General features: G+C 42.8%; 2 protein-coding genes and 1 pseudogene across 4 annotated transcripts; 2 read left to right on the top strand and 1 right to left on the bottom strand.

Annotated features, from left to right (window-relative positions):
* Positions 1-5,004: 5,004 nt before the first annotated feature.
* Positions 5,005-22,568, top strand: LOC311119262 (transmembrane protein 266-like; the record flags this gene model as incomplete). Its single annotated transcript, XM_084193983.1, has 8 exons — positions 5,005-5,159; positions 6,114-6,187; positions 7,045-7,101; positions 7,406-7,544; positions 11,980-12,095; positions 16,354-16,540; positions 21,613-21,678; positions 21,790-22,568. Coding segments are annotated over 8 exons (1,573 nt in total), but the record flags the coding sequence as incomplete, so codon positions are not given.
* Positions 22,569-24,906: 2,338 nt separating this feature from the next.
* LOC311119263 (electron transfer flavoprotein subunit alpha, mitochondrial-like) lies at positions 24,907-38,681 on the bottom strand (annotated as a pseudogene). The gene is made up of 12 exons (XR_014615748.1): positions 38,599-38,681; positions 37,822-37,971; positions 35,549-35,630; positions 35,274-35,357; positions 34,321-34,420; positions 33,265-33,375; positions 32,957-33,058; positions 32,772-32,840; positions 32,477-32,559; positions 28,909-28,974; positions 26,990-27,070; positions 24,907-25,132 (listed from the first exon to the last, which is right to left on the bottom strand). The product of XR_014615748.1 is annotated as an electron transfer flavoprotein subunit alpha, mitochondrial-like (transcript).
* A 1,151-nt stretch (positions 38,682-39,832) lies between these two features.
* LOC311119264 (insulin gene enhancer protein ISL-3) lies at positions 39,833-44,132 on the top strand (the record flags this gene model as incomplete). Of its 2 annotated transcripts, none has more annotated exons than XM_084193985.1 (6): positions 39,833-39,890; positions 40,373-40,562; positions 41,113-41,375; positions 42,556-42,836; positions 43,519-43,686; positions 44,016-44,132. In XM_084193985.1, the coding sequence occupies 6 exons, from the start codon at positions 39,833-39,835 to the stop codon at positions 44,130-44,132; spliced, it is 1,077 nt and encodes a 358-aa protein (XP_084050111.1). The 2 variants fall into 2 exon arrangements, with proteins under 2 accessions (XP_084050111.1, XP_084050110.1); XM_084193984.1 differs by having other exon boundaries at positions 42,553-42,836.
* Positions 44,133-57,529: the final 13,397 nt, after the last annotated feature.

Here is a 57,529-nt window from a genome sequence, read left to right as displayed (position 1 = left end):
GCCAGTGAGTAGGTCTATATTTCCTGCAATGATCTAAAAGGTCACGTCCTGATAATGTGTTTGAAGGGAAGGAAGAGAAGGAAGGGAGATGAAGGCAGCTCAATCCTCCTGTTCCCCCTGATTCTGCTGTGATGCTTGAGCAAATAGACTGTGTAATACAAATCATCTGTGATTGGCTAATAAATTCTAATCCGAGCCCTGATGAAGGCAAATAAGAGATCAGAGAGAGAGAGAGAGAGAGAGGTGGTGTATCATCTACTGCAGTCAGTCAGTGTGTGGAGGAGTTGGAGTCCTTGTCTTTATCATGGACCATCTGCACTCTGAGGGAGGGATGTTGGCTGATTGCTGTGTTTAGCCGCACACTCCTTGCTCGCGCCGCTCAGCTCGGTCATATTGATAGCATGATTTAATCTACCTCCTCTGTTTCCCTGTCCAGCCCGGTTCAATCTCCTCCGCACCAGGGCTCCACTGATGCCTTTATCAATCTATCCTACACGGACGTGTGAAGAGGGAGAGAGATGGAGAGAGTGATAGAGACAGAGAGAGACAGGAAGAGAGCATCATAGACAGGAAGAATTAGAGAGAGAGACACAAAAGAGAGAAGAGACAGACAGGAATAATGCATGAAAGAGAGAGGGTGAGAGAGTGTCAGAGTGTGTTCCTTTGGGACATCCATGTCCAGACATGAGTTAAGGATATAAGTGTGCTGTACATATTTAGGATGTCTGGTATGTCATTGTTTTGTTGACTCCTCAGAGTTTAGCCTATGTGATGTCATGTCCATGATGCACCCCTTTCTGCAGGCCCTTGTCTGTGACATAGTGTGGTGTTGTTCTTTCCTTGAGTGGATGAGACCAGAGGGCTCGATTCAATCCGTATCGCGGAAGTTCAGTGCTATAGTGCGATTGAAATTTAAAGGCATTCACAGTAAACGCTGCATAGTTCGGCTCAATCGGAAATTACCTTTAAAATTGAATCGGGCTATAGCGTTAAACTTCCTCTATACGGATTGAATCGAGCCCCTGATGTCTTGTCTTTTGGCCTACTGTTTGTGAAAACATGCAGGGTTGGTTTCCTAAAACATTAGCCTACTCCTGGACTGAAAAGCATGTTCAATGTAGAATCTTTATTCAGTGCTGTTTAGTCCAGTTCTTGGCCAGGAATTCAGCCCATATTGTCTTGTAAGGGATAGTAATTGTAATGTACAGGTAACTGCCAAAATAATGGAAACACTTGAGTAAATGAGGGATACAAAGTATATTGAAAGCAGGTGCTTCCACACAGGTGTGGTTCCTGAGTTAATTAAGCTATTAACATCCCATCATGCTCAGGGTCATGTATAAAAATGCTAGGCAGGCCATTGTTTACTGTATGGGAGATTCTGGAGCGGCGCCTGAGACAGCGTTTTCCACAACCATAAAAAAAAACACAAATTTATGGAATTTCTTGTGGAAGAATGGTGTCTCATCCTTCCAATAGTGTTCCAGTCACTTGTAGAATCTATGCCAAGGTGCATTGAAGCTGTTGTGGCTCATGATGGCCTAACACCCTATTAAGACACTTTATTTAGGCAGTTACATGTAGTTTATCTCATGCAGTTTTTGCAGTTTCACTCTTTTAAAGTACCATTTCTCCTTTAGTAATGAGGCCCTGAAGTGTTTTTCAGCACATTCAGCTTGTGAACAGAGTAATTTATCTTTAATACTTTGTTTTACTACTCCTACTCAAGGCTTTTTATTGTTCTGGAGAAATTATCATATTTTACCCTCTCTGCGGAGGGCAGTATAAATGAACTACGAAACGATGCGTTCCTGAGATGCATTTGAATGTAGAATATAACTGCAGAGAATTGCCCCAAAGCAAATCAAAGCAACTCCTTCAACTGTCAAGTAAGGTCACCACCAAATGTTAGAAAGTCAGGTGTTACACAATGATGTGTAGGTCTATATCCATGAACTACCCACAATACATCACTTTCACAGCTGTCATAGATAACCTTAACTGGAGCCTTTTTGATGGGAAAAATTATCTCCATTCCTTACTGTTCTTTTGTTCCCATATATTTCACTTAGATGATTAATAACATTGCCTTTATTTTATATACCTGTGACGGCTAGAACAGTAGAAAGGATGATAGGATCTACCTAATTAGATAAATTGCTCTGTCTCTTAAGGCAGGTTTGCTTGAAAAAAAAATGTCTGCTGTTGGGGGTACTCGAGGAGTTGGGAACCAATGTCTTAATGGCCATACAGGATTTACCCCATTATTTTACCCAAAAGGCTCAAACTTTTCTGTTTCCATCGACGCGGGTCGGCACCCGTGTCTTACTGGGCCATGGCTCCGGCGGACCTGCTATCACTTGGGGCCAAAGCCAGGCTAATGGTACATTTCAGCTGTCATTTACATAACAATGGCTCACTGTGAACTTTAACACCTTCTCACAAAGCAACTGTTATACTAGGGAAAACACAATTTCCCTAGTATACCATAAGGGTGTATACACTAGTGTAACACTGGTGTTACAGTCTAAAAGCAGCATAATGCTTAGGGTCTCATGGTTTTTGGCATGGCCATGTTTGGAGGGTAAAACAGGGATTTAGGCCTAGCAGCTTGAGTTTGTTCAATGACATCCCCTCTAGTATGGTAACATACTGTATGCTGTCAGGTGGGGTGGTTAGAGAGACCTGGAGGAAATAGTTGATTGGTTGAGATGTATCATTATGTATCACACGCAGTGTGAAGAGAACAGAATAATTAGTGTATACTTTATTCTTTAATTTCCAAAGTATTACCATTCTCCTAGCAGCTGATCTGCGGCAGGTAGCCTGTCGGTTAAGAGCGCTGGGCCAGTAACCGAAAGGTCGCTTGTTTGAATCCCCGAGCCATCTAGGTGAAAAATCTGTCTGTGCCCTTGAGCAAGGCACGTAACCCTAATTGCTCCTGTAAGTTGCTCTGGATAAGAGCGTCTGCCAAATGACAACAAAAATAAATGAAATACATGTAAAAATCTGAGCAGATCTGTCAAATCTATGGCACTTTTCTAACATGAGCTCTAGCATATGACTCCACCCTGCTGTCTGTCCCCTATATGTTGCAGAGATGAGATAAGGAAATAAGGGGACGTGGAGATGAGGTATCCAGGCCCAGGCTGGCATGGTGGTAACTGCATCCTGTGAGTCTGGCTGAGGCACCACGGCCACCGACGGTAGAGAGAGAGAGCAGAGTCAACACCATCTGGCCCACCATACACACTCCAGCCCCACCGAGCCTCACCGAGCGCCAGAAAGATGATTGCTAACAGCATGATTATGGCTCTATTAGATTAGCCTAGCATTGTTTACAGGCTTGTGGGTTTGCCTGTGCCAAGTGTACCTACCACTACCCTCAGAGAGAGAGAGAGACTGAGAGGAGAAGAAGGGGGTGAAGGGAACAGTTCAGCAGCTGCTATAAGAGTCCTTTGCTCATTGCCTCGTGTTAACCTACTCAGGATGAAGTCGGAATGAATAGAGGAGAATAATATTAATACTTCAGAGAGGATGCCTGTTTATCATTCACTGTGGTATAATTGGGCACATCCTGTAAGCACACACACACACCCAAATGGTGTATCGTTCTCGTTTGCATGAGTAAGTAAGACACAGTTCATGTAACAATTCCTACATAATATTATGAGGCTCATACATACAGTATCACTTGCATATTCATATCCACACGTCGCTTAACATTTACACTAAATGGCCCCATTTAAACATCTAAAGGCATTCCAGCCAAGCCTCATTCCCTACTAATAACTTAACAACAGCAGCAGTTGCCCTCAAATGAGGACGTGATACATAAACATCTCTACCCTGGGAATATATGCGTGTGTGAAGGGGAGTGCCCTGAGCACTGCTCTTCTCTGCTCTGCTCCCATGCCCCGTGCCTTGGTCCTATCAGTAATAGTCCAATGGCCAATCTACACAACTCCTACCTGACTGTATGAAAATCAGATTTGGGGTCAATTTCATGTCAATGAATTTCAGTAAATTCAGGAAGTAAAATGAATTAGAATTACAGTTTACATCCTGACTGGATTGAAATGGAATTGACCCTAACCCTGATAAAAATACAGCTTTATTCCATTCCACTGCCACTGATTCTGCCCACTGCCACTGATTGTTTTAGCTCTAATTAGCACCATGCTAGGGAATGAAGACATGATCACAGAAGTGGTGTGATTATGCCAGGCCCAGTACATGGGGAGCAGTGAAAGGAGTAGAAGAGGACTTGCCAAGTTTCCATTCTGGCTGGAGCTCTGGCATCGTTTCTCCTGTCTGTCTCCCACTGCTAATAGAGGGAGGGAACAGTGGGTCTGGGAAAGAGCTATGTATAACATTTTATCCATGTGTTTTCTTTCAATAACTTGAAATTCATTACTGTTATATGGAGTCTTCTAATCTACAGTCACCCCTTCATTGCCCTCTGAATATAGTTGCTTTACTAATCCTCTCACTGATATGCCTGAGAGACGAGTCACCAACTCAAAGAGCCTCAGTGTCTTTCTGTCTTAATGCAGCCTCTGTTCTGTTCACTCTCTTCCCCCTCCACTGCCCCGGCCCACCAAACCCAGGCTGGGTTTAGAAATTGGTTCACTACATTGCATTGATGCGGTTATGTGTTAAATAGCACCCCTTGCTGGCAATTAGAAGGAACATTACATTTACGTCATTTAGCAGACGCTCTTATCCAGAGCGACTTACAAATAGGTGCATTCACCTTATAGCCAGTGGGATAACCACTTTACAATGTTTTTTTTGTTTTTTGTTTTTGGAGTAGGATCGTTGAAGAAGCAAATGGTGAATACAAACCTGTGTCCATATACAAGTACTTGTATACAAGTACTCCATATACAAGTACTTTCTCCCTGTCTTTGGTGTACTAACACTGACTCTCTTGTCCCTCTCTCCTCCTCCTTTCTCCTCTCTCCCTATCTCCTCCTCTCCTCTTTCCCTCCCTCCCTCCAGGTCTAACTGGTTGAAGCCGTGCTGTGGTCGGAGGGTAGCCTTGTGGCAGGTGTGTCTGCTCAGTGCAGGCTTCAACTGTTTCCTGGTGGCACTGGTCATCCTGGTGGTGGTCTTCTTAACCGTGGAACTCCTCATAGACACCAAGCATCTACAATGTAACTATCCTTAGCATTGACAGTAAAGGAATATCCTTATACACTGTGTGCTAGTGACTCTAGAAAGTTAGGCTTGGGTAGTCCTGTGCTCCCTTGATCCTGTGACCCATGTTTTGGGAATACAGCTCATAGAGACAATTATCATGATACTGCATTAACATGCGTTCCAACCTTATATACAACTGTTTTATAAACATGATTACATTTCTTACCAAAGAGAGGAAAGTAAGGAGACTGAAAGGCCCATATTAGAGAGAAACAGCATTGCCAGCCGGGATAGTAAATGACTCTATGAACTAGTCTCTACTCAACAGCACTGACTGTCTGGGCAGGTGTCATCATTGATTACATTATGGGCTGTAAGCCAAGGTTGCGTCCCAAATGGTACCCTATCCCCTACATACTGCACTACTTTTGACCAGAGCCCTTTGGGCCCTGATAAAAAGTAGTGCACAATATAGGGAATAAGGTGCCATTTGAGACGCACCCCAAGAGACAGGTCAGTATTGATAGCTGATTCTCGCTCCACTCCACTCTGCTCTGCTCTGGGGACTACAGGACACCAGTCACTTCAGATGCATTACCACAGATTCTGACTGTCCTGGCTGTCCTGTTGCCAGCTCTGGAAAGACAAATGGAGGGAGTGGGAAGGAGGGAATTAGTGTTGGAGGAGATGGAGAGGTACAGGTTGGCACATGGATTAATGGAGGGAGATACAGAGAGGGATAAATGGGCTGATGGACCGATGGAGGGGGAAGGAGAAGAAGAGAGGGGGGAGGGAGCGTTTACAACACTGTTAGATGGAAATGAGGAATAGTGGTAAAAGGCATGATCATTTCATATCTATGCACCATTTATCTGCCAGATTTTGATCGATTCCATTAAGACCAAGCAGTAAAGGAGTCACCATCCTTTAAGATACACATTTTTCTCTTCTCTTGTTATTTATTCCAGTTGCCAATGCTGTTCAATTTGCCAGCATCATCCATTGGATCAGCCTTGCCATCCTTTCACTCTTCTTCATTGAGGTAAGAATGACACACACACACACACACACACACACACACACACACACACACGGTTAAATAATAATTAAAGAGGAGGTTAACAAGGTTTAGGGCTTGGGTTACAGTCATATGATCCACCCAACACCTTATAACACCTTTGCTCCCTGACACTATAGATGAAAGGTGTCAGATTGGAATGTTATTCAAGGTCTATATATTAAAAACTAAACTATAGTTACTGTAACTATAGGAACATTGACTCATTAAATGGTCACCATCTGCTTCCAATCCACCAATCAGAGAGCAGGACCCTAAAAAGGGAATGTCCCTCTCTGCTTCTCTCTGACAGTGGAGCCGTTGTTTTCATAATGTGCTACTGCATGATGAATGAGACAGGCCACTTTTCCATTGTCACCCTTTCAGCATGATTAGATTGTTACTCTATCATCCACCTTTTCCAAATAAAGGACCATCCCAACCCAACACTAGTGTGTGTTACTGTACATAATGGATCAGGTAAGATCAGACAACTAGGAGGGCCATTGTACAGTGTCCAGGATCAATATCCTTTTCCCACCCTCCCCTGACATTCTGATCGATCGAAAGACTTGTAAAAAGTATCCTTCAAAGATTTGATATGTTACTTTCTGTGACCATGTAGAAAAGGAAGGCTTGAGCTGAAGAAAGCCCACATTCACAGCAGCAGTATATAAATGGAGACTGTAACTTTTTTTGTCCATATCCAAATGACTCTTCAGAATGTGTTATAGATGTGTTGAAACCTGAGGAGAGTGACAATGTTTTGCATGTCATGGGAGAGGTTGTATTGAGCTTTTTTCCTCCCCTTCCATCCATTCTCTCTCTCCCTCTTTTCACAGACTGTCTTCAGGATTGTCGTCCTTGGGATTTGGGACTACATTGAGAACAAAGTAGAGGTAAGATTAATTTAGCAAGCTTCATAGCAAGTAATGAAAATATAGTAACTTTCCCTCGAGAAATCATGAGTTTTATCATTGAACAAAAAAACTATTTCCATAAATCAATTCACGACAGTTGTTAAATGTTAAATGCTGCCAAAAAGTCTGTGTGCATTGCAAATGTCCTCACATAATAAACCTCAGACAATGTAATCTCTTCTAATGACTGTGTAGAATGGACAAAGATGACTAGTCTGTGACAGTGTAGCATGTGATGTGTGTGTGTTTGTGTTTGTGTTTGTGTGTGTACTCATGCCTGCAGGTGTTTGATGGGGCGGTCATTGTGCTGTCCCTGGCCCCTATGGTAGCCTCCACGGTAGCCAACGGCCCCAGCAGCCCCTGGGACGCCATCAGCCTCATCATCACCCTGCGCATCTGGAGGGTCAAGAGAATCATCGACGGTGAGACCGAGGACGGAGCAGACCAGACGCTCCCTTGTGTCCCTGCCTCCCCTGTCTGTCTGTCTGTCTGTCTATCTGTCTGTCAAAGCCCTGCTGGAGGATGTCTTACTAGAGTATTCATGACCTAGGTGTAGTCATCGTCCTTCTCAGTCAACAGCTTTCCTTAGTGTTCTTGGTATTACTCTTAGATGGACGGTTAGTTAGTTAGGACTGGCTCTAGTGAGATATTATTGCAAAATGAAACAACCTTACGTTGTACCAATTGATGAGTTTGAACTTCAACTATCAGTCCTTAATTATTACACCTGACTGATCTTCTACAAGAGGGACTACGACTGTGATACTTGGTTGTCTCACCTAGCTATCTTAAGATGAATGCACTTTGTAAGTCGCTCTGGATCAGAGCGTCTGCTAAATGACAATAATGACAAAAATGTTTTTTATTTTAGCGCTAAATTCGAAAATATCATACTTCACCTAAGGATGATAAAGTCTATTGCTTATTCAATACACGATTGGTGAATCAATCCTGCAATGACAACACGACCCCATTCTCCCCATGATTATACACATTATTTACTATTCAGAACAATATAGTTATTGATCATCCCTCGGAGTAAATTGCCACCCATTCTCCTACTTAAACTGGTATTGATCCAAAGCCCTGTTTAAACAGATTCAGAGAAGCCATGATAATGACTATACCAGCTGTTCTACATTATGCTAATGTAACGCAGATCGATTTCTAACAGGAGGTCACCCTCAGTCTCAGTGAGAGCTGTGCATGTATGATCAACCTACAGACCTCAGTCTCTCTAGCTATAGACAGTATACTTACATGACCTCACCATCAGCTCTGCATGTATGATCGACCAATCTCCAGACCAGAAACAGTGTACATACAGTACATGACCTCTGTAGTCTACATGAGAGCTACATAGGCCTACATACCCTGAGTGTACAAAACATTAAGGACACCTACAATTTCCATGACATAAGATGGAACAGGTAAATCCAGGTGAAAGCTATGATCCCTTATTGGTGTCACTTGTTAAATCCACTTTAATCAGTGTAGATCAAGGGGAGGAGACAGGTTAAAGAAGGATTTTTAAGTCTTGAGACAATTGAGACATGGATTGTGTGTGTGCAATTCAGAGAGTGAATGGGCAAGACAAAATATTTAAGTGCCTTTGAATGAGGTATGGTAGTAGGTGCCAGGCGCACCGGGGCGGCAGGTAGCTTAGTGATAAGGAGCATTGTGCCAGTAACTGAAAGGTCGCTGGTACTAATCCCCGAGCTGACTAGGTGAAATATCTGTCGATGTGCCCTTGAGCAAGGCACTTAACCCTAATTGCTCATGTAAGTCGCTCTGGATAAGAGCATCTGCTAAATGACTAAAATGTCAATGTAAAATGTTTGCATCAAGAACTGCAATACTGCTGGGTTTTTCACGCTCAACAGTTTACCGTGTGTATCAAGAATGGTCCACCAGCCAACTTGACACAACTGTGGGAAACATTGGCGTCAACATGGGCCAGTATCCCTGTGGAACGCTTTCCACACCTTGTACAGTCCATGCCCCGATGAATTGATGCTATTTTGAAGGTGTCCTTAATGTTTTCGTACACTCAGTTTAAGAGCTACATAGAATCTGAAATACTGTACATATAGTTTGTACTAGTATTATTGCCAATCCAGGTGAAATTAACTAATTTATCAGCTCTGCTTTGATGCTAAATCCGATATTAGCATTTTGAGAAAGTAAGTTAAAATCCAACACTAGTCATATCAGAAAATGGGGCAGTAATCATAATGCGGTACATCTAAAGCATGTTAAGTCGTTTTTAGACGTCAACAGAAGAAACGCCCAACAGCATTGATTAATTCTGCAGCAATACAATCATCAACAAAACAATGCAATCACTTTAGAGAACAACTTAGTACTTCACATTCGTTCAGAGTATCTGTCTCCAGGGCATGAGCTCTTGATTTTCTTCAACCTGTTTGTTTAGATGTGTTTGAGTGATTGAGTTGGGTAGTTAGGCAGCCAGCCACGCTTAGCAAGAAAATCAAACTCGCACCAATACAGTAAGTGCTGGAGAGTCGAGAGCAACATCGATTACACACCAAGAAAAGTAATAAGATAGAATACATTCTTTCCTTTCGTCTCTCACTAAAAAAGTATCAGATAGATGGATGGAGAGAGAGAGAGCGAGAGAGAGAGAGAGAGAGAGAGAGAGAGAGAGAGAGAGAGAGAGAACACACGTTTCCCATGCCAATAAAGCCCTTAAATTGAATTGAAATTGAATTGAGAGAGAGAGAGAGAGAGAGAGAGAGAGAGAGAGAGAGAGAGAGAGAGAGAGTCAGAGAGAGAGACAGAAATAGAGGGAGGGGGAGAGAAAGAGATGGAGAGAGAGAGAGAGAGAGGTGTGGAGGCCAGGGGCTTTGCACTTGGCCTGAGCTGAGAGGAGAGGTGAGAGTGGAACAGGCTTTTGTGACGGAGGTGCTGTGGAATCAACCATGGTGCGAATTACACTGCTGCTCGGCATGTCCTGCCATGCCAGCAGCTGTCAGCAGTCACACACGCACACACACAGTACACCAGCCGTCTTTGACATGCTTATTATAGCCATGCACAAATTGGGCAGCTAATAATCCCCCACTTCAGCTTCCCCTTGGTGAATGTGAATTTGGCTGTGCCTGCCTGCCCCCTCTGCTCTGCTCCCCTTGTTGAGTATGAGTTCTGCTGTGCCTGTCTCCCCCCTCTGCTCTCCCCCTCCCTCCCCAGCCCTGAGTTCCGCTGTTTCTTCCTCCCCCCTCTGCTCTCCCTCCCCATGCGTTCTGCTGTGCTGTTCCGGCCTGCCCCCTCTGGTGTCTCCCTCCCTGTCCCTGCATGTTCACATCAACAGCTCTATTAATAGGCTATGGGAGAGCAGAGCAGAGCTGCTGGAGAGAGATGGCTGCAGGCACTGCCTGCTGTCAGTAGTTCACTAGTAGGTCTGTAGAGGGCTTGGTTATTCACTCTGCTGCTACACGAAAAAAGTCCCAGTCTGTATGGCCTAGTAATCTGGCCCTAAACAGGAAAATCAGCCGTAGCAGAAGAGGAGATGTGCACTAAGGTCACTGTGTAGAACAGAAGAGGGAATATGACTCAGCTGAAGTCAATACCAGAGCATGTGGACTTCTGTGTCTTGTGTGCGTATATATCATACGTATTGGAGGTCCTCAGAAATACGTATAGTATGTTTCGTATGGCTCTGAGGCCAGGCTGTGTGTGCATGTGTTTGGTTTTGAGTGAAGATATGGTCTAATCCCTTTCTCTCTCCCTCCCCTATCTCTTCTCTCTCTTTCTGTCTCTTCTCTCTCTCTATCTGTCTCTTCCCTCTCTCTATCTGTCTATTCTCTCTCTATCTGTCTCTTCTCTCTGTCTGTCTCTTCCCTCTCTCTATCTGTCTCTTCTCTCTATCTGTCTTTTCTCTCTCTATCTGTCTATTCTCTATCTGTCTCTTCTCTCTCTCTCTCTATGTCTCTTCTCTCTCTCTCTATCTGTCTCTTCTCTCTCTCTATCTGTCTCTTCTCTCTCTCTATCTGTCTCTATCTGTCTCTTCCCTCTCTCTATCTGTCTCTTCCCTCTCTCTATCTCTCTATCTGTCTCTATCTGTCTCCTCTCTCTCTATATGTCTCTTCTCTCTCTCTATCTCTCTTCCCTCTCTCTATCTGTCTCTTCTCTCTATCTGTCTCTTCTCTCTCTATCTGTATCTTCTCTCTATCTGTCTCCTCTCTCTATCTGTCTCTTCCCTCTCTCTCTATCTGTCTCTTCTCTCTCTTCCCTCTATCTGTCTCTTCTCTCTCTCTATTTATCTCTTCCCTCTCTCTATTTGTCTCTTCTCTCTCTATCTGTCTCTTCCCTCTCTCTATTTGTCTCTTCTCCCTCTATCTGTCTCTTCTCTCTCTGTCTCTTCCCTCTCTCTATCTGTCTTTTCTCTCTCTATCTGTCTTTTCTCTCTCTATCTGTCTCTTCCCTCTCTCTCTATCTGTCTCTTCCCTCTCTCTCTATCTGTCTCTTCCCTCTCTCTCTATCTGTCTCTTCTCTCTCTCTATCTGTCTCTTCCCTCTCTCTATCTGTCTCTTCCCTCTCTCTATCTGTCTCTTCCCTCTCTCTATCTGTCTCTTCCCTCTCTATCTGTCTTTTCTTTCTCTATCTGTCTCTTATCTCTCTATCTGTCTCTTCCCTCTCTCTCTATCTGTCTCTTCCCTCTCTCTCTATCTGTCTCTTCCCTCTCTCTCTATCTGTCTCTTCTCTCTCTCTATCTGTCTCTTCTCTCTCTCTATCTGTCTCTTCTCTCTCTCTATCTGTCTCTTCTCTCTCTCTATCTGTCTCTTCCCTCTCTCTATCTGTCTCTTCCCCTCTCTATCTGTATCCTCCCTCTCTCAGCCTATGTGTTACAGGTGAAGGTAGAGATGGAGCTGGAGATCCTGCAGTGTGAGAAGACCAAGGCTGTCAGGGAGGAGCAGCTGGAACGACTCACACAGATCTGCCAGGAACAGGCTGTAAGTCCCACCACCATCACCTCACAGATAGCGTTGAGGCTAGGGTTGAAGCTAGGGCTAGGGTTAAGGTTTTGGTTGAAGCTAGGTTGCGGTTGAGGCTAGGGCTAAGGTTGAACCAGGATTTGAACATTAAGGTAGGGTTAGGGTTAGGGCTGTGGTTAAGGATAGGGTTAGGGTTGAACCGGGATGTGGAAATGAAGGTAGGATTAGGGTTAGGGCTGTGGTTACGGCCAGGGTTAGGGTTGAACCGGGATGTGGACATTAAGGTAGGATTAGTGTTAGGGCTGTGGTGGAGCTTAGGGTTAGGGTTGAACCGGGATGTGGACATGAAGGTAGGATTAGGGTTTGGGCTGTGGTTACGGCTAGGGTTAGGGTTGAACCGGGATGTGGACATGAAGGTAGGATTAGGGTTTGGGCTGTGGTTACGGCTAGGGTTAGGGTTGTACCGGGATGTGGACATGAAGGTAGGATTAGGGTTAGGGTTGTGGTTGACCCTAGGGTTAGGGTTGAACTGGGATGTGGACATGAAGGTAGTATTAGCGTTAGGGTTGTGGTTGACCCTAGGGTTAGGGTTGAACCAGGATGTGGACATGATGCTAGGGTTAGGGTTGAGGGTTAAGGTTGAACCGGGAGGCAAACATGAAGCTAGGGTTAGGGTTGTGGTTGAGGGTTAGGTTTAAAGTTGAACCAGGATGTGGACCTGAAGCTAGGGTTAGGGTTAGGTATCCTGGATGGATATAGATCTCATTCCGTCAGTAGAGGATGCCTGGTTGTTCCTTAAAAGTAATTTCCTCTCAATCTTAAATAAACATGCCCCATTCAAAAAATACAGAACTAAGAACCGATATAGCCCCTGGTTCTCCTCAGACTTGACTGCCCTTGACCAGCACAAAAACATCCTGTGGCGTACTGCATTAGCATCAAATAGCCCCCGCGATATGCAACTTTTCAGGGAAGTTAGGAACCAATATACACAAGCAGTCAGGAAAGCAAAGGCTAACTTTTTCAAACAGAAATTTGCGTCCTGTAGCACTAACTCCAAAAAGTTTTGGGACACTGTAAAGTCCATGGAGAATAAGAGCACTTCCTCCCAGTTGCCCACTGCACTGAGGCTAGGAAACACTATCACCACCGATAAATCTACAATAATCGAGAATTTCAACAAGCATTTTGCTACAGCTGGCCATGCTTTCCATCTGGCTACCACTACCCCGGCCACCAACTCTGCACCCTCCGCTGCAACTTGCCCATGCCCCCCCCGCTTCTCCTTCACACAAATTCAGACAGCTGATGTTTTGAAAGCGCTGCAAAATCTGGACCCCTACAAATCAGCTGGGCTAGACAATCTGGACCCTTTCTTTCTAAAACTAGCCGCCGAAATTGTCGCAACCCCTATTACTAGTCTGTTCAACCTCTCTTTCATAACGTCTGAGATCCACAGAGATTGGAAATCTGCCGCGGTCATCCCCCTCTTCAAAGGGGGTGACACTCTAGATCCAAACTGCTACAGACCTATATCAATCCTGCCCTGCCTTTCGAAAGTATTTGAAAGCCAAGTTAACAAACAGATCACCGACCATTTCGAATACCACCGTACCTTCTCCGCTATGCAATCCGGTTTCCGAGCTGGTCATGGGTGCACTTCAGCCACGCTCAAGGTCCTAAACGATATTATAACCGCGATTGATAATAGACAGTACTGTGCAGCCGTCTTCATCGACCTGGCCAAGGCTTTCAACTCTGTCAACCACCGCATTCTTATTGGCAGACTAAATAGCCTTGGTTTCTCAAATGACTGCCTCGCCTGGTTCACCAACTACTTCTCAGATAGAGTTCAGTGTGTCAAATCGGAGGGCCTGTTGTCTGGACCTATGGCAGTCTCTATGGGGGTGCCACAGGGTTCAATTCTTGGGCCGACACTTTTCTCCGTGTATATCAATGATGTCGCTCTTGCTGCTGGTGACTCTCAGATCCACCTCTACGCAGACGACACCATTTTGTATACATCTGGCCCTTCATTGGACACTGTGTTAACAAACCTCCAAACGAGCTTCAATGCCATACAACACTCCTTCAGTAGCCTCCAACTGCTCTTAAACACTAGTAAAACTAAATGCATGCTTTTCAATCGAACGCTGCTGGCACCCGCCCACCCGACTAGAATCACCACTCTCGACGGGTCTGACCTAGAGTATGTGGACAACTACATATACCTAGGTGTCTGGTTAGACTGTAAACTCTCCTTCCAGACTCACATAAAGAATCTCCAATCCAAAGTTAAATCTAGAATCGGCTTCCTATTTCGCAACAAAGCCTCCTTCACTCATGCTGCCAAACACGCCCTCGTAAAACTGACTATCCTACCGATCCTTGACTTCGGCGATGTCATTTACAAAATAGCCTCCAACACTCTACTCAGCAAATTGGATGTAGTCTATCACAGTGCCATCCGTTTTGTCTCCAAAGCCCCATACACTACCCACCACTGTGACCTGTACGCTCTTGTTGGCTGGTCCTCACTACATGTTCGTCGTCAAACCCACTGGCTCCAGGCCATCTATAAATCACTGCTAGGCAAATCCCCGCCTTATCTTAGCTCATTGGTCACCATAGCAGTACCCACCCGTAGTCTGCGCTCCAGCAGGTATATCTCACTGGTCATTCCCAAAGCCAACACCTCCTTTGGCCGCCATTCCTTCCAGTTCTCTGCTGTCAATGACTGGAACGAATTGCAAAAATCTCTGAAGCTGGAGACTCTTATCTCCCTCACTAACTTTAAGCATCAGTTGTCAGAGCACCTTACTGATCACTGCACCTGTACACAGCCCATCTGAAATTAGCCCACCCAACTACCTCATCCCTATATTGTTATTTATTTTGCTCTTTTGCACCCCAGTATCTCTATTTGCACATAATCTCTTGCACATCTAGCATTCCAGTGTTAATACTATTGTAATTATTTTTGCACTATAGCCTATTTATTGCCTTACCTCTATAACTTGCTACATTTGCACACACTGTATATATATTTTCTGTTGTATTTTTGACTTTATGTTTTTTTACCCCATATGTAACTCTGTGTTGTTTTTATTGCACTGCTTTGCTTTATCTTGGCCAGGTCGCAGTTGTAAATGAGAACCTGTTCTCAACTGGCTTACCTGGTTAAATAAAGGTGAAATTTAAAAAAATAAAAAGGGATGTGGTTGAGGCTATTTCAGATTTCCAGAGGCTGCAATTACAATTGCTACCAGCGGGGGGCAGTAACACTTCACAGAAGAGTTCAATGTGTTGCCTATGCATTTTCAACAGACATCAGAGATGATGTAGTGTTTCCTTCAAATTGTTGTTACAATATTCAATGATTTGCAAATCAGTAAAAAACAGGCTCAAGAAGTTGATTTTCTGATATTATGAACCCACAATACTCATAAGCACGCAACATAATACAGTAAAATACATTTGGAAAGATGTTTCCCATATAGATGAAAACAACAAACATTTTCCATGTTATTATTTTTTATCACTGTCACTGGTCACCTATGAACGTTTGAACATCTTGAAGAACAATCTGGCCTTAATGGCCATGTACTCTTATAATCTCCACCCGGCACAGCCAGAAGAGGACTGGCCACCCCTCAGAGCCTGGTTCCTCTCTAGGTTTCTTCCTAGGTTCCTGCCTTTCTAGGGAGTTTTTCCTAGCTACTGTGCTTCTACTGCTGATTTAAAAAGGGATTTATAAATACATTTGATTTATTGATTAATGACTGCACTCCTCTAGTCAGTTGAACTAAAGGACTACATTTCATTCAAAGGCTCAAGGCCCCAAGATCAATACAGGGAGAAGCCATAACTGTACATCAATGGAAACATGTTGTTGTACAAAACAGTCCAGAAATGATGGGATACTCAGTGTAATGCTGGAAACAAACAGTTCATGTGTAATCTGACTGGCTGTTTGTCAATATGAGCCATCAGGCCAGAGGAAACCCCAGTGAAAGCATTGATCCTATAGCTAGTAATATAACCACTTAGCCTGCAGAATGCCTGGGATCATGCTGAAAGGGCCTATCTGGGACTAAAAGGTTAGGTTAGTCAACACTGTAATATTGTTACATCAATAAACCAAGATTTCAGCTAGAAGAATACATGTGTGTGTGCCTTTCTCCAGACCAACTCTCTCTCTCTGTCTCTCTCTCCCCCCCTTTCTCCCCCTCTCTCTCCCCCCTCCCTCCCTCCCCCTTCTCCCCTGCCCTCTCAGTTTGAGATCAGACAGCTCCGGGCCCACCTGGCCCAGCAGGACTTGGACCTGGCTGCAGAGCAGGAGGCTGCTATGCAGATCCACCATGTGTGGGGCAAACAGAGGAGCAGCTACCAGGTGGTGGAGGGCCGGGGCCCCGGGGAGTCTGACGACGAGGGACATGGAGACCTCAGGGAGACCCCAGGAGGTACAGTCACCTATACTGTACCTATAATCAACACTATATATACAGCAGTATGTGGACACCCCTTCAAATTAGTGGATTCGGCTATTTCAGCCACACCAGTTGCTGTCAGGTGTATAAAAAAACGAGCACACTACCATGCAATCTCCATAGACAAACACTGGCAGTAGAATGGCCTTACTGAAGAGCTCAGTGACTTTCAACGTGGTAACGTGATAGGATGCCACCTTTCCAACAAGTCAGATCGTCAAATTTCTGCTTTGCTAGAGCTGCCCCGTTCAACTGTAAGTGATGTTATTGTGAAGTGGAAACGTCTAGGAGCAACAACGGCTCAGCTGCGAAGTGGTAGGCCACACAAGCTCACAGAGTGGGACCGCTGAGTGCTGAGGCGCGTAGCGCGTAAAAATCGTCTGTCCTTGGTTGCAACACTCACTCGGGAGCTTCATGAAATGGGTTTCCATGGCCGAGCAGCCGCACCCTACGCAATGCCAAGCGTTGGCTGGAATAGTGTAAAGCTCGCCACCATTGGACTCTGGAGCAGTGGAAACACATTCTCTGGAGTGATGAATCATGCTTCACCATCTGGCAGTCCAACGGACGAATCTGGGTTTGGCGGATGCCAGGAGAACGCTCCTGTCCGAAAGCATAGAGCCAACTGTAAAGTTTGGTGGAGGAGGAGTAATGGTCTGGGGCTGTTTTTCATGGTTCGGGCTAGGCCCCTTAGTTCCAGTGAAGGGAAATCTTAACGCTATAGAATACAATGACATTCTAGACAATTCTCTGCTTCCAACTTTATGGCAACAGTTTGGGGAAGGCCCTTTCCTATTTCAGCATGACAATGCCCCCGTGTATAAAGCGAGTTCCATACAGAAATGGTTTGTCGAGATTGGTGTAGAAGAACTTGACTGGCCTGCACAGAGCCCTGACCTCAACCCCATCGAACACCTTTGGGATGAATTGGAACGCCGACTGCGAGCCAGCCCTAATTGCCCAAAATCAGTGCCCGACCTCACTAACACTCTTGTGGCTGAATGGAAGCAAGTCCCCGCAGTGGAAAGCCTTCCCAGAAGAGTGGAGGCTGTTTTAGCAGCAAAAGGGGGACCAACTCCATATTAATGCCCATGATTTTGGAATGAGATGTTCGACGAGCAGGTGTCCACATACTTTTGGTCATGTAGTGTATGTCACATCCAGGGAAACTAGGGCCCAGAGTTTGTCCCAAATTATAAAGGTATATTTTTTTTACATTTTAGTCATTTAGCAGACGCTCTTATCCAGAGCGACTTACAGTTAGTGAATTTTTTTTATTTTTATTTTTTATAATGGCCCCCCGTGGGAATCGAACTCACAACCCTGCAAACGCCATGCTCTATCAACTGAGCTACATCCCTGCCGGCCATTCCCTCCCCTACCCTGGACGGTGCTGGGCCAATTGTGCACCGCCCATGAGTCTCCCGGTTTCGGCCGGCTGCGACAGAGCCTGGATTCGAACCAGGATCTCTAGTGGCACAGTTAGCACTGCGATGCAGTGCCTTAGACCACTGCGCCACTCAGGAGTATATGTAATACTCCATACCATAATCCTCAGACCATGAGCTAAAATAGCTATTTTTGATATTCTTCTTGGGTATTGCTATATTCTGGACCAATAATGATAATGAGTCTGATGAATACTGCTGTTCCAAGAGGCAGACTAGAAAAGGAACGGACAAAATCTGTAAATCCTAATTATGAATTACTTCACCACAGACCAAAAACAGAATGAACTTGACTAAGTTCTACATTGGTCTGTTTGGTTGAAAAGGCATCCTGACACAACCAGGAGAGAGGTTTGTACATAAAGTATGTACATAATTATGTGGAACAAAAAGTCCCATCCGATGTAACATCAGGTGAATGGGGTGCCGGAGCAATGTCAAGCTAATCTAGCAGCAGTAGCCCTGAGCTAGTCTCCAGGCCCTAGCCTCTTAAAACACTGACGTTAGCTCACAACACCCCTCTGACCGCAGGCAAGGCACGCACACACACACACAACACACAACACACACACCACACCTCTGACCGAAGGCAGTGCAGTATCAATAAAAGGGCAGAAAAGCTTTTAGGATGTGCTGAAACCTGGGGACAACAAGCATGTTCTCCTAACGGCACGTCACACACAGACACACACACACACGCACACACTCACAAGCAAGCAAGCATGCACGCAGGCGCACACACACATGCAGGCATGCACATGCACTCACACAAACATACATGCATGCACACACACATGCACGCACACACGCACCCACACACACACACACACACACACCCCACCTCAGCCAGGCTGTTTCAGGTACAGAGTGCTCTGTGCATTGGGCCTTGTTCTGAGGTCTGAGGAGAGAGTGGGCCACTGTGAACATCTGTTCCTCTTCACCTGGAAACCACAATAGGGCACCAGGAGATGCCACACCACCCCCCCCCCCCCCCAGGGGATTGTGGGAAATCTGGCTCTTAGGAACAAGCGTGTTTTTTTTCACCAGAACATGGACGAGCCATTGGGACAGGAGGAGCACTTAGGCTTCAGGCAGGCCTGCAAGGGCAGACCGTGGACTGGGTTAGGACTCCTCACCTCTCTCTCTCTCTCCCCCCTCTCTCTCTCTCCTTCTCTCGCCCGAGGGATGCCATCAAAGTGTCATTCATTCTTATTGAGGCACTCTACTGCTAAGTCTATTTCCTTGTTGAAAACTAAGCTCGTTTCAAAAGGAGGTAGAAAAGGTTAGCATCATTTTGTCTATTGGTCACGAGGGATTTGTGGTTTTGTCACTTCTCAAGAGAGCAGCTGTAGATTTTGAGGAACATACAAAATTGACCACAAAGAGTTGTGGGTGAATAGCACAGTACTTGAATTTCTTTCAGATCAACTTCTTGGAAGTTCACATATTTGTTGTACTGCTGGGGGAAGAGGGCAAAGAAAAATACATTTCTTAAAATCGAGTTATATTTCAATGGCAGGACCAAAATCCAATGTGAATACCTCACTTAAAGGATACGTTTTATTTTTTACAACCAAATCTCTATTTTTGATGTAAATGGAATGTTATAGAAGGGTTCAAACACCTTTTTTGTGATTTCACGTGTTTATGAGAAACTTACCCCAGACAGCAAATCACTTCCTCATCCTCGTTGTGTAGTATGGGGACCCCAAAAAGTATGAACAAAGGCTCCAAAAACAAATATGTCCTTTTAAAAACGGCAAAGCTCTCAGAGTAGTGATGCAGGTCTTTAGATGTTGTACACATTAAATTGTGTCATTCTGAACTTTATCTGCAACGTTATATTCCATTTTGTTGTGACTCGAGCGATACCTCTCCGTCCATTCTACAGGTAACTGCCAAAATAAAAGAAATACTTGAGTAAATGAGGGATACAAAGTATACTGAAAGCATGGGGTGCTTCCACACAGGAAGTTCCAGACACTTGTAGAATCTATGCCAAGGTGCATTGAAGCTTCTCTGGCGGCTCGTAGTGGCCCAGCGCCCTATTAAGACACTATGTTGGCGTTTCCTTTATTTTGGCAGTTACCTGTAGCAGCAGGCTACACAGAGAATAGAACAGCTGGTTAGGGGAAACAGGTCGAGTCGCGCAAAAGGGAATGTAACGTTGCGGATAAAGTTCGTGATACAACAATTTCATGTGTACAACATCTAAAGACCTGCATCACTATACTGAGAGCAAAAAGGACGTATTTGTTTTTGGAGCCTTTGTTCAAGGTTTTTCGGGGCCCCTATACTATACAACGAGGATGAGGAAGTGATTGGCTGTCTGGGGTAAGTTTCTCAAAAACGTGAAATTAAATAAAGGTGTTTGGACCCTTCTATAACATGCCATTTACTGTACAACAAAAATAGATTTGGTTGTAAAAAATAAAACTTATTCTTTAAAGGTAGCAGAGCTGTGTGACTATGGCTCTGCTATCTACAGATCATCACATAAAGTATTGCACATGCTTATTGATTTAAACAAAACTAAATGACCTAAATTATGTCAGCCCCACTACTTGTGGTCCTCTGTAGCTCAGCTGGTAGAGCATGGCGCTTGTAACGCCAAGGTAGTGGGTTCGATCCCCGGGACCACCCATACACAAAAAATGTATGCACGCATGACTGTAAGTCGCTTTGGATAAAAGCGTCTGCTAAATGGCATATTATTATTATTATTATTATTATTATTATTCATAGATGGATGGTAGCCTTACTATTAGAGAGAGAGAGAGAGAGAGAGAGAGAGAGAGAGAGAGAGAGAGAGAGAGAGAGAGAGAGAGAGAGAGAACACGGAGAGAGAGGGAAAGACAGAGAGAGAGGGAAAGACAGAGAGAGAGAGAGAGAGAGGGAGGGGGAGAGACAGAGAGTGAAAGAGAGTGAGTGGGGGCCTTTCATGTTGTTCATCCTTTCTTTCTTTCTTTCTTTCTTTCTTTCTTTCTTTCTCTCTGAGACCTCATCCTCATGTGTTATTAATCACAGAGTGATTGTCTTGGTCATGTTTTAGTGAGTGCAATGCTTCCTCTCCAGGGGTGGCCCTCCCTCCCTCGGATTAATATTTTAGGCTGAAAAATAAATGAAATTACCCGTCAGAGTCTGCTGTGGTCCTGGGGGAGCGGCCCAGGCACTCAGGGTACTTTGGGCACCACTCAGCGGACAAACACAGAGCTCAGGCCCAATCAAGCGAACACAGAAGAGCAGATCAGGGCAGAACCATTCACCACTGAGGCCCTAGCTGGCTGGCTGAGGACACAAAGAGAACTCTATATCAAAGTCTGGTTGATCTCACATTCACTACTGCACTTGAACCTCACAACACCATCTTGGTGTGATTTGGAAACCATGGTTACGTCGGTAAAGCACCTGTAGACTTGGATAGATAGATAAGATGTCAGATGTCCCACCACCTAAAAGTGAAATGTACTGTTCCCAAATCTAGGGATTGCTTTGCATTGTGTTTACAGTGCATTGAACATACTGTATATTTTATGTACAAAGAAATCATACAGATTGGGTCTTTAACCTCATCATGTTTCTTTATCTGTTATCCAGATCCTGTTGTCCATCATGACGACATGAACAACTATATCAGCCAGTACTACAGTGAACCAAGTAGTGGTGAGTGACTTAGTGGATCTTGGGTAAAGTGTAGCTGGTAATGTATATGAGGCACCTCTGCTGTATACTTATCTTCCCCAGTCTGATGTCCTGGATGATGTGTCATTTCAGACATGGGGGGTCCTCGTGTCATCACCACAGCAGCCATCGACGTCCACCTCCCTAAGACCCATTACCCCGCTCACAACAACCCTCTGCTGGGCGTGGAGCGAATGGGCAGCTCCGTGAATGTGAGTGACACCTCCACCAGCATATCACGGTCCAGCGGCAGTCTGACGGCCCGCCCCCATAGCCTGAGCAGCCACACCCTGGGCTCGTCTACTACGGACTGCAGCAGCAGCACCATGGCCAGGGACTACCACACCCAGGCTAGGAACTACAATTCCCATACCAAGGCCCGTGGGCCCTATCTGGACTATAAGTCCCAGAAGCAGACACCGGACAGGGACTTTAACACCGAGCACTACAACACCCAGGGCCAGCGCTGCTTCCCCCCGCCATACTGCAGCCCTATGGGCCTGGGTCTGACCTCAGCCCAGCCTCCCCTCCCACGGGACCCCAGCGTGGTAGTCCAGGAGCTGCTCTCCTCCCTGTCTGAGGACTCCTGTCTGGCCCAGAAAGGCCTGGTGGACCCAGTTAACCTGAAGCTTCCCAGCCCTGCCGGCTCAGCCAAGGCCAGCCCAGAGCTGGAGCACAGGATCAACATCTACAACCGGAGGAATCAGGAGGATAGCCAGTACCAGAGCCAGGGCCAAGCCGCAGCCACTGTGCTCCTACAGACTAAACCTCTCGTCCACCTGCAGGGCGGTGCGCCTGAGTCCTCTTTGGAGGAGAAGTATAGGCTACTGGGTCCTGCTGATGGTCCACTGGGCCGTCTGCCTGATACATAGGGTTGATTCACACTACTGAGCTGAGCCAAGCCGAACCGAGCTGCATTGTGCTGGCCTGGTTATGCATCCACCATAGTTGTTTGAACCGTGCTGGAAAGGACATGTGAAAAGAATATGTCAGAGCCAGCACTGTTTGTTTCGGGTGGGCACAACAGTGTGAAAAGGGCAATAGTTCATCCCAGAGGACAGAGCATACAGCTCAAGACAGAACTGACTGACCGGGCTTCTCCAAATCCTCATGCTTCAAACAAAGTCAGAGCCTGGTCCAAGATCAAACCTGGCGTTACAAAGACCATCTGAAGTTAGCAAGACAGCACAAACAGATCTGGGACCAGGCTACCGCTCTCATGTTTGTCTTCCCTTCTCTGTGGGGCTCCAGACAGACAGACAGAGACAGACAGACACAGCCCTCCTCATCCTCAATCTTGGGGTGACTTTGAATAATGCCACATTTGCACAACAATTACCCAGTGAGGACAGAGGAGACAAGTGTGGGCCTGGAAAGAACCATCATCAGGAAATCCCACTTTAAATGTGGCCCTAAATGTGAAACAAAACAGTTTGAAATAAAACCAGCAATGGGCCATATTCAAGCCTTTACAGAACAAGCCTATTCAAGTGTTCCTATGTTAACTACAATACAGATTTTACATGTGATTTCTCTAAGTTGGGTGGGAGTGGGTGGTGTTTTTGCTTTCTTTTTATTTGTATTAGCTACTGTAACCGTGCAGTTCTCTCTGCTCTAACAACCAACCCACAGGGTGCTTTCACTGGACAAACTGTCTGTGGCAAACAAACAGACCCCTTATTACTATACTTTTGTCTTTCTATAACAGAGATAAAGATGTTTGTATTGAAATAGAGGAACACCAACCATATGAAGCCTGACATTTTTTAGCCAGACACAAGAACAGGCAAGGGTAAGGGAAGAAATGGAGGAATTAAAGTATGAGGAATCGGTACTGAATGGCCCAAAATGATCCCAAGAGGTATGGGAGAAGTATGGGAATCTGATTATGAGCAGCGATGGAGGATTGATGTTTTAGATTGGAGTGCTTGTAGCATGAACCTTTCTTTAAAAGATCTGCAGCCTGAACATGGCAAGCCAATCCTGTTCACTTTAATGTTTACAGATGTTTTGTAAACTTAATATGAGGGGAACTCATTGCCAAATTGCAGGTGGTGTCATTCAAATAAACCTTTGTAACATTAACAATATTGTGGTCCCTTTTTATTGCTTTCAGTTGTACATGAGCCATGCCACTTTAAATTATAATATTTTGTACATTGGTAGCAGAGATTTTTCATACTCACTCTCATATTCATTGTTAGTTGCATTTACCAAGGGAAAATACATATATGTGGATGCCCTTTACAAAGCAATACATGGAATTACACAGTAGAATACATTCCAAACCAAAAAGTACTGCGATGTATTCTAATTTGCATAATTCGGGATTGAATCCTATACATTAATATGAATGAGTTTGTATTACATGTGGGCTCTTTATCAGATATGACCGAGCCTTCCCATTGGCTCCAGACTACGACATCACCCTACAACACTTTTGCATTAGCAACTATCAACTTATTTGCATATTGCTCTGAAACGAAATAAATTATTAATATCTATCTATATCTATCAACATTGGAGAGACCTGTCACAACAAAAACATAATTGGTTAATGAGGTTTGTCATTATAAATGTCTGGTAATGAGGATTAAACCCCCTAATTAACTTCCGATCAAATAATTAATTTAGGAGATAAACTACCCATTTTGTTGCTTGTCAAGTGTTTACAAGTAAATTACATGTTTAATTGTTAATTAATAACAATCAAGGCTTCAATCAAGCAAGCCTAAGTGTTTCAGAAGTATTTCATTAAGACATGGTGATAGTAAAGTGGTGATTAGTGCTAATGTTATTTGAGGACCTGGATCATGTGAAGAAAAGTAATTCTGGGTTCAGCTGAACGATTACACCACGCTCCTTTGGCAACAATGCTTTTCCTCTACTTAGGGTTAGCGGAAGAAACGTTTGATGTGTGCATGTGTCTTAACAAATATATTTGCATTCTTAATGAGATATCCTTTGATATAGTGTAATTGAGCACTTCAGTGTTCATTCAGAAACTATACAACATTTTGAAACACTTTGATTTTCTTTTTACTTCAGAACTGTGCCATTATCCACCGTGATATATAACACTGTATTATCCTGATACTGTAGCTTTCCAAAAAGGAAAGCCCAAACATCCAATTGATCATATTTCAAATCAAAACAACTAATTTAAAGGAACAAGTTGTGAGACATTGTAGCATATGTACTAACTTTATTATTAATTAAAAATATATCACAATCAAAGATGTATTACATCTTGAAATGTTAAGCACCTATTTCAAAATGCACCAGAAGCATGAAATGCAGTTTAAGCCAGGATTTTCATTTGGGTAGTTAAAACTGGCAGCTTATAAGGAGGTTATTGTTTCATCTTCAGATTTTTGAGTATTATAGGATCTTGGTTGGATCACTTCTTCAACGCTGCAGTCATCTCAGGAACAGCCTACAAGTACAAACAAATAGTGTTTCAGTTTTGGTTTTACAAACAGGTCTCACCTTGAAAACGCATACCCCTGACAGTTTAATTGGCAACAACGACAAAAGACACATCCATTATCTTTGACTGTTATCTGAAATAAGAGCGTACGTAAACACAGGTAAGATGATAACCATTGTCACAGGGTCACAGTTCTGGACCAGCCTGTTTTATTATTTCTTCCTACCCATCACTTCAGCAGAATATTACTAACTAAAACACCTAGTCACCTACACCGGCCGATCACACGCCACGGCACCGGTTAATAAATGATGAGCTACAGCCAAACAAAATGGAAAAAGCCACTAGGCTTTCACTTCTCACAAAGGGTCCCTCTTGAAGTGTGTGCCAAAGCTTGGGCGCTGTATCTGGATCAGCCACCGCTGTCTTTATGCCTAAACTAGAGGGGAGAAGTGCTGCCTGGAACCCTGTGGTGTTGAGCCCTGCCAAAGTTACCTGAGCATGTCAATTAGGAGTGAATAGGTGAAGAGCAACACAGAATCAATGTGAAAGCCAACACCAGGCAGTCCCCTTAGTTTAACTATCAGGTGTTATTAGTTCCTGTTAAGGTTGAGGAGTGGAAGTTACTCTCTAAACAGGAGATCCCCTCATGAACTATCCACTGATAAATTCAGGAGTTCAATAATTCAATACATCTTTTTCATTAGGTGGAATAATATACAGTTCAAAATGGTTCCTATTCTATCAATCCCAATAACTGATTTACCATGTCTGGATTCAGGCACTCAGAGAAATGTTTACAGTCGGAGAGAGAAAGAACTCAACTACATATTCCTTTAAACATGATTTCACTCAGAGTGTTATTTTAGGCTTATCCCAGAAACCTAGTTAATGGATTGTAACTGAATAAGGCACAACTGAGTAAAGCACATGGTCTCTGTAGAAGTTTTGTTTTCTGAGATTAAACGACTGAATAATATTCAAATGTATGAGAGGGAAAACCAGACAATGTCATTGCCTTTAAACAGGTCAAATAGATGCCTGCACCACCAAACTAATGAATCCCCCTTGTTTAAGACTGAACGGCAAATGAAAGGTGCCCTTTAATGATTTATAATGATAAACCTAACTATTCAATTCATGTTATCAATCAAACTAATTTATAGAGCCCCTTGTACATAAGCAGTTGTCACAAAATGCTTTTACAACGACATTATTACACAGGAATACTTTTAATGAGTGTCTAACTCTGACAGCCTGGGCCTCTAATCAGACAGGAAATGGCTTGCGGGAGGTCTCTAGTGAACCAGGAAGTGCCTCAATGTCACAATCAGAGAAGAAGAAGGGTGAATTAACAGTGACCATTAGACACTTCCCTTAATAATTGAAATCTTTTAATAACGGCTCAGAGGGAGTCACTTAGTTTAAATGCATTAACATTACACAATCAGTCGTTGATTTGTCTTATTAGAGCATCATTAACTGATGAGGAAATCTGAGATATGACCTCTTTCTTGCGCTTTTCAAATGTGTTTCGCTATGGTATACTAATTTATAGCTAATTAAGGACCTCATTCAGTCAAAACCTATGTTTGCTTTTATCAGGAAACCAGGTAGCCACTTTTGGCAGAATAAGATCCATATTATTAATATGATATAACATAAATACACATAGTATTAATAAACCTATTATAAATCCTCCTGAGGGTACTAGAAGAATGACTCTTAAAGGAGAGATGGACAGGGTGTGACAGGGATCTGTAATGATGGCATGACTAAATATCTACCTCCATATAGGGATTAATTTCATACATTTAATATTACGATTTCAATATCTAATTGTGTCATCATTGACAAACTTACCTTGAAGAGATCCTCCACCAAACTGTAGTCAGCTACCTGGAAAATAGGTGCCTCTGGATCTTTGTTGATGGCAACGATTATCTAGAAATACAACACAAAAACATGTGTCACAGAGTTAGTCTCAGTACATGTACTAACCTGTCCTCTGAATGAAAATGCAAAGTGATATGGATTGCCTCATAATTTTAATGGAGGCTAAACCACAAACACTTAAATCATAAATGATTTGTAAACCGTTGATCCACATCCTAAAGCAGTGAGTCAGCATCCGGCATTAGGACAATATCAGTCACTATGATGAGAATCGAAATGAAGTTTAAAAAAAGAAGAATAAAATACAATAAAGTTGTATTACCATCACTTACTACTCTCTCATGTTATATACACACACAGGATGCTTTCATGACATATTGCATAGCTTGTTAAAGCAGAAAGCATAGAAACCCAAATTAGCTGCACTTAAGTGATGTCACTTATGAATGTGTGTTTTTTAAAGTGGATGAAACTGATTTTGAAAACAGCTCAGTGACATCAAGCGGCTGGATATACGTAGAAGCAGAGTAAATCTCATACAAAACAAATAGATATGGGACTATGGCTGCATAATAGTACATAATAGTGTGGTCTGACATATTCAGAACACATCCCACACAAGACACACTCCTCTTAAGAAGCTCTGAAGCAAGAGAGAGAAAACACAAATAAATTATACATCATTCTTTAAAAAGCTTCTTCAGGTTCCCTTTTAAAACATACTTCTTAAGTGCATGGGATCCCGGAGCAGATAGCTCGCATTGGTGGAAGAAATCCACTCAGGAGACTGTTGTCATGGCCACAGAATATTTTTTTTTACATTTTGCATTTACATAAACAGTTATCTTCCAGGGACAGAGGTACTCTGCCCTCCACTTGTTGTAAAAGTGGGTCAACTACAGCGAAAAAACAGGAATACAAAGAAGAAAAAGCACTTTGACCAAGTTCATTCAAATCCTCCTCATAGATAGACAGATTCTCAAGGAGCAAATTGTTGTAATAGTATTATTTAGGTAAATTGGTGCAGTTGTATGACACCCATTTTTGCTTTTTCAAATCAGCCTACACAGTAACAGTGTTAACTGGACCCATTATTGGAATGTGTGATCTTTATACTTTCAGATAACTTGAAGATATCAAATGATTGACTACTTTGAAGAAGAAGAAAAAAAGACTTTATTCAGTTTCAAAGAGTTGTAAATAATTTCAAATGAATTAATATGTTTTTACATTAATACAAACTTTCTTTTAAATCAATATCAAATTTAATCAGTATCCCCATTGTTTTACTGTATGTATATATTTACTTGTTAATCCATCACTAATGCATATTCCATAAAAGGCGGCAGAATAAGCTTAGCTACAGTAAATCGTCATAAACGAGGGTGAGACATATCATTCTCCTGGTGACAAGGCGCTACATCACAGAGAGCTCAGAAGAATTGAATAAAATAATTGACACCAAAGTTGATTTAGCAATCAGACGCACAAGCCCCATAACTATATGTACTTATGCATGACTTGTGACAGCAAGAATCAGCTAAAAAAAATGTTGTAAAAAGCACAACAAACAGACTCTTCAGAGAAACATTGTTACATTTTCAAAAACATCTTCCTGTATAAAACATATCCTATATTTGGTTTGGAGTCCTAGAAATCTGAAGAAAATTATATATATATATATATATATATATATATATATATATATATATATATTCAGAATATCTTGCATCCTCAAATCATTTTTTTGAAATCGGTAGAACAAATCTATTTACATTTGTTTAAATGAGAAGTATTACCACAAGTAATAACACACCTATACCACAATAATACCACTAGCTTATTTAGACTGCTTTGTTTGATGTCTGTGATGTGGTGTGCTGTACCTTGCTGTCCTTCATCCCAGCCAGGTGCTGAATAGCTCCAGAGATGCCCACTGCGATGTAGAGTTCCTGGAAATAAAAAAACAACATTAAGTGGCCAGTCAGTATATGATAATGTAATATAAAAAATATATATATTATTGCAATAATACTGCATAGACAAACCAAATACGTATTAATATTTTTTTAAATAAAATAAAATCAACTTTCAAGTTTCAATAAACTGATACAGTGTTTATTGTAGGGAGAACCAAAAAATTCATTCTGAAAAATAAAAAAGCAGTCTCAACCAAATGAATTAAAAGGTTTGGCCACAACATGATATGTAAGATTATTGATTTAACCATTACTTTTCAACAACTTAAAATGAGAAGATGATGCGTGTTTGCAAATATACATACACAGCATGGCCATTAGAGAATCCCTATGACCACAGCCTTACGAGATAGGCTTTCCTAACCAGTAGTCTGGTGAACCAAGTTGCTGTGACCATTAGTGACCACCACCAGAACCACAAACTGATCCCCAATCCCCCGGAACACTTTCCACCATACTCTGACCCGGTAGGCAGCCAATTCCTGACCATACATCTCAATGGTCCTGACCATACATCTCAATGGTCCTGACCAGAGTGTGGTCCTTTAGGGTGTCTGCCAGCCAGAGTGTGGGGGCCTGGGCCCCTGGCTGAAACATTACCATCCATTCTCCAGGGAGCAGCACATCAATTGCTTTCAGCTAAATGCACTCACATATTAATATTTCAGTACGATTTAATGTTTCAGCTGCAGCCCCAGAGGAACAGAGCATCAATTTGTGAACACAGTTCTCCCAGAGTTAAAAGCCAGGCCGGATAATACAGTATGAAAGGCAGTGTCAAACCAGAGGCCTTTTTCCACTCCAGAATGGAAGAGAGAGAAAATCAAAAATAGAAAAGCTTCTCCCCGTTAGCCTCCAGTAGGTCCCCAGCTGGGTATAAACAGCTTTTTGAAAGTTTTCCACTACAAACTGCTATACTTGGGGGGTCATTTAGCTCTGGATGTTTTTAAAGTATATGTAGGGAGAGGAGGGAGAGAGGCGAATGGCCAGACGATTTGTCAAGCTTGGCCAGTTGATTTGCCAAGCTTGGCCAGTTTTTCCCTCCTCTTCTTCCTGTCTGCCTGTCTGTCCGCCTGCCTGCCTGCCTGCCTGGTGTTTGGTCTCCCCACAGCTGCTGTGAGCCGCGGCAGCAGGGTAGGGACTCGGTGCACCCGCTGGCCTGTTAATAAAATACCCCAAAGTGATGCTGAAACCCAGTGGTTCACACAGCACAGCTCCCCTCAGGTGTGAGAACACAAGCTCCTGTACACGCAGCCAGATTGTGACACAGTTGAGTTAATCAACCAGGTGATCACAGGATGCTGGTGTGTGCAAACAGACAATAAAAGACAACAGGTTGGCTAACGATACTAAATACTGTAGATTGGCTTGGTGGTATCTCAGGACTGAGTCATGTAACTGGTTTGACAGAAGAATCTATGATATTCAATGCTCTGAAAAGCATATGAAAATAGGGTAAAAGTGGTCTCATTATAAAGTCTTTATTTTGTTATATTTGTACCGTAGGCCTACATCTGACAAAGCCTGTGAAGTTAATGAGAAAATGATTAAAGTTGTCACTTGAAATCAAAAAGAACAGTAAGTATTCATTATTTTAGTCCTCTAAAAACATGAGTAAAATACTATATCAAGCTGTATCATTCTGAAACCACCAATGCCTACACAGTGCTCTCAACTTAACAATAACATATATTATACATCTTTAATGATTTGTTCCTTATAAAAAAACCTGAAACAATTGTATTTCATCATTTTAATCAAATTGTTATTGTATCCCATTTCAAGTAAAATACTTAGTCTTTATAAGTAATTAACAAGAATACAGTAATTGAAAACGTTACTAATTTTGCCAGCGTTGTTTTGACAGGCACATTGAGTCAAGCGGAGGTGTTGCTCTCCTCATTTAAGTGACACGGCGTCTTGTAAAAGCCACTAATAAGTTTTATCTTGATGAGTGCAGTTCATAATAAAATACACGACAATGCATTTGTAAACTAAAACAGGCGACTGACAGTTACACTAATAAGGTCATAATGGCCCAGGTTCCTGAAGCCAACAATGCAGAAATGCCCGCAGGCAGCAATAAAAAATGTATCCTAATTATCATGTGAATACTGCATTGACTCTGAAGAATTATGAATTATAAATCCACAACATGGTTCCCCTCTCAGACTACCATGAGGAAAGATGTGATTTTTGTGGGGGGGTCGGAGCGTTTCTGAAGGCCTGTCATGGAATTATGGAGATAGACTTAGGAGGTAGACTTAGTAGATGTACCATACACTGCTTACTGTTTAGGAAATATACCTATAACTGTAAGTATATACATATAATATTACTGTAAATAGTATATTATTACATTTGGTTACATAAATTATATTTCATTTCACCTGATTTGTTTTGAATGTCTATTCATTGCAATACACAAGCAATGAATGGTTGCTGGTTTAGGATGTTGCATATCATAGCCTTCTGTGATTGTTCCCTGTTTACATTGTGTACAACAATATTGGCAGAGTTGTCCATTTTGGGGGGCAGGGTGGACTCACAGCACTTAAGTCTCCTCCCTAATGGGTCTGGTAAATCATTTAGGACCTTAAAAATCAGCCATTAACTACATTAGGGCAGTCTGAAGCGGCTGTAATGTGTGGCTGATGACAGCTGGGATATCCCTGTCGCAAGCCAAATGACCTATTTAGCCTTTTTAAGCTTTTTCAATTTCAAATAATTAAATAATGTTCAATACAGAGCATTGTCAAACATTCTGTGATTTTGTTTGTATTGTGTTGGATAACACAAGAGTGTGTGTGTGTTTGCCTGTGTTAGGATGTTAATTCCCTTTAACCTAACGTAGCAGGCATAAGAGAAACGCCTGAGTGCAGTTCCCACATCCGGTTTTCAGCGGAAAAGGAAGCTTGGTTGAAAATAGCTGTATCCCTGAAAACCGGAACATCCGGTTGTTGGCAACTCCAATAAGGCGTATTCCCTTTGCTGTGAGGGGTCTGTCTTGTGGCTTGTTGGCTTTGCCAAAATATACACAACTGCCGCAATGTCTTGGAACACAGACACACATGCACTAATCCACACACATCTCCTAACTAACACACTGTACACACAATTGAATTTAAGAGACAGATAGGCCATCTTTGGAACATCAAGATCGAGAGAATATGTCACTGTAGGCTAATGAAGGTCAGCAAAAGTGCACATACAGTTACATTTAAGTCATTCAAAAAGACCGAACAGAATTACATTTTTTATCCAAAATACCTAAATTAAAATGTAATTTTACAGAACATTTCATGAGAAAAACTTAAATGTAATCTACAATTTCTTAAAGTTATTTGTATTTATTTTAAACATTTGATTATATTATTTTCTTGTCAGGTTGCTTACTAAGAAATATTGTACGTTGGTTTCTGCTGTGACACAGTGAAATAACAGAGACAAGAAATGGGGGTGGTTTATAACTTACAGGCGCTACAATCTTGCCAGTCTGGCCGACCTGCATGTCATTGGGGACGTAGCCAGCATCCACAGCAGCTCTGGAAGCCCCCACTGCATTCACAACATACAGCAGGTTATGAATACACATGATCATACCACGCAGTTACACACAGGCAACTGACCACATGAAGTGCACACTCACACACTCTTTCCACTGTCCTTCACACAGACACTCTCAAACATATTTTCACCCACTCACTTTCAAAAACATTCTCTCTCTCCCTCTCCTTCACTCTGATGTAGACACACATCGTTATTTTTACCTGCAGCACCCATTTTGTCAGCGAGGTCGTACAGCAGTTTGAAGTTCTCACCGCTCTTCAGCCCTCGTCCTAATGGGACAAAGAAATCAAGTGCTTGGTCACAATGACCTAACAGAATGAGAGGCCAGGGAATGTGAATGACACATTGGCTGAAGCAGTCATACAGTGTAAAGCTAAGCCCTTACCTCCGGACACCACCACTTTGGCACTAGTGAGCTCTGGTCGATTGCTCTTGGTCAGGCTCTGCTCAAGCCATTCTGACATCCCTGCAGGAGAGGGTGAGGCAACTGCTACAGAACGGACAGACATAACTAAGAATATATCTCAAACGCAGACAAATTAAATGTGCAAAATATTATTTACACTAGCGTCTGAATATGCTGCTCGCGAGCCATAATCAAGAATTGAAAATATGAATATCGGTTTTAATGAGAGACAGAGAAAGGTTACTGAGTGGTGCTGCTGTCAACAGTGTAATGGGAAAGTCCTGTACCCTGTTCAGTAACAGCACTGCCTCCCTCCACAGCAGCAGGTTCAAAGGAAGTCCCCCTCACTGTGAACACCTTGACTTTCTCACTGCACTTCACTGTGGCCAGGGCATTATCTGTAGCAAAGACAACACATGCAGTAACACCACACACAATGTGTTTGCTTGGCTTATATTGAGATACATCCTTAAAGCAAAAAAGACTCAGTATGAAAAAGTATTTAGAAGAATTTGGTGATTTAATAAAGCTTTTACATTGTTGGTTATTCTCTGACAAATGCCATTGTCTGTTTTACATGTGATGCAATTCAGGCAATTCTATAAAATACAATGACAAATGTTCACAGTAATAATTAAAAACATGAAAGAACAGACTTGCATTGTAATTATTTCCATTGTAAGAACTTGCATTGTATGGAGCTAGGGCGGTTCCTGGCATATGCATTGTAAATTACTAATTGGACTGTCTGACAACAGAGGCAATGGGCCAAATAAGAACTCCAAAACATCCAAGTGTGAGACCTTTGTCTATGTCAAAAATGCAGCAGCAAAGATGTTAAACCTCCCCTCCCCCCCACTGAATTTCCAACCAGGAACAGTCAGGCTCTTGCCAAAGTTTAAGTGGATAATTTTAATCAGACCTATTTATATTTTATGATTATAATGGGCCCAATCAAAATATGATCTGAGCATCTTCTTCTTCAGGGAGGTTTTTAGGCTTTCAGACTGACAGCTGGGATGACTATGGTGGATCTCTGTAGTCATTAAGAGGTCAGAAACAACAACAACATGAACTACTATAGCCTCATCACTTTACTAATGAATATAGAACAATCATCTCCATTTACCCCCTGACCCCAGCCCATTAGCAGAGCAGTACACCAATACTGAAACCTATCCAATCATTTATTCTGCTGCTTACGTATGCATTATGGGTAGTGCTATGACCAGGCCTGCAGTGATAAGCGACTATGTTGTAATGCATAATAATTACAGTGTGCTTACAAAATACCTCAATGGAATAGTTGTTAATTATAAAATATATTACAACAGGAATCTCACCAGCATATATTGTTCTTACGAAAGTGTCTTGAGATTTGACCTCTGTGATGTCAGACAGAGTTGCAACATCCAGCTTGGCTGACACTCTGGGAAGGAGATTCTGTAGAGCATAACACAGCATTCAGATGATATTCTTTAATTCAACCATATCACCCTGTGGATCTCTCAGGACACAGAGAAGTGATGGGGAGTGTTTTAAAATGGAAATGTTTGTCAACGTTTTAAGGACTTGGCAAAGTTTGGTACAATAAAGACGAATTTGAAACTATTACAAATAATTTGTCCCTAATGAAACAGTTTATAGTAGATGACGTCAATGTTGCTATGGTACCATGACAATACAAACTGCCCTCTGTGAGTTGGATAAAACTAGCTTGGGCTACTGAGACTCAAATACAAAATGTGTGAAGTTTAGCCCAAGGATGGACAATGGAATTCAAAGTCATCTTTGACAAATGATCGCTGATTATGTTTTTAGTAAAATAAATTAAATCAAACACCAGACAGTATTAGGATGCATCATCTGAAACACATTCATCTACTCAGGGAAATCGAGACCAGACAACCCAGCCTCAGTCAATATGAGTTGGATTACAATACATAAGATATTGTTTAATGCATCCTAATTCAATAGAAATACCATTAGATCAGCAAGTTGACAGTTCTATTGCAGAATGACAGATTACTGGGGTAGTAATTGAGGGGTAGTACTACACTTACTGGGTGAAATTGGAAGGAAAAAAACTTTCAGAAGCATTAAAGCATAATGTTTAAAAATGCTAAACCAGATAAACTAGACGTGGCTATGACGATAAAATGAGCTATAATTCATGCATGTCTGGATACGTAACAAAATAAACTTAAGGAAGGACTTTATCATTATATGGCTATTAATAATATGGGGGGAAAGGCTATGCGCTGCAAATGCAGACATGTGACAGTCAGTAACTCACCTTCCCAAAAGCAGAAGCTCCTGCACAGATGTGTGTGAAGTTGAACTGTTTCTGGGTAGCAAGAATCAAAAGGAGTCAATTCCTCTGTATAGAGAAAAGAGTCCCGGGTTTAGAGTACATTTTTACACCAAAGGGAAGTACCATTCCATTCCATCATTCCAACAGTACATCATCTAAACTGTAAATATACATCTCAGGCATCTATATTTGGACTAAGCATATCCACAAAAATATCCCATCCCAGAATGAAGGGACTTTCATCCTTCCAAAATCACCTGGTAACAGTCCTTTGTAGCAGTCATGCTGAGCCACTAGAATCTTCTTGACCCCCTGGACTTTACTGATCTGGTCTGCAACCTGTTAAAGAAGGAATCCAACAGAAATAAACAGTTAATCATATCAGCCAGCTGTATATCATGAAAAAGCTACATTGTACTGCACAAGGGTGACATACGTACAGTTGAAGTCAGAAGTTTACATACACCTTAGCCAAATACATTTAAACTCAGTTTTTCACAATTCCTGACATTTAATCCTAGTAAGAATTCCCTGTCTAAGGCCAGTTAGGATCACCACTTTATTTTAAGAATGTGAAATGTCAGAATAATAGTAGAGAGAATTATTTATTTCAGCTTTTATTTATTTCATCACATTCCAAGTGGGTCAGAAGTTTACATACACTCAATTAGTATTTGGTAGCATTGCCTTTAAAAAAATGTACTTTGGTCAAACTTTTCGGGTAGCCTTCCACAAGCTTCCCACAATAAGTTGGGTGAATTTTGGCCCATTCCTCCTGACAGAGCTGGTGTAACTGAGTCAGGTTTGTAGGCCTCCTTGCTCGCACACGCTTTTTCATTTCTGCCCACACATTTTCTATAGGATTGAGGTCAGGGCTTTGTGATGGCCACTCCAATACCTTGACTTTGTTGTCCTTAAGCCATTTTGCCACAACTTTGGAAGTATGCTTGGGGTCATTGTCCATTTGGAAGACCCATTTGCGACCAAGCTTTAACTTCCTGACTGATGTCTTGATGTTGCTTCAATATATCCACATAATTTTCCTTTCTCATGATGCCATCTATTTTGTGAAGTGCACCAGTCCCTCCTGCAGCAAAGCACCCCCACAGCATGATGCTGCCACCCCCGTGCTTCACGGTTGGGATGGTGTTCTTCGGCTGGCAAGCTCCCCCTTTATCATCCAAACATAACGATGGTCATTATGGCCAAACAGTTCTATTTTTGTTTCATCAGACCAGAGGACATTTCTCCAGAAAGTACGATCTTTGACCCCATGTGCAGTTGCAAACCGTAGTCTGGCTTTTTTATGGTGGTTTTGGAGCAGTGGCTTCTTCCTTGCTGAGCGGCCATTCAGGTTATGTCGATATAGGACTCGTTTTACTGTGGATATAGATACTTTTGTTCCTGTTTCCTCCAACATCTTCACAAGGTCCTTTCATGGTGGTCTGGGATTGATTTGCACTTTTCACACCAAAGTACATTCATCTGTAGCTCAGTTGGTAGAGCATGGCGCTTGCAACGCCAGGGTTGTGGGTTCGTTTCCCACGGGGGGCCAGTATGAAAAAATTTATGCACTCACTAACTGTAAGTCGCTCTGGATAAGAGTGTCTGCTAAATGACTAAAATGTCAAATGTAAAGTACGTTCATCTCTAGGAGACAGAATGCGTCTCCTTCCTGAGTGGTTTGACGGCTGCGTGGTCCCATGGTGTTTATACTTGCGCACTATTGTTTGTACAGATGAACGTGGTACCTTCAGGCGTTTGGAAATTACTCCCAAGGATGAACCAGACTTGTGGAGGTCTACACTTTGTTTGAAGGTTTGAAGGTAGGCCTTGAAATACATCCACAGGTACACCTCCAATTGACTCAAATTATGTAAATTAGCCTATCAGAAACTTCTAAAGCCATCATTCATCTTGAATTTTCCAAGCTGTTTAAAGGCACAGTCAACTTAGAGTATGTAAACGTCTGACCCACTGGAATTGTAATACAGTGAATTATAAGTGAAATAATCTGTTTGTAAACAATTGTTGGAAAAATTACTTGTGTCATGTACAAAGTAGATGTCCTAACCGACTTGCCAAAACTATAGTTTGTTAACAAGAAATTTGTGGAGTGGTTGAAAAACGAGTTTTAATGACTCCAACCAAAGTGTATGTAAACTTCCGACTTCAACTGTACGTTTGAAATTTCACATTAAAAACATAACTTTCATGGATGTGTGTGACCGTGAACAGCTGTTAGGGCAGGAGTAGCCAGCCCTCCTCCAGCAGAACTGGGTGTGTGCAGGCTTTTGCCCCAGCCTTACTGAAACACCCCATTCTACTCACCAGAATCATGATTAGCCTAGCTGAATTAGGTAGGGTTGGAGCAAAATTTGGCCAGGTCTCTCTTGCAAAAGAGATGTTTAATCTCAATGAGACCAACCTGGTCAAATAAAGGTTAAATTAAAAAAGTTGCATACCCACTGGTAGCTCTCCAGATAGGAGGGTTTGCCACCTCTGTGGGGCATCGCAGTGACAGTCCTACCTTGGCACAGTTGGTTCCAGCCACCAGGCAGGTGACCTCTCCTCCCACCCTGCTGGCAGCAGTAATGGCGTTCAGTGTGATGGGTGTGAGCTGGTTGTTGTTGTCCTCTGCTATTACCAGAGTACTCTGAAACCTCTGGACCAGACAGGGCTGCAGGAGAGAACACAACCAATCTCCATTTTAAAACTGCTTTTCAGGTTTATAAAGAAGACTTAGTTAAGGCCATTGAATAGACATTTCTGATTGACAATAACTACTATTTTGGCCTTGAATGATAAACTAGACAGCTGGCATAGCCTTAAGGCACATTATCAGACTGGCTCTATCAAGTTAACGGTGTAAACAGTAGTGTGTACAAAGGTCAATATAAAACACACTGTGCAAGACAGGGAATAAAGGCAATTTCAAATATGTTTAATACAGTTGTCTAACACCAAAAGGAAGGCAATAACCATATCAGGGCAACTGTGTTTTTTGTCCTCCAAGATAACAAAATCACTTGCTAGTTTAGTTTAACCCAAGTCAGGTGACACACTGTACTGTAGTTAGTTATGTTGCCAGAATTTGGATTAGTTTCATGCTCTACTCTGAAACATGTTAACCGTAATTAGATAGAATGTATCTAGCTAACAGTGCAGTTGCAAATTAGAGTGAAAGCATGTTGTCGACATTACATGTCCTCAACTGACCTCAGTCAGACTCGCCAACTAGACGTTGGTGGCAATCTGAAACGGTAGAAGAAATTGCTGCATTTGTCAACACTGGCGTTTTACTTACCAATTGTCCCAAACTTCTTCTGTTTATTGCTGTATACATAGCTGGCTAGCTAATCAGCTCATTTGTAGCTAGCTATTTGCCTTGATCTAAACAAAGTGACAGCTGAGAAGCATCAGTTAATGCTCCACTCTCGTATCTCGCGAGAACAATGTACTCGATCTCTCCACGTCTCTTTCACTTTAAACAGTGAACTCAGAGAATAGGCTCATCTGATAATTGTATTATTAATTCAAAGGCCCTTTAAAAGTGAAAAATACCAGGAATTTGAGAATGCATGTAGGCTATAAAATACATGACGTATGCGTTCCATTCCATCCATAGACATATATTTATTCCATGACATAAACATTTATATTTAATTGGAAAAATACAGGCTGATGTAAAATATGGCAATAAATATGGTCATAAATAAACCTTTGAATTATCCGAAATTATTTAATAGGAGCCCTATAATCCAAAATTGCGAGACAATGAAAGGAACCTACCTACATTTTATTAATTTGATATATGAAATAGAACAAATTCAATACAGACACTTTGTGGATTAATTTGATTTTATTTATAACTAAAAAGCAGGTTCCAGTCTAGAGTGGCCCACTGCGCTGGTCTCCTGTCCTGGCATGAAGCAGTACAATTGTACTTCTAATGTTCCTCCAGTAGGTGTCCTTGTTGTTCTCGTATAGATGGATGGACTGATTCACATGGTGTCTGGTGTCATGACGGGTTTTCTGTGTGCATTCTCCTCTGTCTCATGAAAAACATGCAATTTACTGCTTACTCCTGCTAATTGCAATTCCAATGTAGGCCAAACAAAAGTGTACAGATTTAAAAGAACTAGCATTAATTTTCAGGAAATAATGCATCAACCAAAAAAGTTCACAATAAACAAGCCCAAAAATTACCTTAGAAATATAACTATTGCATTCTAACAAATAACCAACTAATGTTTCAAAATAAATATAGATGTTTAATTCCTAAATTCTTTAAAATCTCTAGAGAGACTTGATATGACAGTGGGAATAGGTTATGTGGGAAGAATGGATGTCCAGTTTTACGCGTGACGTCAGAGAGCGTGTGGGACACTGCAGCGCCTCTTCCCTGGGCTGTCCCACAGTCCGAACTGAAATTATCAGACAGCCAGGCACAGGCCACTCACCTCCCTCCCTCCTTCCTCCTCTTCTTCTCCTTCTTACTTATTTTCTGCATCTTATCGCAATCCCGTCATCCTTCCTGTATGGTGGATATTATTTTCAACTCTTCTTTCTTGGGTGATATGGGGGATCATTCCAAAAGTAAGTGGCATTTTTTTTGCTCGTATTTTCATCCGCCTTTCACAGTATTGTAGATTAGCCTACAAATCGTAGCCTCATATTCTGTTATCGCATTCAAATACCATCGTATTTCATATATTTATGTGCATAAAGCTAATATAATATATTCGAATTGGCGTTGTTTGGTTATGCATAATGCTGACTTTTTCTTGTTTATAGTTCATTTTATGTTAGATTTCTTTCAAAACGATTGTGCATAATTTCAGAACAGGTCTTAGTCATTGGAATGTATTACAGTGAGAAACGGGCAGTATTTCGCTCTGTATAAGACTAAAAGTTGTCCACCCTGCAAGAGTGAATTCTGAAGCGCATTCGCTGACAGGTTTGCACAAATTAAGACGAAGAAATGACATGTAGGCCAGTGGCTCTCAAAAAAGTGTGATTTAAGTGTCAAGAACTGTGGACATGGGAAAGAATGGTTACAATGGCTGTGCTCTCTGCAGAGAAGTCCGGATTCGCCATGTGTGTAGGCTGTGGAAGTCAGATACATGACCAGTACATACTGAGAGTTTCCCCGGACCTGGAGTGGCATGCAGCCTGCCTGAAGTGTGCAGAGTGCAGCCAGTACCTGGATGAGACATGCACTTGCTTCGTCCGGGATGGAAAAACCTATTGCAAAAGAGATTATGTAAGGTAGGGATTGAAATTCTTTGGAAATATTTTCTCAGTGATTGAACGTATTTTAACGTTGGTGTGAATGAGGAGGTAGCCTAAAAAACGAATATATAGTAAATCCATATACATGCAAGACTTGTACCTAAATCACAGAGGCTTATTAGGCCTACACAGTATATGATATTATGAAGGAACATATGTATTTTGAAGGGCCTATCTGAGTAACATTGTCCTGAAAATACAAATGTCCTTGTTTTGGAACGTTTATTTAATGTTTGCTCAGTCTGCATAATTCCATGCAAAATGTAGTTGTAGTTCAACGCATAAAAGGCAATTTGACCTCAAAGTAAGCAGCTTTTCTACAATTAAAATAATTCGTTCAAATTAACTTTTATACTTTGAACAGTGCACAGTAATAGCATATGTATCTTAGCCTTGTTTCTGACGTTCGAAGTATACCTAGTAATGTAAAACTTGGAACAAAAACTGCAGTAACAACAAATCAAATGGCTCTGTTAGAAGTTGTTGTTTAATTCCATATATTGTTTGTTTAATTTATTCCTTGCAGGTTATTCGGAATAAAATGTGCAAAATGCAACCTGGGATTCAGCAGCAGTGATTTGGTGATGCGAGCCCGGGACAACGTGTACCACATCGAGTGTTTCAGATGTTCGGTGTGCAGCAGGCAGCTCCTGCCGGGGGATGAGTTCTCTCTCCGGGACGAGGAGCTGCTGTGCCGGGCGGACCACAGCTTACTAATGGAGCGGAGCTCCGCCGGAAGCCCCATCAGCCCCGGACATATCCACTCCAACAGATCACTACACTTAGCAGGTCAGTTGCACATCCAAAACAACACCACCACTGACTTCTGTAATAATAATAATAATAATAATAACAACAACAACAACAACAACATCAACAACAACAATAATACTAATATGGAGGCAATCATCTTAATCAGAATGATCATATTCATTGTTATATTAATGTTCATAATAATAGCCTGATAATAATAATCCCTAAATATATTTCCTAGAATTATCAATAGGCCTAATTTTATGATCATAACGATCTCCAGAAAAAAAATCAGATGCAAATGTCGAGTCATTAAGATGTTAATAACTAGGCTATATTAGGCAATTGGCGACCAATATTAGACTGACCTTCAAACTTTTCCATGAAAAATCACCGAGATATGATTTTCTTTTTATTCCAAGCATTTAAAATGGATAGATTTTGAATATAAGTGAGTTTGGATATTTTAAAGGATTTTTATAGCTTAATTTACATGACTATTTAATAGTGTTGACACAATGATACAAATACAGTAGGCTATAATAACTTCAAAGGTTAATCCCTACTCCTTGACGTTAGGCCTATCCGGACCATCTGGATAACAATAAATACGATTTTACAGATAATCTCTTAATGGGCCAATTAAAGAATTGTAGTAGATAGAAATGTTAACAAGTGGCCTACACACAGTTGTTGTTGCCTAATTGACTAAGTCTTTTTAATTTAACTAAAGCATGACATAAACAAGGAGTGTGTCATAGTGCGTGGATGGGAATCTGTAGCCTGTTGAACTATAATGCAATAAAGCTTACATGCTTTTAGAATTACATTGTCATTGGGGCCTAGCCATAATTGTTGCTCAATATGGGCGAAGTATTTTTAGGGGGGAATACCAAGATCAAATGGAGTATGTGTGGAGAGATTGTTATCGTTTTTAAATATATATATATTATACCGAATGGCAAGAGTTGAATAGGTTATATTTTAGATGAATAAGAGTTATTAACTGTCTATATAGCCTATGGCATGAACATGCTCCAGGAAAAAACGCATGTACATAGCCTAGAATAATAATAATAATAATAATAATAATAATAATAATAATAATAATAATAATAATAATAATAATAACAATAACAATAACAATAACAATATTAAAGTCAAACTTTCGTTAAATTCCTTTTTTATTAAATATAATTCCGCCTCTCTTCAGCAGAGCCGGTGACAGTACGGGCACCGCACCGAAACCACGTCCACAAGCAGTCAGAGAAGACAACACGAGTGCGAACGGTTTTGAACGAGAAGCAGCTCCACACGTTACGGACCTGCTACAACGCCAATCCGCGGCCAGATGCGCTAATGAAGGAACAACTGGTGGAAATGACCGGCCTCAGCCCAAGGGTTATTCGAGTTTGGTTCCAGAATAAAAGATGCAAAGACAAAAAGAGATCTATTCTCATGAAGCAACTTCAGCAGCAGCAACACAGTGATAAGACTGTAAGCATCTTCGTAAGTTAATCTCGGAAACATTTTTTATACTTCTACTAGCCTACTACTTTTTCTTTATGTTTGGTTCATCGTTGAATCCTTATATTTTTGCGATAGTTGAGGTATGTCAGCACAGGCTGGTCGGTCTCATAGACTAGACATAACATAATTAACGAAAATCCGGGTTATACACGAATTGTAATTAGTAACATATCATACGAATTGTAATTAGTAACATTTCATTCGAAATGGATGATGGACATCCACAAATTAATACCATACCAAACGTACATATCATACAAATATGAGTCTCCCGGATTTTCGTTTACTATGTTACGTCTACCCCTGAGTCCAGGTTGGTCAGCAAAGAAACCAAATGGTTTCCTCTTAAAGGCAAAGCATGATCATGCCGTCTCTAGAATTAGTTTCTCTGGAATGATTTGACCAGTGCCACACTTGAATAACCCTTGGTCCGAGGCCGGTCATTTCCACTAGCTGTTCTTTCATTATTGTTTTTCTGTATTCAACCTGCCAATAAATAATGAATCAAGAATTCAATTGTGCATGACCTGTATTGGAAAGCAAAGACTACAGAACAAAATCCTGACATTCTGATCTGTGAATGTGATGGTTTTCTTCCTCTACCAAAGCGTAGATTTAATTTGGATTTCCTATTCTAATCTCGTATTAGAGTCTACAGGGGCTCACAGGTACGCCTCTGGTTGCCAGAAGCCCTATCAGGCACGACAACACGGTGCAGGGTAACTCGGTGGAGGTGCAGACATACCAGCCGCCCTGGAAGGCCCTCAGCGAGTTCGCCCTGCAGAGTGATCTGGACCAGCCGGCCTTTCAACAACTGGTAAGATAGAGGAGACACACTGGGGTAGTCTATACTTACATGCTAATGTGGGTGCACATGTGGGTACGCGTAATTACGCACGAACACACATTCAAACGCTCTCCCTCTCTCTCATACACACACGAACGCACGCGGACACACGCACACATTAATTTAGATGACGACAATTTCTGAGTTTTTTTTGCCATCATTTTAATGTAATCAATTGAAATTGTATACGTAATAACATTCAATGGTTATTTTCAACGTCAGAAGTGGCAACATTTGTAGCCTAAACTGAAAGCAAGAACTCAGATTTATTTTGACATCACTGTCTTTGCACGTTACAGGTGTCTTTCTCGGAATCGGGTTCATTGGGAAACTCCTCGGGCAGCGACGTGACTTCTCTGTCATCGCACTTACCCGACACCCCGAACAGCATGGTACCCAGTCCCGTGGAGACGTGAGACCGGGCCACCAGCCTCGGTCCCAGGCCTAGCATGTTCCCGCCCGGTCCCTGGTCCCCTGCATGTGACCAGCTCATCACAGCGTCCTAAAGACGGAGGAGGAGTTTCGGACATGGAGGAGAAAGTTACATATTCTCAATTTTGAACAATTACCTAACGGCACTATAAAGCAACGCGAACGAAAGCCCTTCTTTTCAAGACTCAGTTCAGCATTTTTGAGGATATCAGTGACCAAACAAAAACAGAACTTCGTTGCATGAACCGAAAGAAGATAGAAGATTCTCGTGATGGATTTACAAAACAGCCTCCCTCCATATTGCGTTGGAGCCATTTGATGTCGAACCAGATGGACATTCTGCAATTCATTGTGAACATATCGTTTCTTGGTTTCTTTATGTGATTTTTGATACATGTATTTCGTTATCAAGTCCATAGACTCGTGTGTTTGTCTTAAAAAGGAGCATGATTTCCGAAGATTATATAAAACAGATTCTTGTTGTTAAATATTTTATCTTAATAGGAAGAGGGCAGGTTGTTTGATCCTCTCGAACAAAAGTAAGTTATTGTTATTTATTGTCAGGACAACGATCCATAAAGGAATTAATAACTGATCAAAAATAAAACTGTTAAATCTTTATAATGTCTAAGGTACAGTCTTTGCATAAACTCTTGTAGAATTTCCCAAGATAGGCTTACGCCCACCGTTCCCTCACTCAGCCTGTGACATGCAGTTAATCAAATTGACCAGTGGTTATTTGAGCTATAGACATCAAAACCTTCCACCAAAAGTACTCCAAAAACGAGTATGCTTCATGCAAATCTTATAGGCCCCCAGTTCCCCGAGCTTCTAAACCACAGAGGTGTAGGCCTATTTGCAACAAATTAAATACCTACAGTATATATTTCTGAATTTATAAAAATAATAATTGTGCTAATAAGGTGAATAAGTTTACAATCCGTTTCAGTTCCCTATTCATCCCTGCATTAGGTTTTAAACCACGGCGAAAAGTAGGCCTATTAAAATTGTGATACAAAATGATGGATTATAACGTCAATGATCGAATACTGAGGGTCCATTGATGAAGTCATTTGCATATGAATGTTGAATGTTATGACTATTATCAGGTTAATCTGAAAGGACAGTTGATTTGGGGAAAATGCTTATTATCATGTTATTATGTTGTTTTTATTACGCAGGCTATTTAACCATTTTAACTAAAAAAAAAACATTTTAGCTTAAAACTTGCATGTAGAATGTACAATAAAAAATAAAATAAAGTAAAGAAGACACCCTCAATTTGAGGGTCAGCGCAGCCTACATAATACTTAACATAATCGTTTTTCTAAGGCTGGGAGATCGGAAGTAAGGTGGTCATTTACTGGTCATTTACTTTCTTGGGGCGAATTTTTGTGATCAATTCAGTTTCACTAGTTAAGTCACAAGTCTAGACAGCCAACAAGGATCGGCGGCCTCTTATCTGCGCCTGGCATCACCTGCAAACGATACATTGAATGAAGCCACAACAAACCCACTTCTCTCTTTGGAAAGAGCTAGTTTAGGGGAGAGACCAGCTCGTAAACCCACCCTAATCTGGCCGCAGTTTATTTTCATTTCACTCAGTCAATTGCGTTATTACACACGGGTCAGACGTCTTAGTACAGACCAAGTACCTATGTGTGTTTTTAACCGGGCTATGTAAAGAGTAGGCTACCTGGACACAATTAGCCAGCACTCATCAAATAATTTGAGCTAATAGACAAAAAAATAAAAAATAAAAAAAATAAACAGTAGACTAAGACGAAATGTATAGCCTATTGATAATTTTCCCATTTGTTGCCTAATAGTTGGCTATGAATTCCGGTTAAAAGTGGGTCTAACTTATTGTTTTAATGTCTGACCATAATTTCACAGGATCTAAATAGACTCATAAATGGAACTTTATATGTTATAGATTTAATTACATTTTTATTAAACATAATTATCATAGTTCGACTCAACGATTGGCTAGGCCTATGATTTATTGATTGATTGATTTCATTATAGTGTCATGCATCTTCATGATGCCCAGCCCACATGGGCTAATAAGACACTGTAATAAAATGATCATACTTATACATGGACACACGTACAGACATATATACGTACATACATAAATATACATTTGCATTCCTACTGAAATGAAAACAATTGAAAACACAAAACAAAAACCTATATCTAAATCGGAAGTTTGAATGACAATGGGTAGATAATAGATGTGTAATTGAGCTGTTTTAGAGACGTTGCAGAAAACAATGCTGCCTGTTAGAGATAACCGGAGATAACCAGAAGATAACTGTCAGAGGAATAACAATATTGGCGCATCTAGCCTGGAGAGGATGGTTTCAAGAGACAAATGCCCTAGATACAAAGTTATTATACTGTAGATTCATAACATTTACTAAGTTATTATACTGTAGATTCATAACATAAATTTACATTACATTTTAGTCATTTAGCAGACGCTCTTATCCAGAGCGACTACATTTTATTTTTTTATACTGGCCCCCCGAGGGAATCGAACCCACAACCCTGGCATTGCAAACGCCATGCTCTATCAACTGAGCTACATCCCTGCCGGCCATTCCCTCCCCTACCCTGGACGACGCTGGGCCAATTGTGCGCCGCCCCATGGGTCTCCCGGTCGCGGCCGGCTACGACAGAGCCTGGATTCGAACCAGGATATCTAGTGGCACAGCTAGCACTGCGATGCAGTGCCTTAGACCACTGCGCCACTCGGGAGACATTTTAACATTTACTAAGTTATTATACTGTAGATTCATAACATTTACTAAGTTATTATACTGTAGATTCATAACATTTACTAAGTTATTATACTGTAGATTCGTAACATTTACTAAGTTATTATACTGTAGATTCATAACATTTACTAAGTTATTATACTGTAGATTCATAACATTTACTAAGTTATTATACTGTAGATTCATAACATTTACTAAGTTATTATACTGTAGATTCGTAACATTTACTAAGTTATTATACTGTAGATTCATAACATTTACTAAGTTATTATACTGTAGATTCATAACATTTACTAAGTTATTATACTGTAGATTCATAACATTTACTAAGTTATTATACTGTAGATTCATAACATTTACTAAGTTATTATACTGTAGATTCATAACATTTACTAAGTTATTATAATGTAGATTCATAACATTTACTAAGTTATTATACTGTAGATTCATAACATTTACTAAGTTATTATACTGTAGATTCATAACATTTACTAAGTTATTATACTGTAGATTCATAACATTTACTAAGTTTTTCTTTATTCTTCACTTCAAGGTAAAACACATTTCAACCCTATAAATTCAAAATGCCTGGAATATTTTATTTCGATTCTGAATTAAGAGTAGGCAAAATAGTGTTGGAAACGGATAGGCCTATGGTGATTTTGTTGGAAATGGTAGGCTATTTCAAACATAATCAAAAAATCAAAGCGAGCTCACAGGTCAAATTAACATGTGAATTTAGTCAATCTGACCTATTTCATTGCAGGAATTTCAGAGTAGGCTGTAGCAAAAATAGTGCATTATATCCTGTCGGATTGGTTGAATTTCAGATGGATTTTAACCAATACTTCTCATATCTATTGATATCTTACCACATAAAAATATAAAAATACTTCATAATGTGTAATCATTTTTGATTAGACTTTTTAAAAAATGCCATTCGAAAGCCATCACATAACATCAACCTGAATTCGCTTTCATTGATGCTTTGCACAGGGCAGCCTAGAGAACACCATTGCATATTTTATTACGTTTTCACTTGAGCTTGTTGATAACCGCGCCAGTTAAGGCCTGTATGATTTAATCACTATTTGCAACACTAATTGCAAAATAAAATTTAAAATCATGACTTATGAAATTCCATGAAAACGACTGGCCAGTGAAAACAGAACATTCAAGAAAAGTCATGCATGTAAAGTTCATGCCAAAAGTTTGCAACGTTCGAAAAACTTAAAACTCAACAACATATATGTATTATCTGTTGTTGATCTTTTATAAGCTTTTCAATGGGTGTGTCTATCCATTGTGTTAAACCAGAACCAAAACAAACACTAGTGACCCCCACTCACGGGAGCGTTCTGAGCACACACACACACACACACACACACACACACACACTGAGATAGCGCCGGAAATAAATTAGTATGTAGTAATGCTAACCAGAGAGACAATTCAGAATTTCACCACTACAATAATACACGGTCTAACCGAATGACAACGCGTTTTCTGAGCTAGTCCTGTCAACCAATGAATTGATCCCATTCAGAAAGATGAATAGTTACGTTTTAGAGGAGTAAATCATTACTTGAATGATTTCAATCCATTTATTCAGTCATATAGCCTACCTTTTCATTTGCAGCTGTGATTGCGTCTTTAGTTCAGCTGACACTTGCAGAATAGATGGAATTAACATTTTATTAATTCCTATCATTAATGTGTTTGAGAAAATAAGGACTGCTTGCCTGCCAACTGTCTCAGTCTAAAAATAACAGAGGGCATTTAGTTGCTACCTGGTCACTCAGTTAAATCTGGACTCTTCTGAAGGGCATTGTACCACATTATGAATGATTGAATAAGACCAAGTAATTTACATAAGTCAAGGTGTGATGCAACACTCTAATTGGTCGGACGTTGTGAAATCGAATAGCAGGTCCTGTTTGGATAAATTCCACCGTGTTGTCCCAGTCCCATCCGTGGTCGTGCGCAGTGAATGGAGCAGTACTGTATAGCGAGGCTGGTCACAGTGGCCCAGACCTGACTTACCAATGTTCCACACAGAAAATGGGTGTGTGGTTGGCATCATTCTTCTGCTAATTAGGGTAATACCAAATTAGCTCCAAATATATATTGGTTTAGCTTTATCATGATAAAAGAGCCAAAAACAAATGAATAATGCATATTTTGGGCTGTCATAAAACCACAATAACTTGTTGTATAAAAAAGAATGACAGATACATTTAAGGTTTAAGGTATCATTGAATAGTAGCCTATACACATTTGCAGCTAAAAGATGAATGCCAAGGCTAGAGTGTGGAAAAGAGGCCACCACACTGACCTGGAAGGAAAAGCTGCAATTCCAACATCTCAAGGGAATCACTCTGACAGCTTGATTTAATATAAAGACTATGGGGCATTTTAAAAGAGACAAATAAGAGGGCTGGGAGGAGAGACTAGCATGTAACATTGCATATTGAGGAATAACAATGAGAACTAAGTGTTAACTTCAGGTTAAATTATGAGCTATGGCAGTTACCACTGATGTGATCCATGCAGAGAAATGAGAACGCCTCATTGTTGACCCTTAATCAACTATGAAAAGGCTGGGGGAAGTTTATGCAAATGATGTGTCCCCTTTACAGAGGAATTTTCACTATCACTAGCTACATCACATACAGTAGATAATAAAATTTTTCCTGCTTACAATGGATTCGTCAAAATACTGTAGGCTTGAAATATTTTTTCAAGGATCCTTGTTTTTGTCTTTCAATATTTTCCAGTACACATGTCCACAGCTAAATGTTATTTTCTGTCAACAAATAAATTATGAACAACAGTGAGTATTTGCACCCCCCCATGCACTTCTTATCAGGTCTCTTAAATAGGACATTTAAAGACCAATTCATCTTAGATGGGTAATGGACAATTTAACTTCCAGTGACAAGTATTTAATCATCTTAGGTTACACAGATAATGAAAGAGCGCTGTGTGTGTGTGTGTCAACATCTCAATGTAATACTGGGTACTTGTGTTCTATCGATCTGGGGGACTAGATGCTGCTTTTATGGGAAAGTGACACCATGAAGTAAATATCCAGATATTGTCAACCTTAAAAGCATGGAGGAGGAGGAGGAGGAGGAGGAGGAGGAGAAGAAGAAGAAGAAGGAGGAGGAGGAGGAGGTAGAGGAGCAGGTGGAGGTGGAGGTGGAGGTGGAGGTGGAGGAGGGGGAGGAGGTGGAGGTGGAGGAGGAGGTGGAGGTGGAGGTGGAGGAGGAGGAGGAGGAGGAGGAGGAAGAGGAGGTGGAGGTGGAGGAGGTGGAGGTGGAGGAGGGGGAGGAGGTGGAGGTGGAGGAGGAGGAGGAGGAGGAGGAGGAGGAAGAGGAGGAGGAGGAGGAGGTGGAGGAGGAGGAGGAGGAGGAGAAGGAGGAGGAGGAGGAGGAGGAGGAGGAAGAGGAGGAGGAGGAGGAGGTGGAGGAGGAGGAGGAGGAGGAGGAGGAAGAGGAGGAGGAGGAGGAGGTGGAGGAGGAGGAGGAGGAGGAGGAGGAGGAGGAGGAGGAGGAGGAGGAAGAGGAGGAGGAGGAGGAGGTGGAGGAGGAGGAGGAGGAGGAGAAGGAGGAGGAGGCCTGGGCCATGCAGGGATAATGGTCAATGGTATAATAATACAGTAAGTATTCCATAGCTCTTGTTTTAATATTTATTGTGGTATGAGAATAACATAAAAACACACACAAATAAACAAATACTGCAATTACACTACTGGCCAACACATTCTCTTCTCACCCAGCAGTTATATAAGCTATATCATTAGAAATATTTCTATATTCTGAACTCTATATTTAATAGACAGTATGTATAGCTCCAGGAATGGTAACACGACAATGCAAATAGTCCAGGTAGCCATTTGATTAGCTGTTCAGGAGTCTTATGTCTTGGGGGTAGAAGCTGTTAAGAAGCCTTTTGGACCTAGACTTGGCGCTCCGGTACTGCTTGCCGTGCGGTAGCAGAGAGAACAGTCTGTGACTAGGGTGGCTGGAGTCTTTGGCAATTTTTAGGGCCTTCCTCTGACACCGCCTGGTATAGAGGTCCTGGATGGCAGGAAGCTTGGCCCCAGTGATGTACTGGGCTGTACGCACTACCCTATGTAGTGCCTTGCGGTCGGAGGCCGAGCAGTTGCCATACCAGGCGGTAATGCAACCAGTCAGGATGCTCTCGATGGTGCAGCTGTAGAACCTTTTGAGGATCTGAGGACCCATGCCAAATCTTTTCAGTCTCCTGAGGGAGAATAGGCTTTGCTGTGCCCTCTTCATGACTGTCTTGGTGTGCTTGGACCATGATAGTTTGTTGGTGATGTGGACACCAAGGAACTTGAAGCTCTCAACCTACTCCACTACAGCCCCGTCGATGTGTATGTGCATCCGTAGATATGTGTGTGTACAGCTCACTGGGCTGGTGGCCAGACTGCATGGGATCACCTGGAACACACACAGAGCACAGTCAGTCACTCTGGTCCCACTGCCGACAGTGTCAGAGTGTCGTAAATCACCCAGCCCCACCCACCATAAATCTAGCACAAAAACAAAACACACAAACGCCCATTAAGAGGAGAAATAAAGGTCAAAGCCACCCACTCAACAATTATTCCCTATAAAACACAGTGAAGGGTTAGCTATACTACATCCCTTTCCACTGAACCAAACTGTTATTAGGCAGTTAGTTGTGAAATACATCATATATTTACCTGTCATTGCTGTGAGACAATGAGGCATTGAGGAAGAGTCACTTAGTGAAGGGAAAAAACAACTGCATCAAAGAAAATGATAGGTTAGACGCTCTGAAACGCCTATTCATGTCAGGGTTGGGGTCAATTTCATGTCAGTTCAGGAGAGGTTTTTTATATGGTATCAAATGAATCGAACTCTGATTCATATCTCAAAACCACTGACTGAAATAGTATGGCTGAATTCATCACCTTGTATTCATGGGATGGCCTGCCTCCATTGTACAGTAATAGCCCAGTCCAGGACAAGACAGCTGGGGAGAGCAGAGCAGGGTCTGCAGGGTCTGGCTCTACCAACCACGGTGGTCCCCTTCTCCCACAGCATTACCGCCACTTTAAGAAATGAAGCAATACCATTAATGGAACCAACCCTGGGCGGGGCTGAGCAGCTGACATGTTGCTCCAATCCACCAGGGCCCTGCCGACCATCCCCTCCATCCGTCCATCACACCATTATGGCTGGGTCCAGCAATATTAAAATCCAATCACTCCCCAGATAGTTTGATTAAGGAGAGGAGGAGAAGAGAGGAGGAGAGGAAGAACACACAAGGCAGAAGAAGCCAGGGGGTCTGGTGACTTTTCTGGGTTTGCGTCCCCATGGCACCCTACTCCCTATATAGTGCACTACTTTTGAATAGAGCCCTATGGGCCTGGGCCAAACTTAGTGCACTAAATAGGCAATAGGGTGCCATTTGGGACACAAAGGGTCTGCAGGTCTGAACCGTTATTGTCTCTCCCTAGAGGCTAGGGCCGGGGGCAGGCTGTGGTCAGTATAGAAGGAAGATAGATAGAGAAACTCTGTGGAGGTCAGATCAGTAAATTGTGGCTGGGAAAAAGGCACTCACTATTACTTTTTCCCAGCTACAATTTACTGACATGACCTCCGGTGTATTTCTCTAGCTTCCACAGTGTAGTGACTGCAGCATCCTAGTCCCAGGTACAGACAAACCCAGACCCAGACAGCAGGGCCTAAATTGGAACCAGAAGGCCAGGGTGAAGCTTCTTGACCATGATGACATAAATTACAGGGATTTACAAGATTTTTAAAACACTTTTAACAATACCCATTTTAATGCGTTCTCTGTTTAATAATGCACTTTAGGGTTTAAGAGCGTGATAAACAAACCAATAATTCACTGTTTTATAATCTGAAAGGTGAAGCCCTTCTGGACTAGGTTCTACAGCAGCGTTCAAAGGCTCTCTACAAACAGTGCAGTATCAAATAAGGAGCTATCTTAAGATGCTTTGGAAGAGGTTTAAAACAACACCACTGATCTCTGTCTCTCTCTCGTAAGGATGAATGCACGCGATGGTGGAATTGAGACAAATGTTGAAAACAAAGCTAGAATAAATAAATGGAAAGTTCACGTCATGTCACTTGAAGTCAGAGAGCTATGAAGGCATGTTTTGTACCACAGTTTCACATAATGTATGTATTTTCACATGGTATATACAGTGGGGAGAACAAGTATTTGATACACTGCCGATTTTGCAGGTTTTCCTACTTACAAAGCATGTAGAGGTCTGTAATTTTTATCATAGGTACACTTCAACTGTGAGAGGCGGAATCTAAAACAAAAATCCAGAAAATCACATTGTATGATTTTTAAGTAATTAATTAGCATTTTATTGCATGACATAAGTATTTGATCACCTACCAACCAGTAAGAATTCCGGCTCTCACAGACCTGTTCGTTTTTCTTTAAGAAGCCCTCCTGTTCTCCACTCATTACCTGTATTAACTGCACCTGTTTGAACTCGTTACCTGTATAAAAGACACCTGTCCACACACTCAATCAAACAGACTCCAACCTCTCCACAATGGCCAAGACCAGAGAGCTGTGTAAGGACATCAGGGATAAAATTGTAGACCTGCACAAGGCTGGGATGGGCTACAGGACAATATGCAAGCAGCTTGGTGAGAAGGCAACAACTGTTGGCGCAATTATTAGAAAATGGAAGAAGTTCAAGATGACGGTCAATCACCCTCGGTCTGGGGCTCCATGCAAGATCTCACCTCATGGGGCATCAATGATCATGAGGAAGGTGAGGGATCAGCCCAGAACTACACGGCAGGACCTGGTCAATGACCTGAAGAAAGCTGGGACCACAGTCTCAAAGAAAACCATTAGTAACACACTAAGCCGTCATGGATTAAAATCCTGCAGCGCACGCAAGGTCCCCCTGCTCAAGCCAGCGCATGTCCAGGCCCGTCTGAAGTTTGCCAATGACCATCTGGATGATCCAGAGGAGGAATGGGAGAAGGTCATGTGGTCTGATGAGACAAAAATATAGCTTTTTGGTCTAAACTCCACTCGCCGTGTTTGGAGGAAGAAGAAGGATGAGTACAACCCCAAGAACACCATCCCAACCGTGAAGCATGGAGGTGGAAACATCATTCTTTGGGGATGCTTTTCTGCAAAGGGGACAGGACGACTGCACCGTATTGAGGGGAGGATGGATGGGGCCATGTATTGCGAGATCTTGGCCAACAACCTCCTTCCCTCAGTAAGAGCATTGAAGATGGGTCGTGGCTGGGTCTTCCAGCATGACAACGACCCGAAACACACAGCCAGGGCAACTAAGGAGTGGCTCCGTAAGAAGCATCTCAAGGTCCTGGAGTGGCCTAGCCAGTCTCCAGAACTGAACCCAATAGAACATCTTTGGAGGGAGCTGAAAGTCTGTATTGCCCAGCGACAGCCCCGAAACCTGAAGGATCTGGAGAAGGTCTGTATGGAGGAGTGGGCCAAAATCCCTGCTGCAGTGTGTGCAAACCTGGTCAAGACCTACAGGAAACGTATGATCTCTGTAATTGCAAACAAAGGTTTCTGTACCAAATATTAAGTTCCGCTTTTCTGATGTATCAAATACTTATGTCATGCAATAAAATGCAAATTAATTACTTAAAAATCATACAATGTGATTTTCTGGATTTGTGTTTTAGATTCCGTCTCTCACAGTTGAAGTGTACATATGATAAAAATTACAGACCTCTACATGCTTTGTGTCACGATCGTTAGAGAGAGTGGACCAAGGCGCAGCGTTGCAGGCAAACATATTTATTTAAAGAGAGTAAACCCTCGAACAAAACAACCAACGATACGTGCAGTCCTACGGTACAGACCAAAAGGAACAAACCAACTGGAACAAGATCCCACAACTATTGTGGGAAAACAGCCTGTATAAATATGGCTCCCAATCAGAGACAACCAGCAACAGCTGACACTCGTTGCCTCTGATTGGGAACCACTCTGGCCAACACAGAAATACAAAACTAGAATCCCGACATAGAAACACAACACATAGAATATACACACCCTGGCTCAACATATAGAGTCCCAGAGCCAGGGTGTGACAGTACCCCCCCCTAAAGGCGCGGACTGCGACCGCGCCTCAACATAGACCAAACAGGGGAGGGCTGGGCATTCCTCCTCGGAGGCGGTTCCGGCTCCGGGCTCGCCCACCACCCACCAATAATCCCCCCGTAGCGCCCCTGGTCCGGTCTGGCCCCGCTGGCTGGAGCTGGACTGGACATCGTAGGAGCGGATTGCTTAAGCTCCGGTGTGGAGCAGCTGACCGGAACCTGACCAGGCACCGGTGACCCAGGCACGGGTTGTGCCGGACTGACGACGCGCATCCCTGGCTTGGTGCGTGGAGCAGGAACGGGCCGGACCGGGCTGATGACGCGCACCCCTGGCTTGGTGCGTGGAGCAGGAACGGGCCGGACCGGGCTGACGATGCGCACCCCTGGCTTGGTGCGTGGAGCAGGAACGGACCGGACCGGGCTGACGATGCGCACCCCTGGCTTGGTGCGAGTGGCAGGAACAGGCCGGGCCGGGCTGGCGACGCACACCGTAGGCTTGGTGCGAAGGGCAGGAACAGGCCGGGCCGGGCTGGCGACGCGCACCGTAGGCTTGGTGCGAGGGGCAGGAACAGGCCGGGCCGGGCTGGCGACGCACACCGTAGGCTTGGTGCGAAGGGCAGGAACAGGCCGGGCCGGGCTGGCGACGCGCACCGTAGGCTTGGTGCGAGGGGCAGGAACAGGCCGGGCCGGGCTGGCGACGCGCACCGTAGGCTTGGTGCGAGGAGCAGGAATAGGCCGGGCTGGGCTGGCGACGCGCACCGTAGGCTTGGTGCGAGGGGTAGGAACAGGCCGGGCCGGGCTGGCGATGCGCACCGTAGGCTTGGTGCGAGGAGCAGGAATAGGCCGGGCCGGCGACGCGCACCGTAGGCTTGGTGCGAGGGGCAGGAACAGGCCGGGCCGGGCTGGCGACGCGCACCGTAGGCTTGGTGCGAGTGGCAGGAACGGGCCTTACCGGGCTGACGACTCGCACCGTAGGCTTGGTGCGAGGAGCAGGAATAGGCCGGGCCGGGCTGGCGACGCGCACCGTAGGCTTGGTGCGAGGGGCAGGAACAGGCCGGGCCGGGCTGGCGACGCGCACCGTAGGCTTGGTGCGAGGAGCAGGAATAGGCCGGGCCGGGCTGGCGATGCGCACCGTAGGCTTGGTGCGAGGAGCAGGAATAGGCCGGGCCGGCGACGCGCACCGTAGGCTTGGTGCGAGGGGCAGGAACAGGCCGGGCCGGACTGGCGACACGCACCGTAGGCTTGGTGCGAGTGGCAGGAACGGGCCTTACCGGGCTGACGACTCGCACCGTAGGCTTGGTGCGAGGAGCAGGAACAGGCCGGGCCGGGCTGGCGACGCGCACCGTAGGCTTGGTGCGAGGAGCAGGAACAGGCCGGGCCGGGCTGGCGACGCGAACCGTAGGCTTGGTGCGAGGAACAGGAACAGGCCGGACCGTACTGGGAACACACACCACTGGCCTTAAACGGGGATCAGGAACGGGCCGGACCGGACTGGCAATACACCTCAGTACCTCTCGCCGTGCCTCTACAACTTCCTTCCCTCCTCTCACCAATGGCTCCCGTAACCCGGTGGCCTTCTCTCCTCGTCTCCCATTTCGCCCTGTGGCAGCCTCCTGCTGCCCAGTCGCCCATGCCGTGTGCCCCCCCCTAAAAAATTTCTGGGGTTGCCTCTCGTCCGTCCGACGACGACACTGTTGACGCCGTTGCTCCTCTCTCGCCAGAGCCTTAATCTTAGCCCATGGCCCTTTGCCCCCGAGCATGTCCTCCCAGGACCACGATTTGCCCACCTGGGCCATCGCCAACCTCTCCAGCTCCTTTCCCGGCGCTTCCTCCCATGTCCAGGCCGCCTGCTCCTGGACACGCTGCTTGGTCCTGGTATGGTGGGATCTTCTGTCACGATCGTTAGAGAGAGTGGACCAAGGCGCAGCGTTGCAGGCAAACATATTTATTTAAAGAGAGTAAACCCTCGAACAAAACAACAAACGATACGTGCAGTCCTACGGTACAGACCAAAAGGAACAAACCAACTGGAACAAGATCCCACAACTATTGTGGGAAAACAGCCTGTATAAATATGGCTCCCAATCAGAGACAACCAGCAACAGCTGACACTCGTTGCCTCTGATTGGGAACCACTCTGGCCAACACAGAAATACAAAACTAGAATCCCGACATAGAAACACAACACATAGAATATACACACCCTGGCTCAACATATAGAGTCCCAGAGCCAGGGTGTGACACTTTGTAAGTAGGAAAACCTACAAAATCAGCAGTGTATCAAATACTTGTTCTCCCCACTGTATCTTATCCATTCATAATTCTTTTTATAATTATTTTGATCAAGTTATAATTTTTTCTGTCATAAGGAAATTCCAAGTTCTGATAACACTAACTAAACAGAAAAGAAAGATCTGCTTCTAAAAATTATGAATGGATCTCTGGGAATGTCAACTCTAC

The sequence above is a fragment of the Coregonus lavaretus genome, assembly GCF_964263955.1.
Source record: "Coregonus lavaretus genome assembly, contig: HAP1_SCAFFOLD_3840, whole genome shotgun sequence".
NCBI lineage: Eukaryota > Metazoa > Chordata > Actinopteri > Salmoniformes > Salmonidae > Coregonus > Coregonus lavaretus.
The sequence above is the reverse complement of the archived record's forward strand: the minus strand, read 5'-3'. Positions and strand labels throughout refer to the sequence as shown.